The sequence below is a fragment of the Triticum urartu genome, chromosome 7A, assembly GCF_056163025.1.
Source record: "Triticum urartu cultivar PI428250 chromosome 7A, HENAU_Tu73, whole genome shotgun sequence".
Classification (NCBI taxonomy): domain Eukaryota; kingdom Viridiplantae; phylum Streptophyta; class Magnoliopsida; order Poales; family Poaceae; genus Triticum; species Triticum urartu.
In genome coordinates, this window is record NC_141879.1 from 423,077,075 (window position 1) to 423,149,163 (window position 72,089).

Sequence of the window (72,089 nt, forward strand, 5' to 3'; positions counted from 1 at the left end):
TCAGCCTCCTTCTCTTCTCGGCGGACGGATCCTGCTAGCTCTTTGACCAGCAGTGTAGCGACCATACCTCAAACGGTCCAATCTCTGTGCTCCGATGTCATCCCTGGATCAGTAATGCTGACACCACATAGTACTTGAAGGATTTATAACAGAGTAGCCATCACACACTTATTACATTGAGTGTCTCAAAAGAGAACTTATTACAATAAATATGGCATAAGGCCATCTAATAACGATAACAACGGAAGGCTTGGAAGATAAGTGAGTCCATCAACTCCAACGGCATCACTGAGTATGGAACCACGACCTAAAAGCACCTTACTCGTCGTCTAAAAAGTCTGCAACATGAACGTTGCAGCCCGAAACGGGTCAGCACATGGAATATGCTGGCAATGTAACACATAGAGAGCAATGAAAGAATAAGGCTATACTACATGCATATTTGGCTGGTGGAAAGCTCTATGGTTACAGTTTTGCGTAAAGCCAATTTTTCCTACTTCAAAGGAATAAATTTTATTTAACTATCATGGTGGTGGTTAAACATTGAGAGTGTAGACACCCTCTCAATCCCAATTAAACATCATCATTAAAAACCCAACAAATTAATTAGAGTAACATGATGAGATTCACATGATAATCCAAGTACTAGATACTCAAGATGTCCATAACCGGGGACACAGCTCACCATGATTAGTTTATACACTCTGCAGTGGTTTGCGCACTTTTCCCCACAAGACTCGATCTCCTCCATTGTATTTCTCACACTGCATGATGTTTGAGAAATGGATGACCGAGACATAGTCTTTCAGAAGCGCTAGCACCTTACGATCGGGTAGACCGTTACACCTACTTTCCCCTACATCTGCTAGTCTACCACTGTAAGAGTTCACACGACTTGATCAACTATGCTAGAGCCCATAGTAGCTTGTGGCTGCACACGGAAGTTTCTAGTATGAATAATCTCATGATCCCCTTTGAGCCTGGGTGGCGGTCCAAAAGAAAAACAGGCAATCGCTGGAATACCCAGGTGCCTCAATCCACCCAGATGTGTGTTTAAGTTGCCACCTTAGATAAACCATTAATTTAACAATCTCACATCTGTCATGGATACACTCACCCAATCCACGTCTACTAGCATAGCATGGCAATATAAGCAAACGTAGAAGTAACTCTCAAGGGTTTGATAATAACACAGGTAATAGGTACTACCTCATCTACTTCCCAAAACCCACAATTTAATTAGATCCTAATCATGCAATGTGTGAGGATTGATCTAATGCAATAAAACTGGGTAGTAGGAGGTATGATCAAAGTGTTACTTGCCTTGCTGATGATCCACAAAACCTAGCGATTCGAAGTAGCAAGCGGCGCACTTCGGGTACTCTATTGCAAACAAACAAGCATACAATAAGTACTCAAGTAATGCACAGGTAAAACTCAAATAATAGATCTAACCAGAAAGTTCAACTTAAGAACTCCGGTTGGCAAAAAGAACCAAATCGAACGAAGCAACGAAAGACAAACGGCAAAAGAAACAAGCTTCATTTACTATTCTGGATCTAGGTCAAATTTTATAGAGGCAAAAACTTGTTTAAGTTGGTCAAACGGAAAGAGGGTTTCGAGACGAAACTCCAAGCGCTTGAATTGCCTGATTCCGATAAACGAGCGAAAAGTTATACTAAAACGAAAATCGGATCAGAAATCGCGATCAGAAAAATCACGGAATAATAATCCGAGAAAAAGAAAAACGACGAACAGATTAATGAACGAATGTTCGTTATCTGGATCTAAACGATGAACGCGTTCGTTAAAACGAATGAGCGAGTGAACGCTCGCTAATTAACTAAACTGAAAAAACCGATCTATCTAAAAAACAGATCTTAAAAAAAACAACGAAATGGCGGCGGCGGCGGGATCGACCTTGTCGGCGGCGGCAGGCGGCGGTGCGGCGGCAGGGCTCAGGCGCGGCTTAGGGTTAGGGCGGCGGCGGCTTGGGCTGATTCCGGCCCCAGGGCGCGCTATATAAAGCCCCCCCCCCCCAAGGAGTCCGGGCCAAACACAGCCCGTAGTCGGTTCGCTCTTTTTTTCTAAATTATTATGCGCAGAAAAACAAATGAACAGACTCCAAAAATCCCGAAATAAATTTTCCCCGACTTTTAAAATCAAGCCGCATAGGATAAACATTTATTTGGGGCCTAAATGCAATTTTTGAAAAATGCGCATTTTTCCAAAATTCAAATAAAATAGCAAATAAAACCAAAATAAAATCTTATTTGATTTTATTATTAAATCCTCAATATTTCTTTATTTTGGGAAAGTCATTTTATTCCCTCTCTCATATTTTTGTGATAGAAATAATTGGAGATAAAATAAATAAAATCAAATGATCCTATTTTCAAAATTAGAGAAAACTCAAATATGAAAATAACGAAATCCCCAACTCTCTCCGAGGGTCCTTGAGTTGCGTAGAATTTCTAGGATCAACCAAAATGCAATAAAATATGATATGCAATTATGATCTAATGTATAACATTCCAAATTGAAAATTTGGGATGTTACAAGCAGTGAGGGGAGAGAGACAGAGGCCAATGAAGTCTTGTTTAGATCTGGAGAGGGTGAGAGAGTGTGAAGAGAGCAACTACAAGGATGAGGCTCCAACGTGTATATATATAGTGGAGAGAGAGTGTGAAGAGAGCAAACCCTAGAAAACAAGCGCCGAGGCTGCAGCGTATATAGATGGAGTGGTTTTCTTTTTCTCTCCATAAAAATCGTTTTAAATTGTGCATCAAACATAACTCTTTGTTTAACATAGTGAAGAAAAATACTACGGGCAATGCTAATACGTGAAGAAACTTTAACGCTCGATGGAGTGAACTCGCAATTAACGCTGCACGCCTCCCGGTCGCGCTTACTAACATTCACGTGTGGTACATGACCCTCCGAAGTGAACAACAACTGAACCACACACGGTCAAAACATCGGAAAGGTGGGCTGCACCATCCTCCAATTTTAAATATTTTGGGCACTTGTATTCGGCCTAAGTCACTGTGCCACCATATGTACTATGGGTTACAGCAGGTGCTAAGAAACTAGGCCGTATTGAGAGTAATTCCCATGGCGTTTATTTGTAGGGTCACTTGCAAATTGTGAAACTCTATTCTCCCCTTATTCAGTGGATGAGGCAAATTTTTTGCCTCCACTTCAGAAAAATAAATGAGAAATTCAATTTTAATTATTTAGTTTGTACACTTTGCTCTCTTCCAATAATTTTGGACACTTGTATTCGACCTAAGTCAGTGTGCCACTGTATCTCGTTGTGACGCCCTCGATTCAATCGTACACTAATCATACACGCAAATGTGTACGATTAAGATCAAGGACTCGCGGGAAGATATCACAACACAACTCTAGACACAAATTAAAATAATGCAAGCTTTATATTACAAGCCAAGGGTGAGGGAGTCCTGGATTAGGGGGTCTCCGGACAGCCGGATTATATCCTTTGGCCGGACTGTTGGACTATGAAGATACAAGATTAAAGACTTCGTCTCATGTCCGGATGGGACTCTACTTGGCGTGGAAGGCAAGCTAGGCAATACGGATATGTGTATCTCCTTCTTTGTAACCGACCTTGTGTAACCCTAGGCCTCTCCGGTGTCTATATAAACCGGAGGGTTTTAGTCCATAGCACAACAGACAATCATACCATAGGCTAGCTTCTAGGGTTTAGCCTCTCCGATCTCGTGGTAGATCTACTCTTGTATTACCCATATCATCAATATTAATCAAGCAAGACGTAGGGTTTACCTCCATCAAGAGGGCCCGAACCTGGGTAAAACATTGTGTCCCCTGCCTCCTGTTACCATCCGCCTTAGACGCACAGTTCGGGACCCCCTACCCGAGATCCGCCGGTTTTGACACCGACATTGGTGCTTTCATTGAGAGTTCCTCTGTGTCATTCGCCGTTAGGCTTGATGGCTCCTACTATCATCGATGGCATTGCAGTCCAGGGTGAGACTTTTCTCCCCGGACAGATCTTCGTTTTCGGCGGCTTTGCACTGCGGGCAAACTCGCTTGGCCATCTAGAGCAGATTGAAAGTTACGCCCCTGGCCACCAGGTCAGGTTTGGAAGCTTAAACTACACGACCGATATCCGTGGAGACTTGATCTTCGACGGATTCGAGCCTCTGCCTTATGCGTCACGCAGTCACGATGCGTACGATTTAGCTCTACCATCGGATAGTGTTCAAGAGATCGCACAAGCAGCCGCTCCGACCCTCAATTCGGAGCCAGGTGCGCCTTCCGCGGATGGGTGGATGGACCCCGCCACGGAGGCCTTACCCTCAGTGGCGATCCAGCCAAACATCGACCTTACCTTGCACGAGAGTCGTGCTGTTAAACTGCCGGATCCTTCTCCGGCCACGGACTCCGAACCGCCTGCGCCAGTTCCTGTCCAATCCGATTTGGCGCCGATCATGGAGTTTACCTCCGCGGATATTTTTCAGCACTCACCCTTTGGCGACATACTAAACTCATTAAGGTCTCTCTCCTTGTCAAGAGGATCCTGGCCGAACTATGTCCGGCAGGCTGGGATGCGGACGACGAAGAAATTCGAGGCCCACCCACCACCCACTTAGTAGCCATTGTCGATGACTTAACCGACATGCTGGACTTCGACTCTGAAGACATCGACGGTATGGACGACGATGCGGGAGGCGAAGAGGAACCACCGCCCACAGGGCACTGGACAGCCACCTCATCATACGATATATACATGGTGGATACACCCAAAGAAGGCAATGGCGACGAGATAGCGGAGGATGACCCCTCCAAGAAGCAACCCAAGTGCCGACGTCGGCGGCGCCGCTCTAAGTCCCGCCAAAGCAAAAGTGGTGATACCGACACAGGAGATAATAATACTCCGGATAGTGCCGAAGACAATAACAATCCCCTCCAGCAAGATTTAGAGCAGGAGGATGGAGGAGCCAGCCCTCCTGAGAGAGCAGAAGATGGAGAAGAGGAGGATGATAATTACATGCCCCCCTCCGAAGACAAGGCAAGCCTCGGCGACAACGAATTCGCTGTGCCAGAGGATCCCCTCGAACAAGAGCGCTTCAAACGCCGGCTTATAGCCACGGCAAATAGCCTTAAGAAAAAACAGCAGCTTCATGCTGATCAGGATCTGCTAGCTGACAGATGGACTGAAGTCCTCGCGGCCGAGGAATATAAACTCGAGCGCCCCTCCAAGAGTTACCCAAAGTGCAGGTTGCTATCCCGACTGGAGGAAGAAGCGTATGATACGGCTGATCGGCCACCTCGTGGCCGCGATAGAGAGGCATTCCAGCCAAAAACTCAGCCTCCACCCCGACGCCATTCAAATAAAAGGCATGGGGAGATACGCCGGACCCGCGAGACATATTGGAGGACAAAGCAAAGCATGCAAGATCGATCTACGGATCATGAGGGCGCGCCACTCTGCGAGACGACAAACGTCACACCGGATACAATAAAATAAAATCCGCCGGGCCGAACACAGCGGACAAGACCTATTCGAGTTGTGTCATGATATAGCCCAATATAGAGGCGCCGCACACTCCTTATGCTTCATAGATGAAGTAATGGATCATAAAATCCCAGAAGGTTTCAAACCTGTAAATATTGAATCATACGATGGCACAACAAATCCCGCAGTATGGATCGAGGATTTCCTCCTCCACATCCACATGGCTCGCGGTGATGACTTACACGCCATCAAATACCTCCCACTAAAGCTCAAGGGACTAGCTCGACATTGGCTTAACAGCTTGCCAGCCGAGTCCATTAGCTGTTGGGAAGATCTGGAAGCCGCATTCCTCGACAACTTTCAGGGCACTTATGTGCGGCCACCAGATGCAGATGACTTGAGCCACATAATTCAGTAGCCAGAAGAATCGGCCAGGCAATTATGGACTCGGTTCCTAACAAAGAAAAATCAAATTGTCGACTGTACGGATGCAGAGGCCCTAGCGGCTTTCAAACACAACATCCGCGACGAATGGCTAGCCCGGCACCTTGGTCAGGAAAAGCCGAAATCTATGGCAGCCCTTACGACACTCATGACCCGCTTTTGTGCGGGAGAAGACACCTGGCTGGCTCGCAGTAATAACATATCAAAGAACCATGGTACTTCGGATACCAAGGACGGCAATAGCAGGTCACATTGCAACAAACATAAGCGCCGCATTAACAACGATAATACCGAGGATACGACAGTCAATGCCGGATTCAAAGGCTCTAAACCCGGTCAGCGGAAAAATGCATTCAAACAAAGTACGCCGGGTCCGTCCAGCTTGGACCATATACTCGATCGCTCGTGTCAAATACACGGCACCCCAGAAAAGCCAGCCAATCACACCAACAGGGATTGTTGGTTGTTCAAGCAGGCCGGCAAGTTAATTGCCGAAAACAAGGACAAGGGGACACATAGCGATGATGAGGAGGAGCCCCGGCAGCCACACACCGGAGGACAGAAGAGGTTTCCCCCACAAGTGCGGACGGTGAACATGATATACGCAACCCACATCCCCAAGAGGGAGCGGAAGCATGCGCTCAGGGACGTATATGCGTTGGAGCCAGTCGCCCCAAAGTTCAACCCATGGTCCTCCTATCCGATCACTTTCGATCGCAGGGACCATCCCACTAGTATCCATCATGGAGGATTCGCCGCACTGGTTCTGGACCCAATCATTGACGGATTTCACCTCACTCGAGTCCTTATGGATGGCGGCAGCAGCCTGAACCTGCTTTATCAGGACACAGTGCACAAAATGGGTATAGACCCCTCAAGGATCAAACCCACACAAACGAACTTTAAGGGCGTCATTCCAGGCGTAGAGGGCCATTGCACAGGCTCAATTACACTGGAAGTGGTCTTCGGATCCCCGGATAACTTCCGAAGCGAAGAGTTAATTTTCGATATAGTCCCGTTCCGCAGTGGTTATCATGCACTGCTCGGGCGAACCGCATTTGCGAGATTTAATGCGGTACCGCATTATGCATACCTCAAGCTCAAGATGCCAGGACCTCGCGGGGTTATTACAGTCAATGGAAACACAGAGCGCTCTCTCCGAATAGAGGAGCACACTGCGGCCCTCGCAGCAGAAACGCAAAACAGCCTCTCAAGGCAATCTACCAGTTCGGTGTTTCAAGGCCCGGACACCTTCAAGCGCGCTTGGAGCAATCGGCAAATAGATCGCCTGGCGCGATCTGAGCTTGTGTAGCAATGCGGCCCCCACCCCAGTCCCAGCCAAACGGCGAAGCTCGTGCCATGCGTACATAATTACGCATTAAAAATACCATGGGCATAGGTGGGGAGGGGGGCACACCGCGGCACGCCCCAAGACGCGGCTTAAACCACACTAGGGGCTTCCGGTTTGGTTATTTTTCTCTTTTTCAGGACCTTAATCTCTGGAAACCCTGTCCGGCAGCACTGTTGCCGAACACACGATGTATCAACCAAGGAGGCAGATAGCTACGTCACACCACGGAATTCCCAGGTGGATTACAATAACGAGCGAAATATTTGATTTAATACTATTCCTCAGCTTGCCCTTGGAAGGGACATAGTCCCACTCTTTGCTTATCACACTATCTGTATCATTCTGCTTTAACGCACCTTTTTGCATAAACAATGCATAACATCACGACTATTATTGCATTCTTGTTATATATATATATATATGTTCATTAACGACGCCTTGCAACCGTACACTTTGGTACGGCCAATACACCGGGGGCTTACGTACCCTACAATATGGTGTGAAAAGTCCGAACACTTTCACAAGTGCGGCACCCCGAACTTATAGCATTATATGCATCAGCTCCGAATCATGTCTTTGGTCAAATGTTGGGTTTGCCCGGCTCCTATGTTTTGGTACCTTATGTTCCGCTCTATCGGCTAAGGTAGCGCTAGGAGAACTACTGCGATTGTGCCCCGGTTCAGCCGGGCTTAGCACCTCAGTAGAGAAAGCTAAAACTGACTGTCATGATAAGGCGAGAGACTGGTCGCTGTTCGGTGAGGTTTTCGAGTCCCTAAAGACTTATGCCGCTTAGGGCGAGGGGCCGGCCCTGTCTGGCTTAAAGGCGTATATCGTGCCCCGAATTCGGCCTTCCGAATACCAGGGGCTTTGCCGAAATTTAAAATTATAGAATTCTATGGATAAGTGAGAGTGATAAAGCATTATTAGTCTGGTTGACTTGTTCGTTGTGCTGAGCACCTCCCTCGAAGGACCCAAATATGGGAACAAGAGTGCTCAGGTTTATCCTGAACACCCCAGCACTCGTGGCATGGGGGCAGAAGCTGAGGACTAGCCATCTCTCAGATTGGATAAATGGCCAAACAGAAGGTAATATTTTAAATTCACACAAGCGTTGCATAGCGCATATGAAACAAGTTTTCATCATATAGGATCACACGAGAAAGTTTACTCAAATATTACATCCTTGGAACATTCGTCCGCTACAAGATGGGCACCCTTCAGGACACCCTCATAATAAATTTCGGGGGTGCGATGCTCTTTGCCCTGCGGCGGCCCTTCCTTGATCAGCTTCACGGTGTCTAGCTTGGTTCATTGCACCTTCACATGGGCGAAAGCCCGGCGTGCACCATCGATGCAGACGGACCGCTTGACGACCTCTAGCCGTGGGCAGGCATCCACAAGCCGCCTCACCAGGCCGAAGTAGCTGTTCAGAAGGACGTCGCCATGCCACAGCCGGACTATAAGGCCCTTCATGGCCTGTTCGGCCGCCTTGTGCAGCTCGACCAGCTGCTTTAGCTCGTAGCTCAGAGGCATCGGGTGTTCGGTCCCAGTATACTGAGACCAGAACAACTTCTCCGTTGAGCTTCCCTCCTCGGCCTGGTAAAAATGTGCGGCATCCGACACGCTGCGAGGCAAATCTGCGAATGCTCCTGGAGAGCTCCGAATTCGGGTAAGTAATCGGTAATTTACTTTCACATGCTTGCTTTGCATATAGAATGCCTTACCCGCCGCTATTTTCTTCATCGCGCCAATCTCCTGGAGGGCCTTTTGGGCCTCGGCCTTGACACTCTTTGCGCTCTCGAGGGCCGCAGCAAGCTCCGACTCTCGCGTCTTCGAGTCAAGCTCCAACGCCTCGTGCTTCGTCATGAGAGCCTGAAGCTCTTGCTGCACCTCGCCCACCCGAGCCTCTTGTTTTTCCCGCTCGGTGCGCTCCTTGGCCGCTTTCTCTTCGGCCTTGGTTAGCGCTTGCTTCAGGGTCGCCACCTCGGTCGTGGCCCCTGGCAGATATACGATGATCCTGTCATTTTGCAATCGCGTCTTTTTTTATATATACATATCTATAGACAGGGTATTACTTACCCTTGTTCTCCTCGAGCTGCCTCTTGGCAAGGCCGAGCTCTTTGTTGGACCTCTCGAGGTCCTGCTTCAGTACGGCAACCTCCACAGTCAGTGCGGCGGACGCCAGCAGCGAGGCCTGCATACGCATATTGACATACTTATATTAGACTCCCGCGATATTATTTGATCCTCTGTTCGGCTTTTCTTTGTGAACACCGAACAAAGCATCAGGGGCTACTGTCTATGCGGTAATATTTTTCCTATATTTTAAAACACTTACCTCAAAGCCTGTTAGAAGGCTGGCACAGGTTTCAGTCAATCCGCTCTTGGCGGACTGAACCTTCTCGACCACCGCACTCATAATAGTACGGTGCTCCTCGTTGATGGAAGCGCTGCGAAGCACTTCCAGCAGATTGTCTGGCGCTTCTGGATGGACAGAGGTCACCGGCACAGGCGTCTTGCACCTCTTGGAAGGAGGCCGCCTGCCCGAGCCTGGAACCACTGGTGGTTCCGGCGCGGTGTTCGACTGAGGGCCGAACTCGGAGCTCTCAGGGGCCTTGTCCCCTCGGCTCCCGGAATCCGGGAGGCCGCCTTGAGGCGCCTCCGGGACTGTCTCCCCTCGACCCAGTGCCTCATGAGACAACACCTCGGCATTGTCTGCAGGATGAGGGGAGGTGGCGGTTGGGACTGGATCGCTATCCATGTCTGACAAGCCCAGGGAGCCATCCGATGATACATCGATACTGGCTCGTGGCGGCCTGCATAATCATGTTCGGTGTTAGGGAAAGCAGTGCGACAAAGGAATGCTACGAGTTACTCTGGTATCCGAATACTTACGATCTCCCTAGGGGCTTGGCCTTGGGCAACCACTCGTCTTCGTCTTCATCGGCGGCGGTGGAGCTGTCCGGAAGGAGAGTCCTTCCCTTCTTGGACCCTTCGCCCCCCCAGTTGGGACAGCCTTCCTTTTCTTGTCTCCCCCGCCTAGAGGGGGGCATCTTCTTCTTCCTCCTCGTCTTCGGGGGAGGAGTTTGCCGCAGAGTTATCGGACGATGAGTCCGATAACACCTGGCGCCGGGAACTCTTTCAGGTTCCCTTGGCCTTCTTGGTCTTCTCCGGCACCTTGTAAGGAGCCGGAGTCAGCATCTCCGTTAGGAGAGCGCCCGAAGTGTCTTCGGGCAAAGGGGCCGGACAGTTAATCTGCCCGACGTCTCCACCCAGTCCTGTCAAAGGCATGGATATTAGACCCCGCACATGATTAAGCTAGGGGAAATAAATGTCCTACGGGACGTATTGAACTAACCGAACGCGCTAGGCGCTTTGCGCTTAGTCCACGGTCCTCGGCGAGAGAAGGAGGGACCTCGGCGCCCTTGAACAACACCTTCTAGATGTCCTTGTGCGTCGTATCAAAGAGCTCGCTCAGAGTCTTGTGCCGGGCTGGGTCGAACTCCCACAAGTTAAAATCCCGTTGTTGACACGGGAGGATCCAGCGGATGAGCATAACCTGGACTATGTTGACAAGCTTGAGCTTCTTGCTTGCCATACTTCGGATATATTTCTGGAGTCCATCCAGCTCCACCAATGAACCCCACGACAAGCCCTTCTCTTTACAGGAAGTGAGCCGTGTAGGGAATCCGGATTGAAACTCAGGGGCTGCCGCCCATTTGGCGTTGCGCGGCTCGGTGATGTAAAACCACGCCGATTGCCATCCCTTTATTGTCTCCACGAAGGAGCCTTCAAGCCATATAACGTTGGGCATCTTGCCCACCATGGCTCCACCGCATTCCTCTTGTTGGCCTCGTACCACCTTTGGCTTGATATTGAAGGTCTTTAACCACAGGCCGAAGTGGGTCCGGGTGCGGAGGAAAGCCTCACACATGATGATGAACGCCGATATGTTGAGGACAAAGTTCAGGGCCAGATCATGAAAGTCCAGACCGTAGTAGAACATGAGACCACAGATGAATGGATGGAGGGGAAACCCCAGTCCGTGGAGGAAGTGGTGGAGGAAAACTAGCCTCTCGTGAGGTTCCGGGGTAGGGATGATCTGCCCCGCAGCGGGCAGCCGATGCGCAATATTCACGGCTAAGTATCCGGCTCCGCGCAGCTTCTTGATGTCTCCCTCCATGATGGAGGAGACCATCCACCTGCCTCCCGCTCCGGACATGGTTGGAGAAGGTTGAGGTGGGAAGTGCGGACTTGGGCGCTAGAGCTCGAGTGTGCGAAAATGGATGAGCAAAGGAGGAAGAAGGCGTGGATGAAAAGGTAAATCCTTATCCCTTTATATGGGCGGACGAAGCTAAGCGTCCCCACTAGCCTGGTAAAACTCGCTTATCCCCCAAGCGTCGTAATCGATGGCACGGTTGGGTTACCCATGCCCGTATTGATGAGAATCCCATGATAGGGGGACACGATCTCTGCTTTGACAAGACGTGTCAAAAAACTGCCTCGCGTTATGTGCGGGGCTAGTTAAAGGAAACATTTTGAATAATCACCAGGCCATGGCATAATGTCGTGTTGCCAAAACAAGTCAGCAAATTAGATTTGTGAAAATATTATTCTCTCTACGGTGGTATGTGGAACTTATTTTGCAGGGTCGGACACTATCCTTGTGTTCAAATTCTTCTGTGATGTATTCGGAGAAGGAACCCGCCTTGCAATGCCGAAGACAATACTGCGCACCGAACTCATCATCATTGAAGCCTGGTTCAGGGGCTACTGAGGGAGTCCTGGATTAGGGGGTCTCCGGACAGCCGGATTATATCCTTTGGCCGGACTGTTGGACTATGAAGATACAAGATTAAAGACTTCATCTCATATCCGGATGGGACTCTACTTGGCGTGGAAGGCAAGCTAGGCAATACAGATATGTATATCTCATCCTTTGTAACCGACCTTGTGTAACCCTAGCCCTCTCCGGTGTCTATATAAACCGAAGGGTTTTAGTCTGTAGCACAACGGACAATCATGCCATAGGCTAGCTTCTAGGGTTTAGCATTTCCGATCTTGTGGTAGATCTACTCTTGTACTACCCATATCATCAATATTAATCAAGAAGGACGTAGGGTTTTACCTCCATCAAGAGGGCCCGAACCTGGGTAAAACATTGTGTCCCCTGCCTCCTGTTACCATCCACCTTAGATGCACAGTTCGGGACCCCCTACCCAAGATCCGCCGGTTTTGACACCGATAAGGGGCCTCGAGGGCTCGAATACATAAGCTCGAATACACAAGAGTCAGCGGAAGCAACAATATTTGAGTAGAGACATAAGTTAAACAAGTTTGCCTTAAGAAGGCTAGCACAAAAGCAACAATGATCGAAAAGGCCAGGCCTCCTGCTTGGGCGCCTCCTAACTACTTACATCAGATCTAACTAAGTATGCATCTGTATCAAACGAATGGGTTGTATCTGTGGGCTAAACTGCAGAATGCCAGAAGAGAAAGGGGAAAGCCTAGCCTATCGAAGACTAGCATCTTCAAGCAGCTCCAAGCATCTTGCAGCATCAGAAGAGATAAGAGTAGCATAAAGTAAAGTAGTAGAGTTATCAACCTCGACCAGAGATCCTTTCTCGACTCCCTGCGAGAAAGCAATCCCAGAGCCATACTATCCATAAAGTCAAAGGACCAGGCTAGGAATGACTTGAAGGATTATTAAACTCGTAAGCAACAAAAATTACTTAGATTTATTGAATCGGAGTGCAGAATCGATTCACTTATCGGTGTTCCCGTCTGACTAATAACTCAGAACCCGGGGGAAAACTGCAAATGGTGAAAAGGAATACAAGATGAAGAATCATAGGAAGCAACACGGTTCTTTAATATTCTCGAGATACCGGAGGGTAATACTCAAACGAAGATCAAAATTAGGGGGTGCGGAGATGTATTGATCTGTAGAAGACAAGTGTTTTAACTTGTCTGAGAAATGGAATCAAGGAGAAAATATGGCCGGAACTACGATTGCAAAGAATCAATTCACAGATACCGGATGATATTATATCAAGGAAGTTATTATTACAAGAAGCTTACATGATAGGATCTACATCGTGTCGGGCATGAACAAAAATTTCAAGGTCGACTCCCACTTCTTCAATGCATAACCTCTCATTTACTTCTCGCTTTTGACGAAGTTTTAGTGTAGAAATTTTTATCTGATGTAACACAGTAGAGTATGACCCATAGAAATTTCTGGGTACACAAATTAGGTAAAGCGCTACTTCAACCCGTCTGGGCATCTTAGGAACATTTACAAAAACTTTAGAGGCAATTAACTCAAGCTCGGAAGCAGAGCATGATAGGCAATAAGCAGAGGATACAATTTACCGAAGGTAATATGTATCAGGGAAATAGAGCACGAGATTTTGAATATGAAGGACATTACCGGATAATAATCCAACAATGGATTCAGCGGTCCTCGATGGATCTGATGTGAGTATCAGTACTCAATCAGAAGAAGAAAGAATGCAGAGGTATCGGATTATAGAAAACATCTAAATTATTCAATGCTTAGCTAACAAGGAATTATGATTTCCAATCGGGGGATCAGAAGCAGATGCTCTGATCGAGAATGGATAAGTTGAGTAGGCTTAGGGGTACAATCAATGGCAATTTGATTGGTCAAGATCCAACTCATGTTCAAAATGACATCTGAGCCGGAAAGATCATTTGAAAGAATCAACTGATGATTGCGCGCATTCGCTCACATGTTGAATGAATAGGAACAAAATTACGGTGTAAAAGGATACTAATGAAAATTGCTAGACATATGGGAAGCATCCATAATGCAAGCAGACAAGTATTTGCAGAGCAGTAGTTTGAAGAGGATTCTCGGAAGATCGAATAGTATTTGAGAGAATCTTATGTAGCATACGAACAACAGGGGATGAACGGATACGCGATAAGTGCGAGGAATTATCCGTAGGGGTATTCTCGAGGCAACAGAGAGTATTTCAGGGTATCTTACATTAACAAGAGCAACAGGGAATGATTGTCTGAATGGCAAGTGTATGTAGTTATCCATAAGGATATATCGGTGGTAGGGAGTTGCAAAAGCGACGTTCACAAAGTCTCAAGAGAATATCAAAGAGTATCTTCGGAATCTTCTGGTGAAGCAGGCCATCAACTGGAATGAAGGGGCTCTTCGGGGAAATGTATTTACGAGAACCTAGAGTTAGAGTTAGCAAAACCATTTAACCCGAATAGAAGAGAGATCAGAATCCTAGAGTATAGACGAGGAGTAAAAGATCCTAATACCACCCAATGGCGATGTGGGCCCATGGGCCGCACAGCCATGTTAGTAAAACAGTTTTCATCTACTAGACTCGACTTCGGCCAAGGAGTGTGGAAGGGGATTCCTACAGGAAGTCGGCTGTGATACCAACTTGTGACGCCCTCGATTCAATCGTACACTAATCATACATGCAAATGTGTACGATTAAGATCAAGGACTCACGGGAAGATATCACAACACAACTCTAGACACAAATTAAAATAATACAAGCTTTATATTACAAGCCAGGGGCCTCGAGGGCTCGAATACATAAGCTCGAATACACAAGAGTCAGCGGAAGCAACAATATCTAAGTACAAACATAAGTTAAACAAGTCTGCCTTAAGAAGGCTAGCACAAAAGCAACAATGATCGAAAAGGCCAGGCCTCCTGCCTGGGAGCCTCCTAACTACTCCAGGTCGTCAGTGACCGTCATGTTGTAGTAGGCACCCTCGGGTAGTGGTAATCATCAGTGGTGTCGTCTGGCTCCTAGGATCCGTCATCTGGTCACAACAATCGGGTATGGGGGAAAAGAGTTAGCAAAGCAACCGTGAGTACTCATCCAAAGTACTCTCAAGACTTACATCAGATCTAACTAAGTATGCATCTGTATCAAACGAATGGGTTGTATCTATGGGCTAAACTGCAGAATGCCAGAAGAGAAAGGGGAAAGCCTAGCCTATCAAAGTCTAGCATCTTCAAGCAGCTCCAAGTATCTTGCAGCATCAGAAGAGATAAGAGTAGCATAAAGTAAAGTAGTAGAGTTATCAACCTCGGCCAGAGATCCTTTCTCGACTCCCTGCGAGAAAGCAATCCCAGAGCCATACTATTCATCTCTCATTCACAATCCATTTCTCATCACAAGTATCCAGTTCTAGTTGTATCGACCGGGATACAACTCCAAGTGTCCGTTACCGTAGGATAGGCTATCGATAGATGTTTTCGTCCCTGCAGGGGTGCACCAACTTACCCACCACACTCGATTAACTCTGGCCGGACACACTTTCCTGGGTCATGCCCGGCCTCGGCCAAACAATACGCTGCAACCCGACCTAGGCTTAATAGAGAGGTCAGCACGTCGGACTAATCCTATGCCCCCAGGGGTCTTAGGCCATCGCCCCGGGAACTCCTGCACGTTGCGTGGGCGGCCGGTGAGCAGACCTAGCTACCTCCTTAAAAAGGCAGGAGCTTACCAGTCCAACCCGGCGCGCGTCGCTCAGTCGCTAACGTCCAATAAGCTTCGGCTGATGTATACGACGCAGAACGCCCGTACAATGCCCACGTGATGGTTAGTTCTATTAGGCCAGAGGCCCCTCAAATCAAATATCCAAACCGTTAGTGCGTTGGCAGTATGGTCACGAGCAGAGACTCACGAAAGATGTGACCCCGTCGCCCCGTCTCGTGTACTTGCGGCAAGGGCGAAGAATGCCCGGCCACGCCTTGTAAGTATCTCGCTGGCACCTTCCAGGTCAACCCGACTCCAGATAACTCGCTATTAAGCTCGCGCGGGTACCCCTCAGTGCCGATCCATCTTTAGTAACATGGTTCAGTGTAAAGTCATAGTAACCATAGTAACTGTGTGTCTAACACCAAGGGGAAAACCTGACGAATAACCCCCGGTGAATTCCACTCGATGTAATCATCAAGGTGAACGTAAGAGGATCCACCCTCGAGGTTCATGCTTGAGGGGTTGCATGACATAGCTGTATCGGAAGTGGTTAAGGAGGAAATCACCCTTGATGACCACGACCGGATAGCTACACTACAGAGATCTCATCAGGAGTGATGTATGAGGTTCCACCCTCAGCACTCGATGGTAACTCTATAGTGTCGAGCAACAAAAAGGGGAAAAGTGATGTGCGGTGCCGGGGCCTGGTCTTCGATCATGTTGATCGAGTCATCGAACATAAAGCGGGGCAACTGGGTCAAGGTGGGGCTCACTGATGGATCACTAACCAACCTATACTAAGCAGTTTAGGATAAGCAGGTAGGTAACATTAAGAAGGTAACAAAAACAGGCTACGCATCAGAGTAGGATCATACAGAAAGCAGTAGCAGTTCTAATGCAAGCATGAGAAGGAAAGAAACGGGCGATATCGGAATGCTCAAGGGGGGTTTGCTTGCCTAGAAGCTCTGCTAAAAAGGAAGAAGTGTCATCGACGTAGTCGATCACAGGGGCATCAACATCGGTCTCGAGGTCTACCGGAGAGAAGAGGTGGAAGAAACAGTAAATATAAAGCAAACAGATGCAACACTAAGCATGTCATGACGATAAGCATAACTAGGGTCGACCTAATGTAGTACTACATGTTGCAGACGGAGGGGAGAAACATCGAAGGACAAATTCCCGACGTTAGGTGGATTCCGAACAGAGGAAAATAGGGGGAAAGTTTCATTCCCAGCTTACTAGGGGCATGTGACAGATGAACTAACCGCGTATTCGGATTCGTTGGATTTTTTAAGCAACTTTCATGTAGAAAACATTTTCATCCGAGTTACTGATTATTTTCTACGATTTTTCAAAGTTTTAAACAATATTCTAAAATCATTATTAATTCGAAATTAAACAACTAAAAGCTATGTGCACCCACAAGTGTACACAAAGGCGTACCTGTGGCAGACATGTGGCTCCAGGGGGTCCCAGTTGACCAGTCAATGTTTGACTGGTCAATAGGGTGTGGGGCCCCTTGTCATACACTGTTTTCCTATCTACAAAATTAACCTAGTTTAATTAGCAGACTTAATTAATCTTAATTAGCATTTTAAACCAGATTAATTAATTTAAATAATTAATTATATTGGTTAATTTTTTATAAATCCACTTTTTTAACACCTAGTTTGTTTTAAAAGAAAAGGGGCTGTGGGGCCCCGCTGGCAGTGGCCCATCTGGCCACTGGAGCGGGTTAGCGGGCATCGGGTGTTGGGGCGCAGGGGTGGGCGCCCGTCGAACGGGGCACGACGAGGCCGTGGCCGGCGATGGCTACCGGGGCGCGGTGGGGCGCCGGCCAGGGGAAGCGGGGCCGCGGCAAGTAGCAAGGGGGCGACGCGGGAAGGAGCTGCGGGCTCGGCTACGAGCGGCGCCGAGGCACACGACGAGCGAGGCATGGTGGCGACGGCAGTTAGCGGGGTAGCCGACGTTTAGCGGAGCAGCGCAGGCAAGAAGCAGCAGCAGGGTGGCAAGCAGCAGCAGAAGGCCACAGCGGGTGGGCGACACGGCGGGGTTGCGGTGACTGCGGCCACGAGGAAAGGCAGGGGCCGGTGTGTGCGGGCGTGGTGACGCGCGTGTGGCGGGTCGGCGAGCGCCGCACGGGGCGATGTTGGAGCAGTTGCAGCAAGCAGTAGCGCAGCGCAGCAGCACCAGTAGCAGGTGAGCAGTAGCAGAGCAGGGACGCGGCTAGCGCGACGGGGGCGACGACAAGCTCGCATGGGAACGTAACTACCGGACGTGGGGAAACGAAGGACAGTGGTGGACGGCCTCACCCTTCGTTGCAGAGACGAGGGCGGCGAGGCGCGAAGGAGTCTGGTGGGGAGGAGACGGGGACGACGCAGCGACGACGGGGATGAACGCGACGGCGATGACGCAGCTTCAGGCGACCACGGGGCGGCGCTTGGTGCGGTGGCACCGGCGTCGGCGTAGTAGACGGCAGAGAAGCACGCGGACTCGACGAATGGGCACGATGGTTGCCGGTCATCGTGGTGGAGATAGTGGCGGCGGCGACGGCGTTCGTTGATGGCGGATCTGGGCAGGGAGGTGGAGCAGGAGGGAGAGGAGGGTGGAGTGGGGGGATGGGATCGAGGGGTCGGGGCGTGGCGCCCTTATCCCCTCCCGGCGTCGGCACCGGCAAGGTGGTCCAGGGCGACCCACCCCTGTAGCGACCGAGACAGAGGAACAGGGAGGGAGGGGGAGCGACCGCGAGGGCAAGGTGGGCCGGCTGGTTCGGTCTCTTAGGCTAGGCCAAGTGGGAGTCAGGGGGTTTCCTTTTCTCTCTCCCCCCTTTTCTTTTCCTTTTATTTTTTTAAATAATCAAAGATGGGTAAGAAATATCAGGCATGCTATTTATTTAGGAAAAATTTGAGAAGTGCCCCTTTTATTCCCTGGTGATCTTAGACAATGCCACAAATAATTTGGAGACCCGAAGAATTCATTTGGTATTTTTCATAAATGGGATAGCATTTTAAAATGCTGAATTGGTGCTGTTATAATTGCTAATGCCCATCTTTGCACAAAAGTGATGTTGTGTTCCTTAACAAATAATTGTTATGGAATTTTTGACAAATGATGAATATTTTGCCAGCAACTTTTGATCAACTTCAAACTTCACTAGAATTTGAATTGACTGGAATTTCAAATGGGATATTGAACAAAGGTGATTAAGCACTGTCTTGAAAAATGATTAGATTAATCACAGAGGGTTACTGAAGCATGACACTAGGGATGTTACACTCGTACTACTCCCTCCGTCTAGGTGTAAGTCACGTTAGAAGGTGCATCGAGACCAAGGTGCAAGCAGATTGGAGGAGAAGGAAAAACTTGACCGGTCCTTCCTCCAATCAAAGTCTTAATTTCTGTCTCTAAACGCAAAAATTAATCACAAAAATTAAGAGATGTCATTTTAGCTACCATGTAGGGCCACGTATTAACTCGCATGCAAGCCGACTTTGATTTCTTGACTGATCAACGCGTAGTTGCGCTCCATGCATTAGGTTTTCGGGGGAGATAACATGGTAGAGTAAGTAACAACGCTCGCTAGCAACGTGGCTAGGAGGGGATTGAGATGCGAAGTTAATGGACGACGCCTAAACATTTTGGGAATATCTGATTTTCGTAAGATGACTTAACACCTAGACGGAGGGAGTACTACTCCTCAGTCCAGGTTTGATGGAATATTCGTCACCTCTTCTCTTCTTGTACGTACTCCATTTATCTCACTTCTTGTGGCTTCCCACTCGCACGATATTCCTATTCTATGAACTTGTGTGTGTGTGCGTGTGTGTGTGTGTTAGAGAGAGCGACACATCGACCTACTCCTACAGAGAGATGGCGTGTAGTGTACGATTTAGCCGCGGGAGTCGATGCATCCTCTCGTTTCCGGGCGACCGGTCGGGATAGCTGCCACGCCCGCCCCTGACCAGCATGGCCAACCCAAAGCCCCTCCATCACCCCGCGTGCTTCTCGCCCGAAACGGTTAGCGCCGCTCCAAAGAATCGGAGCCGCATTCATGCCCGGGCAGAGCAGACGCGATCTCTCGCTGGCGCCTACGTTGAAGGGAGTAGCGGATTCAAGAGTGATGGTTGCTTCGTCCATCCAACTTACTGTTGGGTCTATGTGATTTGACGGCTCATTGATCATTATTACTGAGGTGGTACGACTACTGGATGTCCCACGCTTCGGCAAAAGGAGGTACTAGATTACAATTTTCTCCATTCTTATAGAGGACGAGTGCTAAAGCAGTGCAAACACGCAAGCTCAGCGATTACATGGCCCACCTCACACTATCACCATATTTTCTGGACACCGTGCGACACCTAACTCTTTACATAGTAGTATAGTACATACTGTAATTTCTCAGCGAGATAAATTTGTACAAGGCTATGAAGCTCTGTTTCATGTATCTTGTGTCCAATGTTGCCCCGTTGCAACATTTCATTAAATACAAAGGAGACTAACATGCATGCTATTGCATCTCACTGATTGACAGATCATAGCCAATATGTACTCCCTCTGTTCCAAAATAAGTGTCTCAACTTTATGCAGACTTTAGTACAAAGTTGTACTACTACTAAGGTTGACACTTATTTTGGAACAGAGACAAGTAAAGAAAGAAACGATCCATGCAGTCCCTAGCCCTTGAACCCTAAACCCTAACCATGCTTTAATTTGCTGGTGACATTGAACCTTCCGAAGAAATGAAGTTTGCAACCCATTGATAATCATATCATTTTGTGCAGTTTCACTAAAATCGAGATGAGCATCCTTGTGGCAAAGAAATTCAAGAAGCGTGATTAGAACAAGATTACTGCGACTAGTTGATGAGACATAAACTCATCACAAATACAGTATAAGCCAGTAGAGGCACGTGCAGGGCAAAGATGTAGAGAAATACCCACATGGAGCGATGTGGGTAGCTGGGGCAGTGGTCCAAGCCAGCCGTAAAGGAAGTTGTACCTGAGGGATGTCGGGACGTAGCTAAACCTAGAGGAGGGAGGTGGGAGGCGGCAACTTCCCACGGCACGGCAGTGAGCAATGGAGGAAGGCAACCACACCAGCTTTGTGAGAGAGAACGGCGGGGACCCCTGATCATGATGTGCCGACAGTGCGTTTTCGCCGTCGGCGACGACAACCGCATCTACACAAGGCATCCACCCCTTCCCCCGGCGGACGTGATCCACCCGGATGTTAGAGATGTGGCCACACTCATTTTGTGCGAGAGAGTGTGAAGAGAGCAACCCCAGCAAGCAACCGTGTAGGCTCCTCCTGGTTATGTATATAGTGGAGAGGTTTCTTTTTCTCTCTATATGAACCTATTTATATTGCATATGTGCCACTGAAGAAAAAAATATATATTTATAAATGATGCGGCACCGTTCATGCGTGGTTCCCGACCCTCCATTATTTATAAGTGAGTAACTACTACTAGACGCGTCAAATTATCATGTGGGCTGGATCCTCGTACATAAATGAGCTCCACCTCGTCACGTGTATGGTTGGGGAAGATGCAGAAGACGCAAAGAGTGCACGTGCGTGGGTGCGTGCACCTCTTCTCTTCGATCATGGTTATTAAAAGTATAGGCCACTACTCTACCACACAATTATTATATGGGCAAAGAGTATAGACAGTAATAATGACTAATAAGCCATCAAATCACGAGGCCTACCTTTTCTATGTTTGACCGAGGAAGCAACCATCATTTCACTCCTTGTTGAATATCCATCCGCTGCTACCTCCGCAAATAAATAAAAATCCGCTTCTACCTCCGCGGCATGGTTAATAATACGACCATGTAAATCTTGACATAGAAATATCATTCACTGATACAATAGGGCTGGCTCTAAGGCTGGGGATTTTTTACTTTGTCTCTTTCTCTTTTTGTCCCATTTACTCATTTTACATAGGAGCATGCGTAGAGGATGGATATTCCTTTCGATGGGACTTCTTCATGGAGTTTAAGACTAAGCAGCTCCGAATTATGCCCACTGCCCACCACTATGAATCGTGCCATCTATGATAGTACTCCCATAGCAACAATGAGGTCCACTAGGTCTAGCACATCATGTAAGAAGATACTTTCACGCAAAACATACATCTTGTTGCCTTCTTCCTCATATAGTACATACCACTGGTACGTGATACTAGTACTACTACTCGTTCTCCTATAAACCTTGCGCTTGGCATCTAAAAAAATATTAACCTTGCGCTTGGCTCTTCGCCTCTTCGTGAAGTCGAGCAATAATGGTACTACAGTATATCGTTCTGGCTATCTGAGACCGAATGAATTGTTGGACGTCCACCACGTGGGCGAGGGTCGAGGGTCGAGGGAGAGTCCATACTAGTACGTCTGTTTCATTATGGACTACATATGAAGTAAAATGAGTGAATCTACACTCTAAAATACGTCTATATACATCAGTATTTGGAGTATGTACTAGTAGATCATATTGAAAATATACAAAAAGACATATATTTCAAACAATATGATAATCTCTCTAACCAAGATAGGGACGAGGAGTAACGGAGGGAGTAGTAAAATTTTCTCCTCGTCTTGCGAGCCACCGCGCGCGTGGGCGAGGGAGCAGGCGTAGGTGTAGTAAGCAAGCTTCTCCTCATCCTGCGACTCTACGAGCCACCGCGCCCGTGGGCGGGGAGACGGCGTACTAAGAAAGCTTCTCCTTGTTCTCTGAGTTGATGGGACACATCGAAAGTAATACATACAGAGCATCTCCAGTGTATAGAGCGTTGCCTCTAAGGTAGGGCCCACATGGTTTGCCTCTTTTTTTAACATAATGCATCAAGTCACAATTTGTTTGTTCACCCATGGTACACGATCCTCCATCAAGTGGACAACCAGTACACGTGTCAAATTACCACGTGGGCTGCCTTTTCGTACAGAAATGAGCTCCACCGTGTACGCGCGCAAGTGTGGTTGGGAAAGAGACGGGAGTACATGCGCCCTGCGTGCATCTCTTCTCTTAGCGCACGTCCCCCACCTACGTGGGTGTGTGTGAGAGAGATACAAACCTAGAGAGATGGTGTGTGTGTCCGTGAGTGGTTTTTGTTGGGGGGGTTGTGATTTCGTGAATGTATTTGTGGGAATATGTGTCGATGATATCTCAAACAAAATTTTGACACATGTAATGTGTGTGAAATAGAGTACTATCTATATCATATATGGAGGGGGCGATCCACGAGAAGAGAGGGAGGGGTCATAGATATCGATAGAGTTGAAGAGAGGATCAAGTGGGTGGGTGCGAGATTGATGAAGAGAGCCATCGAAATTGTGTGTGTGCAAGTCAAAGATATAGGGCAACTGACCTACCGGAACGTCGGAGGGCACATGGCAAGTTTGTGTGTGGCAGGGAGACATGACTAGAGCGCTCGATGTATCGGTGTGTGTGGGGGGGGGGAGGGGGAGGCAGAGACCGAAGTAGAGAGGTAGATCGGCTCATATATGTGTTGAGAAGGAGAGACCCAACTATGACTTGAGGGAGATCGGTCAACATCCATACATAAATGAAGTACCAGAAATATGTTGGGACAGAGAGAGAGAGAGAGAGGTAGAGTGCTGAATGGGTGATGGAGTTGCTTCTCAAAGATGGTGGGAGAGGCCTACTAGACAAATTGAGGGTAGAACTGCAATATTATCAATAAGAGTGGGGATGTGTTTCTGTGTGTGTGTGCATGGTAAATGGGTAGGGAGGCATGCATGGATGATGAAGGGGGACCATGTGTTTGGTAAGCGTACCTAACTATATTGGTAGATCAATTGTTGTGTGTCGGAGGAAGGGACAGACATAACTAATGAGGTAGATCGATCGACGCGTGGGGAAAACGAGTTATAACGACCTAGCTAGCTATATGTATAGCGGGAGATCGGTAAGTGTACATCCATTTGTTAGAGGCAAATAAGGCCTAGCGAGACGGGTAGACAGAGAGAATGCAGCTAGGAGGTAGTGCGAGAGGCCTACTAGCTAGATAGGGGAGGAGTGTGTGATTGTGAGATTGATGAAAAGAGGGGCGAGAGTTTACATGTGTGTGGGACAGTATGAGAGACACGAGGTATGGACACAGAAAGGAGGAGATGGAAGGTGAGTGTGTATGTTGTCGGCAGACATCGCTGGAGAGGTTTATCGATAGGTCTGTGTCGGAAAGGAGTTGTGGAGACCGTGGGAAAACGACCTAAAGAAAAAAAAATGAATGTGCGCGATGGATAGAATGCTGAGGGAGGGGGAGGGTGACGGTGTCCTGGACTAGGGGGTACTCACCATGTCGTTTCCCGACCAGCTGGATTGGGCCGAGGTCCCTCATGGTGCTTCACTTATGGACCACTTCGCGCAGCCCATGCCACATACAAGGAGGATTCCACACGACTTGGCGCCCAAGACATGGACTCTTCTAAACCCTAGGCCTCCGGTGTGTTATATAAACCGATGCCAGGCTAGTCAATAGATAATCTAATATTCATTAGAACAATCTCGTGGTAGATACATGTACTCTATACTACCATCATATGAATACAATCAAAAGCAGGACGTAGGATATTATCTCTTCGAGAGAGTCCGAATCTAGGTATTATCTCTCTAAGACGCCTAGCTTAGGACCCCTACTATGAGATACGCCGGATTTAACACCGACATTGATGCTTTTATTGAGAGCCTGCTGGGCGATCATCCCGAATTGATGGGATGATCAGGTGATATTTTTTAGTTAGATCTGTTTCACGTAAATCATGTTTCTTCGCAAATCATTGTTGCCGCATCGTGCTACTTTGTTTGCAGACGGATAAGAAAATTCCAGCAACTGTGGCTATGTGTGTCGCCTGGTCGTATGTCGGATCCAATGTCTACCATGGACTGGCAACAGACACAACTTGAAGTACGTGTTGCACGCGTTGTGGAAGATCCTGGCCGACTATGTGCCAGCCGACGGGTTCCCGATCAGGCGCATCTGCACACAGCAAACTAGATTCGCTGGAAGGAAAAATATGCAATTCGGCCGGCCGCGTTGTAGCCGAGGACAATGCCGAGCTAGCTTAATTGACAGGAAGCGGCATACATGGGCTGAATTCCGATCCCTAGTAACGCACAGGGAGTCCCGATCCTTTCCTCTTTTCTTTATTATATTCAATTAAGGCAGTCTATGCTTCCCTCGTATGTCTTACATGCACTTCCCATGTGCTAAAGCTTATACTAGTACTATTACTAGTTCGGCCTACCTCTAGGTAGTAGAAGCAAATCTACGAACTTCCGCAGTGTTTTTCCTTAGATTACTACAACAATTGCTGAACAAACAAACAACCCATGTGCTATTAATCCTAGTAATTTCTGCTAGCATGAATTTAATCTTTTCAACGGAATTATCACTCAGGTTATTGCTATCCTCCGTGGACACAGGTCTATCAAATGGTGGCCGCGTTAACGACGGCCACGTGATGGTTCGGTCAGTTTCCGTCCGTAGTTCGGCGAACGCCATGTCTGGAACTCGGACCGCCCTGAGAACTCAGGCTTTCTCACGCCTCCACCGCATCATGCCGACACCCTGCATCGACATTGACTTCAGCGCCAGGCCACATCTCCTTAAACAAATTATTTTGCATAAATTAATTACACGAGAATTGTTTTTTAATATATCTCGAGGTAGATATTGGTGGCCCACGCAAGTCATGTGAGGTGTTGTCCTTTCAGTTTAATCTATTTTGCATGGGCCAATTCCTTTATGTTTGTCTTCTCTATTGTCCCGTGATATTTTTTCGCAGACCAATTTAAGTCTTGCCGAAGAACATAATTCAAGGACATTTTTTAATGGTGTTCGGAGCTGAGGGCGCTCCGTCTGTAGCGGCCGTCAGGTTTTTAGATCAGGGCGCATGCATACTCCTGGCCACTGCCCCCATACAACATCCGCCATGTGGAAGCCGATTAGGGCCCTTGTTCCTAGGCCAATCTGCTACTGCCTCGCCAGAAGTGTTGCGGTTGTGGACGGCATAGTAGCAGGTCCAAATCACGGCCACGAGCGACCATGCAAAGAGGAGGACCCACAAAACACATCCCGTTTATAAGGCGTACACGTACCCCTAGTTTATAGTAGTACCAATTCGCAAGCGTGGTTTAAAAGGATGATTAAAGAAAACGGAAGTGTTGTTCTGTCCATGTTAAACATCCAGGTGATATTTTCCTAGTACTGATGTTGTACGTACTATTTTTTTTGGAATTTGTTACTTTGGCCATCCATCTTCTTTTTTTCCATAGATCGTCAATATGGCGCCACTAACGCCCAACGCCAATATCATCTACCCGTGGCTAAGAGTTTCGTGGTCAACCGGGCCACGACATCATCAGCTTGATGCCGATACCCCGTAGTTGATGCCTCGCATCGACATCTCCGCTCTGCCACGACCTCGATGCTCAGGCCATATTTCGCTAAGTATACACCTCCCTGAATTAATTAAGTAGAGAAGGTATATTATTATTATCATTACTTGTTATTACTTTTGTCTGGCACTATTTTATGTGCACAGGTGAACCAACTTCGGCTGGTCTGCATCGCCATCTCGGCGAACTGACGTCGGCGTCCCTCCAACAGGCTATATTTCTTAAATTATTTATTTTGCATAGATAAATTATACAAAGGATTTTTTATTTTCCATCTTGCACTGCTTTGTGTATGCAGGAAAGTTAACTATGGTCATGCTATGCTTCCACCTCGGCAAGCCAACGCCGTCATCCCAATTGGCGTATATCGGCTCACGTGATCATCTTGCTGGTCAAATTGCCATACCGACATGTGCGGTTGCCTCAGGGACTTTGGCATCGCCGAGAGAGTTCTACCTCATCGGGTCTTCGGCGCTTAGGCCAAATCCCTTTAAATTATTTACTTCACTTATGTCAATTAAGTAGAAGATTTTTTTCTTGGCATGCACTATTTTATGTATGCAGGTCATCAACGGCTGCGTCACGCGGTCACCTCGGCGTGCCAACGTCATCGTCCCGCCTTCGTCGACCAAGTTGTATTGTCACCCTGCCGACCTACTTTCCCTCCTCGGTTGCACCAGGGGCTTCACGGCTCCATAGCGACCGTGTTGTGTCGCCACTTCAGAGTGCCGAGCTCTTTGTTCGGCCACCTTAGGGCCGGCTTGGGGGCTGGAACCTCGACCGACCGCAAGCTCGGCCCGCGTCATCAACGCCGAGCACATGCAAGACATACATCAAGTGTTCTCAAATCCTTAAAGACTCAATCCGATAAGATAACTTCAAAGGGAAAACTCAATTCATCACAAGAGAGTAGAGGGGGAGAAACATCATAAGATCCAAATATAATAGCAAAGCTCGCGATACATCAAGATCATGCCGACTCAAGAACACAAGAGAGAGAGATACAGATCAAACACATAGCTACTAGTACATACCCTCAGCCCCGAGGGAGGACTACTCCCTCCTTGTCATGGAGAGCACCAGGATGATGAAGATGGCCACTTGAGAGGGATTCCCCCCTCCGGCAGGGTGCCGGAACGGGTCTAGATTGGTTTTCGGTGGCTACGGAGGCTTCTGGCGGCGGAACTCCTGATCTAGGTTTCTTTCTGGAAGTTTTGGGTTATATAAGAGGTGTTGGATTCAGGAACAAGGCAGGAGGGTCTCCGGGCTGTCCACGAGGCAGGGGGGCGCGCCCAGGGGGGTGGGCACACCCCCCACCCTTGTGGGCAGCCCAAGACTCGTCTGGCCCAATTATTTTACTTCCTGGCCTTCTTCTGTTCCAAAAAGAAGTTCCGTGAAGTTTTAGGTCAATTGGACTCCGTTTGGTTTTCCTTTTCTGCGATACTCAAAAACAATGAAAAAACTGAAACTGGCACTGGGCTCTAGGTTAATAAGTTAGTCCCGAAATTCATATAAAATAGCATATAAATGCATATAAAACATCCAAGGTTGATAATATAATAGCATGGAACAATAAAAAATTATAGATACGTTGGAGACGTATCTCCCACAAGACCCCTGGCAAGACCCTTGCCGGGGACGACCAAGATGCCGTAGCAAGACCCTTGCTGGGGCCCCGGCAAGGCTCTTGCTGAAAACATCCGCGGGGCCGAAGCCAGGCCCACGTCTGCCAAGACTCCACCGCCGTTCCCATGCAGCTGCCAGCCCACCAGCTAGGCAGGCGCCTGCGTGGCGACGTGCGACATCTAGGCCGACTCGACAAGCACCTGTGTGGTGGCATGCAGATCTTCGTGAAGATTCAGCCACCGCACCAACTCAGTAGCCAGCCAACGTGGCGCTACACGCCTCGTCAGTTCGGACGCGCGTCAAAGCCAGTCGAGGTTGCGACAGCTGGGACGAGCTTGCTTGCCATCCCCAATAAAGCAAGAAGGGCACGTCGGTAGCGCATTAAATGCGTTTGTCCTACGGTGCCAGGAGATAGACTTGATTACTATATACCTTTCCACCTCCTTTGTGCCACTGTGGCAGCCCCTTTTGACTATAAAAGGAGGCCCGAGCTGTACTGGAGAGGGATTCAGACTTTTTGGACGATGCACGCATCGTAGCTAGTTCAAGAACTCAAGAACACTCAAATATACACCAAAGCAGGACGAGGGTATTACGCATCCTCACGGCCCGAACCTGGGTAAACGATCCTCATGCTGGCCTCTAGACCCGCTCTATGCACAACCTCGCGCCCGCCAACCGTAGCAAAAAGGGACCCCAGTGATCCCATAAGTGTTGTTTTCCCCGACACTCTTGATGATTTAAAGGGCATTAGTCCCACTCTATGTCAGCATAGAATTAATATGGAACCTGATGCGAAACCTTTTGTTGCTCACCAACGTCGGTTAAATCCAAAGATGAAAGAAGTGGTTAGAACGGAAATATTAAAACTTCTGGAAGTAGGTATAATCTATCCCATAGCTGATAGTAGATGGGTAAGCCATGTTCATTGTGTTCCTAATAAAGGAGGTATTACTGTTGTTCCTAATGATAAGAATGAACTTATTCCACAAATAATTGTTATAGGCTATAGAATGGTAATAGATTTTAGAAAATTAAATAAAGCAACTAGAAAAGATCATTAGCCTTTTCCTTTTATTGATCAAATGCTTGAAAGATTATCTAAGCACACACACTTTTGCTTCCTTGATGGATATTCTAGCTTTTCACAAATACCTGTTTCTCAACTTGATTAAGAAAAGACCACTTTTACTCGTCCCTTTGGAACCTATGCTTATAGACGTATGCCTTTTGGTTTATGTAATGCACCTGCTACCTTTCAAAGATGTATGACTGCTATATTCTCTGACTTTTTTTTAAAAGATTGTTGAGGTTTTCATGGATGAATTTTCTGTTATGGGAAGTCTTTTGATGATTTTTTAGGAAACCTTGATCGATTTTTGCAGAGATGTGAACAAACAAATATTGTCTTGAATTGGGAGAAGTGCCACTTTATGGTTAATGAAGGCATTGTCTTGGGTCATAAAATTGCAGAAAGAGGTATTGAAGTGGATCAAGCTAGGGTTGATGCAATTGAGAAAATACCATGTCCTAAAGATATGAAAGGTATTTGTAGTTTCTTAGGTCATGCTTGTTTCTATAGGAGATTTATCAAAGACTTTTCAGAAATTTCTAGGCCTGTTACTAGTCTCTTGCAAAAGGATATTCCTTTTGTTTTCGATGATGATTGTTTAGAAGACTTTGAAACACTTACGAAATCTTTAATTCCGCACCTATTGTTCAACCACCTGATTGGAACTTGCCTTTAGAAATGATGTGTGATGCTAGTGACTATGCTATTGGTGCTGTTCTAGCACAATGAGTTGATAAGAAACTTAATGTTATTCATTATGCTAGTAAAACTCTAGACAGTGCTCAAAGAATTTATGCTACTACTGAAAAAGAATTTTTAGTTGTTGTGTTTGCTTATGATAAATTTAGACCTTATATTGTTGATTCCAAAGTAACTATTCACACAGACCATGCTGCTATTAAATATCTTATGGAAAATAAAGATGCTAAACCTAGACTCATTCGATGGGTTCTCTTGCTACAAGAATTTGATTTACATATCATCGATAGAAAAGGAGCTAGGAATCCAGTAGCTGATAATTTATCTAGGCTTGAAAATATGCTTGATGACCCACTACCTATTGATGATAGTTTTCCTGATGAGCATTTCCTTGGTATGCTGATTATGCTAACTACATTGTTGCTAAATATTTACCACCTAGCTTTACATAGCAACAAAAGAAAAAAAGTCTTCTATGATTTAAGAGATTACTTTTGGGATGACCCACACCTTTATAAAGAAGGAGTAGATGGTATTATTAGACGTTGTGTACCTAAGCATGAATAGGGACAAATCCTACGGAAATGTCACTCCGAGGCTTATTAAGGGCATCATGCTGGAGATAGAACTACTCACAAGGTATTGCAATATGGATTTTATTGGACTACTCTCTTCAAGGATGCCCGTAAGTTTCTCTTATCTTGTGATGAATGTCAAAGCATAGGCGAGCGATGGCTCCGCTCCGCGCTCCCTAGCTCTCCCTACCCACCCAGCCTCCAGCCCACCGCCGGTGACCCCCCGCCGGCTGCCCTCCCACCCCTCCCCCTCCCCTTGCCCCTCCCCCTGCCATGGCGGACTCCGGTGCTGACCCTTTCGATCGCCGCGCGACCCTCTCCGGCGAGCGCGTGTCCTCTGGTGACCATTGGCTCAGCTTGGAGAGCGAGTCCACGGTGCGCTCGTACAACGACGTCGCCTGCACTCCGCCTCCCCGACCCCGCAGAGGCAGGCTCCTCTGCCCACCCATGGCTCCTCGGCGGCGCGCCCCAGGCTGCCGGCCAGAAACCGCCTTGGCCCCCGCTCGGAGGTACACCGTGTCTCTGGCGGAGACGTGGTGGACGAGGACGGATACCAGCTCCCTCCGCGTCGGAACCTCCGCCGTCGCCCGCGACAGGCGGCCACCCCCAGCCCTCCGGCGCCCTGCCGCCGGAGCCCCTCGCCCGAGGAGGTCGCCGGGCTCTGCTTCCGTTGCCTGGACCACCGCCACTGGGTGCGTGACTGCACCAACGACATCCGGTGCCGCACATGCCTGCAGTCTGGGCACGACTCCCGCTCCTGCGACCCAAGCTGCCAGGATGTGGCGCCGCATCGTCAACAGCACGGCAACCCAGCCGCCCCGGCACGCGTGCAGCCGTCATCCGTGCTCATCCCTCTGCCGCCCCCCGCAACACCTGCCACGGTGACACCTACAGTCAACGCGCACCCACGAGAGCCTGTGTGGATCATCATGGCACACACCGTCGAGATGGAGGACGAGGAGACGGTTCTATCGTGCGCGATGGTCGCGTCCATCACCGAAAACCGACTCTCCGTCTCTGCCGACGAGGTTGCTGCGCTGCTCTGGGATTCATTCGACCTCGTCGACGGTGACTTCACCATCCACCGCCACCACCCGGAGGACTTTCTGATCCTGTTCAGCTCGCTGGCCATCAAGGAGCGGCTCGTCGGCGACCACTTCATCCACTCGCCACACTTCTCCCTTTCGATGCGGCCTTGGTGTAATCTCGCGCACGCCGGCTGTAGTGAGTTTGAATTTCACGTCGAACTCGAGCTGCGCGGTGTGCCCGCTCAAGCATGGCACCTGTCCACCACCGAGCACATCCTCAGCCAAAGCTGCTGGATCAAACGCCTCCACCCCCAGACCCGTTCCCGCATCGACCTTGCCACCTTCCGGCTATTTGGGCGCACGCACGACCCTAACAAGATCCATCGCGCTGCCATACTTGAGGTGGTCGAGCAGGTGCCGGCGGCCTTGGACTCCGATGCGCCCACCATCAGGATCCTGACCTACCCCATCTCCATCGCACTCGCCCGCTCCGTCATGATCAGACCATCGACGACTACAAGGCCCTCAGGCGCAGGGCCAGACCACAAGCACGACGCCAGCGGGAACTGCGACCCCGCTCCCGACCGTGGCCCGGGTCGCGCGTGCCGCCGCAGATGCAAGCGCAGACGCACGGATGCGCCCGCCCCCGGCCGGGCCGACGGCATGGCCATGGACGACCTGGGTTGGCGTGTCGCTAGGCAGGCAAGGTCAGATGGCCTATCCTCATCGTCGACGTGGCCTAGCGGCGCCGGCTCTGGCGCGGCGCCGCCCGCGAACCCGCTGCGTACGAGCATGATGCCCTGGCCTAGACAACGAGGGGGCCACCGCCCGCATCACCATGCCAAAAGAGGAAAAGGCAGAGGAAAGCAAAAGGAGCAGACATCAGAGGGCCTGTCTGGCCGCACTGACGTGGTCGCCGCAGATGCCCGGCTGTGCCCGGTAGGGCCGCGTGTCGACCCGCAACCGACCACGTGTTCAAATATGGAGGCTGGCAACAATCCCAATGATGATCCTGTGGGGCAAAGCCCGCCCCCCCTGACGCACCAGCTTGTCGGGATCTGGCCCCTGGCAGTTGCGCGCCTGTCGCCTCGCAGGAGGGATCTGCAGCGCCAGAGACCTGGTCGGGACAAAGTGGAGATACCGCCCCACCCGAGCTAGAGGTGGGGCTGGATTCCGCTGACCAGTCTGCTGCTACCAACCCCACACATGCTGCCTCGGGCGGGGAAACACCCTCCCTCGGCGCCAACCCTCCCACCCATGCTGATGGGCCGTCTCCCCGCAGTCCAGCAGGCCCGATGGCGATTCTGTAGCGGCCCACGCCTACACCTCCCCCATGGATGCCCTCCAAAGACCAGCTATCCCCAAACGCTGGGGCCACAACAAACCAAGGCCCAAGTGGCCACATGCCGAGCCGCTTCACATCGCCTCCAATTATGCTGCGGCGACCCTGAGGCTGCACCACGCCACAGCCCTGGACCCTTGGAGAGTTCCTGGCCACCGCCACGAAACACTTCAACGCCGCCCTGCCGGCCCCGAGAAAGAAGCCACGCCGACCCCTCAACTTCGCCCCTTGCCGTGGACGATCTGCAGCTACGACCTGCCAACCGAGCGCCCCTCCCACGGCGGAGCGGCGCGCCCATGTGCAAATCCTGCGCACCCTTGGGATCATAGGGATCAATCAGAAGATCACTGCCGCTGAGATGAAAGCCTACGACGGCATGTTCGCGGCACCGCTACCCCATTGCCACACTGGTTGACCGCGAGATCCTAGTCTGCATGGCATCGGCTGCGACCGACGGCGTCGACATTGCATGTGAAGGCTAGTCTAGTATATGCGCGTCTACCCATCTATCCCGTTTCCATGGATCGCGGCCTTAAGATCGCTATCTGGAATGTGCGCGGCATGAACGCGCGGGCTCGACGACACGCTATCCGGTCGCTGCTGGACACCACCGGGGCCTCCATTGTATGCATTCAAGAAACGAAAATGGAGTTGATCTACTCGGCTATTATCCTGGATGCGCTTGGTTCCGAGTTCGATGACTACACGTACCTCCCAGCCGATGGCACGCGGGGCGGCATCTTGCTGGCGTGGAAGAGCAGGGCCGTGACCATCACGGACCCAATGTTCACCACCAATGCGATCACCGCTAAGGTGACCACGGTCACAGGCACACCTTGGTGGCTAACGGTGGTATACGGACCCCGGGAAGATGCCGACAAGACCGCCTTCCTGCAGGAGCTTCGCGAGATCCGAGCCGCGTGCCCTGAACCATGGATGGTTTGTGGCGACTTCAATCTCATGCTCCGCGATGACGACAAAAGCACGAGCAACATCAACTGGCGTATGATGGGCAAATTTCGCCGTCTCACAAATGACCTCGCGCTCAAAGAGATCTACCTCAACGGGCGGCGCTATACATGGTCCAACGAGCAATCACCACCAACTCTTGTGCAGCTCGACCGTGTGCTTTGCACCGCTGATTGGGAGGACGCGCATAGCGGATGCCACCTCTAATGCCTCGCGGTTGTGCTATCGGACCACGCCCCGTTGCTGCTGGTGCTCACCCACGCCTACCTTGCACAAACGGTTTCACTTTTAGGAGTACTGGCTCTGCTTGGACGGATTCCATGATGTGGTGACCACAGCCTGGGGCTCTACACACCACGTCGATCCCTTCCACCGGCTCATGCTACGGCTCCAAGCGACGGCGGCGCGCCTTACCAGCTAGAGCTCCAGGTCCACGGGCAATATCAAGGAGAAACTTGCAATCTCACGGGTACTCATCTCGCGTTTCGACCACGCCCAAGAATCACGCAACCTCTCGCCACCGGAGGCTTGGCTCCGTAAGCAGCTCAAGATATCCTATCTTGGGCTCGCTTCCATGGAGCACACTGTTGGGTAACGTAGTAATTTCAAAAAATTTCCTACGCACACGCAAGATCATGGTGATGCATAGCAAAGAGGGGAGAGTGTGATCTACGTACCTTGTAGATCGACAACGGAAGCGTTTGGTTGATGTAGTCCTACGTCTTCACGGCCCGACCGATCAAGCACCGAAACTACGGCACCTCCGAGTTCTAGCACACGTTCAGCTCGATGACGATCCTCGGACTCCGATCCAGCAAAGTGTCGGGGTAGAGTTCCGTTAGCACGACGGCGTGGTGACGATCTTGATGCACTACCGTCGCAGGGCTTCGCCTAAGCACCGCTACAATATTGTCGAGGACTATGGTGGCAGGGGGCGCCGCACACGGCTAAGAATAAGATCACGTGGATCAACTTGTGTTTCTCTGGGGTGCCCCTGCCTCCGTATATAAAGGTTCAAGGGGGGGAGGCCGGCCGGCCATCATAGGGCGCGCCAGGAGGAGTCCTACTCCCTCCGGGAGTAGGACTTCTCCCCCAATCCTAGTTGGAATAGGATTCGCGAGGTGGGAAAAGAGAGAGAGAGAAGGAAGGGGGCACCGGCCCCCTCTCTCCTTGTCCTATTCGGACTAGGGGGGAGGGGCGCGCGGCCCAGCACTGGCTGCCTCTCCTCTTCTTCCACTAAGGCCCATTAAGGCCCATATAGCTCCCGGGGGGTTCCGGTAACCTCCCGGTACTCCGATAAAATCCTGATTTCACCCGGAACACTTCCGATATCCAAACATAGGCTTCCAATATATCAATCTTTATGTCTCGACCATTTCGAGACTACTCGTCATGTCCGTGATCACATCCGGGACTCCGAACAACCTTCGGTACATTAAAATGCATAAACTCATAATATAACTGTCATCGTAACCTTAAGCGTGCGGGCCCTACGGGTTCGAGAACAATGTAGACATGACCGAGACACGTCTCCGGTCAATAACCAATAGCGGAACCTGGATGCTCATATTGGCTCCTACATATTCTACGAAGATCTTTATCGGTCAGACCGCATAACAACATACGTTGTTCCCTTTGTCATCGGTATGTTACTTGCCCGAGATTCGATCGTCGGTATTCCAATACCTAGTTCAATCTCGTTACCGGCAAGTCTCTTTACTCGTTCTGTAATACATCATCCCGCAACTAACTCATTAGTTGCAATGCTTGCAAGGCTTAAGTGATGTGCATTACCGAGAGGGCCCAGAGATACCTCCCTGACAATCGGAGTGACAAATCCTAATCTCGAAATACGTCAACCCAACATGTACCTTTGGAGACACTTGTAGAGGTTCTTTATAATCACCCAGTTACGTTGTGACGTTTGGTAGCACACAAAGTGTTCCTCTGGTAAACGGGAGTTGCATAATCTCATAGTCATAGGAACATGTATAAGTCATGAAGAAAGCAATAGCAACATACTAAACGATCGGGTGCTAAGCTAATGGAATGGGTCGTGTCAATTAGATCATTCACTTAATGATGTGATCCCGTTAATCAAATAACAACTCCTTGTTCATGGTTAGGAAACATAACCATCTTTGATCAACGAGCTAGTCAAGTAGAGGCATACTAGTGACACTTTGTTTGTCTATGTATTCACACATGTATTATGTTTCCGGTTAATACAATTCTAGCATGAATAATAAACATTTACCATGATATTAAGGAAATAAATAATAACTTTATTATTGCCTCTAGGGCATATTTCCTTCAGTCTCCCACTTGCACTAGAGTCAATAATCTAGATTACACAGTAATGATTCTAACACCCATGGAGCCTTGGTGCTGATCATGTTTTGCTCGTGGAAGAGGCTTAATCAACGGGTCTACAACATTCAGATCCGTATGTATCTTGCAAATCTCTATATCTCCCACCTGGACAAGATCCCGAATGGAATTGAAGCGTCTCTTGATGTGCTTGGTTCTCTTGTGAAATCTGGATTCCTTTGCCAAGGCAATTGCACCAGTATTGTCACAAAAGATTTTCATTGGACCCGATGCACTAGGTATGACACCTAGATTGGATATGAACTCCTTCATCCAGACTCCTTCATTTGCTGCTTCCGAAGCAGCTATGTATTCTGCTTCACACGTAGATCCCGCCATGACGCTTTGTTTAGAACTGCACCAACTGACAGCTCCACCGTTTAATGTAAACACGTATCCGGTTTGCGATTTAGAATCGTCCGGATGAGTGTCAAAGCTTGCATCAACGTAACCGTTTACGATGAGCTCTTTGTCACCTCCATATACGAGAAACATATCCTTAGTCCTTTTCAGGTATTTCAGGATGTTCTTGACCGCTGTCCAGTGATCCACTCCTGGATTACTTTGGTACATCCCTGCTAAACTTGTGGCAAGGCACACATCAGGTCTGGTACACAGCATTGCATACATGATAGAGCCTATGGCTGAAGCATAGGGAACATCTTTCATTTTCTCTCTATCTTCTGCAGTGGTCGGGGATTGAGTCTTACTCAACTTCACACCTTGTAACACAGGCAAGAACCCTTTCTTTGCTTGATCCATCTTGAACTTCTTCAAAACTTTGTCAAGGTATGTGCTTTGTGAAAGTCCAATTAAGCGTCTTGATCTATCTCTATAGATCTTAATGCCTAATATGTAAGCAGCTTCACCGAGGTCTTTCATTGAAAAACTCTTATTCAAGTATCCCTTTATGCTATCCATAAATTCTATATCATTTCCAATTAGTAATATGTCATCTACATATAATATCAGAAATGCTATAGAGCTCCCACTCACTTTCTTGTAAATACAGGCTTCTCCAAAAGTCTGTATAAAACCAAATGCTTTGATCACACTATCAAAGCGTTTATTCCAACTCCGAGAGGCTTGCACCAGTCCATAAATGGATCGCTGGATCTTGCACACTTTGTTAGCTCCCTTTGGATCGACAAAACCTTCTGGTTGCATCATATACAACTCTTCTTCCAGAAATCCATTCAGGAATGCAGTTTTGACATCCATCTGCCAAATTTCATAATCATAAAATGCGGCAATTGCTAACATGATTCGGACAGACTTAAGCATCGCTACGGGTGAGAAGGTCTCATCGTAGTCAATACCTTGAACTTGCCGAAAACCTTTTTCGACAAGTCGAGCTTTGTAGACAGTAATATTACCGTCAGCGTCAGTCTTCTTCTTGAAGATCCATTTATTCTCAATCGCTTGCCGATCATCGGGCAAGTCAACCAAAGTCCATACTTTGTTCTCATACATGGATCCCATCTCAGATTTCATGGCTTCAAGCCATTTTGCGGAATCTGGGCTCACCATCGCTTCTTCATAGTTCGTAGGTTCATCATTATCAGGTTGAAGCTTTTTCACATAAGCATCGCAGCCCCAAACTTTCAGAAACGACAACTTTGGTTTCTTGCCAAACCACAGTTCATAAGGCGTCATCTCAACGGATTTTGATGGTGCCCTATTTAACGTGAATGCGGCCGTCTCTAGAGCGTATCCCCAAAACGATAGCGGTAAATCAGTAAGAGACATCATAGATCGCACCATATCTAGTAAAGTACGATTACGATGTTCGGACACACCATTACGCTGTGGTGTTCCGGGTGGCGTGAGTTGCGAAACTATTCCGCATTGTTTCAAATGTACACCAAACTCGTAACTCAAATATTCTCCTCCACGATCAGATCGTAGAAATTTTATTTTCTTGTTACGATGATTTTCAACTTCACTCTGAAATTCTTTGAACTTTTCAAATGTTTCAGACTTATGTTTCATTAAGTAGATATACCCATATCTGCTTAAGTCATCTGTGAAGGTGAGAAAATAATGATATCCGCCATGAGCCTCAATATTCATCGGGCCACATACATCTGTATGTATGATTTCCAACAAATCTGTTGCTCTCTCCATAGTACCGGAGAACGGTGTTTTAGTCATCTTGCCCATGAGGCACGGTTCGCAAGTACCAAGTGATTCATAATCAAGTGGCCTTGCTTAGTACGACAACCACCCGAGAGCACGCCCTGGACCTGTCTCAGCTCATTGAGCCGACTGACCTTGCGGACCTCGACGCGCCATTCAGCGCAGAGGAGATCTGGGAGGCTGTCAAACGTCTCCCCGCCCGCAAGGCGCCGGGCCCCGACGGGTTTAAAGCAGAATTCCTACGTGCATGCTAGACCATCATCGGGCAGGATTTCCTCGACGTGTTCCAGCAACTATATGACCTGCAAGGAAGGGGGGTTCTACAAGCTCAACCAGGCATTGCTGACGCTGCTTCCCAAGAACACCGACTCTCATGGGCTACGCGACTACCAGCCGATCTGCCTGATACACCTCGTGGCCAAAATCTTTGCCAAGGTGCTCTCAATCCGCCTCGGGGCCAAACTGGACCACTTGGCTAGCAGCAACCAAAATGCTTTCATTTCAGGAAGGAGCCTGCACGACAACTACGTCCTTGTCAAGCAATCACTCAAGCTGCTGCACCAACTGGGATCCCCGAGAGTCATGCTCAAGCTCAACCTCACGCGCGCCTTCGACTCCCTATCATGGCCTTTCCTCTTTGAGGTGCTGCGCCAGTATGGATTCGGGAACAGATTCTTGGAGTGGACGGCCATCCTCTTGTCCTCTGCTAGCAAGCGCATTCTCCTGAACGGCGAGCCCGGCCCCCCCATATGGCACCGACAAGGGCTCCGCCAGGGCAACTCCATGTCCCCGCAGCTTTTCGTACTCACCATCGACACCCTAGGACGGCTCCTACGAGGCGCACATAGCCTAGGCATCCTGTAGCCTCTACACCCACGCCGTCCCATCCCGGTGATCTCCCTCTATGCCGACGATGTCATGGTCTTCTGCCACGCCATGGCGGAGGACACCACTGCAATCAAGGAAATCCTCGCCTTGTTCGACAGGGCTTCCGGCCTGAAGGTGAACTTCACCAAAAGCTCCGCCACCATCCTACACGGCGAGCAAGCGGCCACGGAGACGATCGCGCACCTCGGTTGCCTGGTGGCGAACCTCCCGATCACCTACCTCGGCATACCCATGTCCACACGCCGCCCATCTGCCGCCCAGCTGCAGCCCATGGTGGATGCGGTCGGCGCGCGCCTGCCGACATGGAAGGCCTGGCTAATTACTAAAACCGGGTGGCTCGCGCTGGTCAAGTCGGTCTTGTGTGCCATCCCTGTGCACCAACTGCTCGCATTCACGCCCCCCCCCCCAAATCCTCAAGCAGATCGAGAAGATCCAGCGCGGCTTCCTCTGGGCTAGACGTGCCTCTACCAATGGCGGACACTGCTATGTGAACTGGAGCAGAGTGTGCCGCCCCATCGAGTTCGGGGGCCTTGGCGTGCGAGACCTCGAGCGTGCCGGCCTCGCCCTGAGACTACCCTGGCTATGGTTCTCCAGAATGGACCCGAGCGAGCATGGCAAGGGCTCGACCTCCAATTTTCGCCCATGGAATGAGCCCTGTTCTGGGCTTCCACGTTCACGATCCTCGGGAATGGGCTGTCCGCCCTGCTCTGGGAGGACCAGTGGATCGGCGGCCAATCCATGCGCGAGCTCATGCCTAATCTCTACGGTTGCATACCCAAGCGACGACGGACAACGAGAACTGTGGCGATGGGCTCAATGGCAACTCCTGGGCATGCGACATCCAAGGAAACCTCGGTCTCCATGAGATTGGTCAGTATCTGCAGCTCTGGCAGATCATGCAGCGCACCGAGCTTTCCACCGCACCGGATAAGTTGATCTGGCATTGGACAACGAGCGGCAACTACTCTGCGTAGTCCTGTTACACTGCGACCTTCCATGGAGCAACAGCCTGCAACTCATGGAAGCTGATCTAGAAATGTTGGGCGCTGCCGCGTGTCAAGTTCTTCCACTGGTTGGCCAACCAAGACCGATGCTGGACGGCTGAGAGGCTGGCTCGCCATGGCCTCCAGCATCACCCCCACTGCCTCCTATGTGACCAACAGCCGGAAACGGTGCGACACCTCCTGCTGGAATACCCCCTCGCCCGTCAGGCATTGCACGAGACCCTGGCCTGGCTATGCATCCTGGCCCCGATCCCCTCACAGGAGCCATCGCTTACGGACTGGTGGAGACAAGCCAATGAAGACACGCCGCCGACCCTGCGCAAGGCCCTGAAATCTATTGCATTGCTCGTGCCATGGATGGTCTAGAAGCACCGAAACAGCTGCGTCTTTGACAATGCGATGCCTTCCCTCAACACACTCCTGGATAGCATTAAGGACGAGGCCCGCTCATGGGCTGCAGCTGGGGCACCTGGCCTCCGACTTGTGCTGCCCCAAACCTGGGGTGTGCACTAATTAACCGGCTGTAACCCGCACATCCTCGGATGATTGTAACTGAATCTCTCCTTTTCAATGAAAATAAACACAAAGCTTTTGCATTTTCTCGAAAAAAATGTCAAAGCATAGGTAATACCGGTAAGCATCAAGAAATGCCTATGAATTATTCACTTGCTGTTGAACCATTTGATGTTTGGGGATTTGATTACATGGGACCTTTTCCTTCCTCTAATGGGTATACTCATATTTTGGTTGTTGTTGATTATGTTACTAAATGGGTAGAAGCTATTCCAATTAGTAGTGTTGATCACAACACCTCTATTAAAAATGCTTAAGGAAGTTATTTTCCCAAGGTTTGGAGTCCCTAGATATTTAATGACTGATGGCGGTTCACACTTTATTCATGATGCTTTCCGTAAAATGCTTGCTAAGTATGATGTTAATCATAGAATTGCATCTCCATATCATCCATAGGTATGTCTCCTTATAAAATGGTTTATGGAAAAGCATGCCATTTGCCTCTTGAATTAGAAGATAATGCATTTTGGGAAATCAAAGAACTCAATTATGACTTCAATTTGCTGGTGAAAAGAGGTTATTTGATATTAGCTCTCTAGATGAATGGAGAACCCAAGCTTATGAAAATGCAAAATTATTTAAAGAAAAAGTAAAAAGATGGCATGACAAAAGGATCCAAAAGCGTGATTTAAAGTCGTAGAATATGTTCTTTTGTACAACTCTCATTTCAGATTCTTTGCAGGAAAACTCCTCTCAAAATGGGAAGGCCCATATGTCATCGAGGAGGTTTATCAGTCAGGAGCCATCAAAATAAATAATTCTGAAGGTACTAACCCGAAGGTTGTCAATGGGCGAGGAATCATTATATCTCAGGTATGCCTATTAATGTTGAAAGTAATATTATCGAAACTTTGACACTGGAAGAACACATAAAGGAGTCCTTCCGGAACACCCCAAAATCGTGAAAATAAGGAGGTACGTGATACGGTAAGTAAACAGACTCCGAAAAATCCGAAAAATATTTTTTGATCAGTTTTGGAATATCTAAGAATTTTTGGAATAAAGAAACTCCCAGGAAGCGTCCCCTGGTGGGCACAAGACAGCAGGGCGCACCAGGCCTGGCGCGCCCATGTGGGTTGTGCCCACCTGGGACACCATCCGTACTCCATTTTTACCATGTACTTGTCCTCCAAGATAAAAAATCAATATATAGTTCCCGAACCTGTTGATCACCGTATCACGGAGAAATCCTCTGTTCTCTTTTTCCTTGTTGTTTTCTGTAAGATCCCATCTACCATAGCCTCTTCAAGCTCCTCCAAGGACAAGTTCGTCAAGAACGTCATCAAGCCATAACCGCGGGAAGTGGTGCAACACCCTCATGTCATCCATATGCTTGAGGGGGTGCTTCACCTCCGCGATGTGCCATGTCCCAAGGGGATGGGAACCATGGAGGATAGGCTTGAAGCTGTGGAGCAAGACGTCTTCCGGTGCACGGGGATGGTGGAGCTTGGGCTCAATACGAATCACCTCATGATCATGGACCTTTCCCGTGATCTTAAGGTGGATGGCAAGCCCATGAAGGACGGCATCTACACCCTCAACGAGCAAATCAACTTTATCCAAAGCCAGATATGTGATCTTCAAAACCAAGTCTTTGAATATGAGGCGAGGTTTAAAGGTATGAGTTTGGCTGCTAGCTGCAGGACTCGTGAGACTCACTCCTCCTCTTATGATGGTGGACCATTGCCATGGAAATCCGAGGACAAGATCTCTTCTTCATCACCAACATCACCTTCTTCACCACCAAAAGAGAACTGAGTATCGGGTATGGGCACTCCCCTTGGCTTCCGCCAAGCTTGGGGGAGGTGCCCCGGTATTGTATCACCCCACTATGTTTTTTGCTTTTACTTATTTTAGTTTGATCCTTTTGCTTTAGATGAATAAAAGTTTAGCTTGATCCTTTCTTCTTTGTGAGTTTGCTTAGTGATCTATCCTTGTAATCGTGTGCAAGTTCTATAATAAAGTTTAGGACGAGTTTTTGCTTTCTTTACTTTCATGTTGCAAATAAAAGAAAATAAATAAGAAATGAAACAAATAAAAGAAAGGAATTAAATAAAGAAAATATTATATACTAATCCTATGGTAGGTGATGGCACCACATAATGAAAAGTATAAGTAGAAAATTTTATTAGAGATTGACAAACATAGCATTAGTCAATTGTAACATCCCAAATTTTCAATTTGGAATGTTATACACTAGATCATCATTGCATATCATATTTATTGCATTTTGGTTGATCATAGAAATTTCACGCAACTCAAGGACCCTCGGAGAGAGTTGGGGATTTCGTTATTTTCATATTTGAGTTGTCTCAAATTTTGAAAATAGGATCGTTTGATTTTATTTATTTTATGTTCAGTTATTTCTATTACAAAAATATGAGAGAGGGAATAAAATGACTTTCCAAAAATAAAGAAATATTGAGGATTTAATAAAAAAATCAAATAAGATTTTATTTGGTTTTATTTGCTTTTTTTTTAATTTAGGGAAAATGCGTGTTTTTCAAAATTGCATTTAGGCCCCAAATAAATGTTCATCCTGTGCGGCTTGATTCTAGAAGCCGGGGAAAATTTATTTCGGGATTTTTGGAGTTCGTTTAGTATTTCTTTTGTTTTTTTTCGAGCGTAATTATTTTAAAAAAAAGTCTGAACCGACCTTGGGCCGTAACCGGCCAGGACTCCTCCTGGCTGGGCCTCTTATGAGCGCCCCGAGGCCCCCGGCCAAGCCCAGCCGCACCCCCGCCCAAAAACCCTAACCCTAGCCGGCCGCCGCCGCCGTGGCTGCCCGCGCCCGCCCCGCCGCCGCCCGCCCGCCCCGCCGCCGCCCCGCCGCCGCCGCCGGAGCGCCGTCGTCGCCGGACCACCGCCGCCGTTCGCCGTAGGTAGTTTTTTTTCGCCTCCTATTTTTCTCGAAAAACCATTCGGTTTTCCGACGGTTTTGTTCGTTTTTTTAGTTCCGGTTTTTTTAAATAGATCGGTTTTTCCGGTTTATTTAATTAGCGAGCGTTCGTCCGTTCGTTTGTTTTAAGGAACGTTCGTGAAAGTGCATTATATCGACTAGAGGGGGGGTAAATAGGCGATTTTTATGAAAGTCTTCAACACGTGGAAGTTATGAAGACAAACAGTAGAGATATGCCTATTACTATGCAGCGGAAGTTAGACTACACTAGGCAAGCCATGGTCAAGTATCAACAGAGTGAAAGCACAGTGACAAATAGCTGTAGTGTAATTAGGATCAGGTAGGAAGATACTATGAAGCCAAACAGATCATACACTCATGTTGTGAAGATAAAAGATAGAACAGACACGCAATGACTTCACAATGAGTGATCAGTAAGTAAAAGGAAGTGAAGATGAAACCAGTGACTCGTTGAAGACAATGGTGTGTTGGACCAGTTCCAGTTGCTGTGACAACTGTACGTCTGGTTGGAGCGGCTAGGTATTTAAACCTTAGGACACACAGTCCCGGACACCCAGTCCTGAACACGCAGCTCAGGACACCAAGTCCTCACCGTATTCTCCTTGAGCTAAGGTCACATAGTCCTCGCCCAATCACTCTGGTAAGTCTTCAAGGTAGACTCCCAAACCTTCACAGACTTCATTCACTGGCAATCCACAATGTCTCTTGGATGCTCTGAACGCGACGCCTAACCGTCTGGGGATGCACAGTCCTCAAGTGTAATAAGTCTTCAGATCACACAGACAACAAGACTTAAGTGATGCCCAATGTTCTCTGGCTCTGGGTGGTTAGGGCTTTATCCTCGCAAGGAATTCTCTCTCTCAAAGGCTTCGAGGTGGGTTGCTCTCAAACGACAAAAGCCGTGCACTGAAATCTGAGCAGCCAACCGTTTATGGTTGAAGGGGGTGGGCTATTTATAGCCACTTGGCAACCCGACCTGATTTGTCCGAAATGACCCTGGGTCACTAAGGAACTGACACGTGTCTCAACGGACAGATTTCAAACTCTCATGGCAACTTTACTTGGGCTACAAGCAAAGCTGACTTGTCCGGCTCTGGACAAGATTCGCTCTCATTGTCTTCACTCGAAGACATAGGTTTTTGGTTTAGGCATCACTTCAGTCATTCTGACTGGTTCTCCTGGACCCTACTTAACAGTACGGTGGTTCCTATGACTCAACACAAAAGAAAAAGAGCTACAAAAGATCTAAGTCTTCGTGCTCCATAGGCTTCATATCGTGTCTTCTCTTGTCATAGTCTTCAAAGTGAATATCCTCATATACCACCTTTGACTTCAATGTCTTCATACATTTTTAGGGGTCATCTCTGGTAGTAAAACCGAATCAATGAGGGACTTCTACCTGTGTTATCCTGCAATTCTCACAAACACATTAGTCCCTCAACTAGGTTTGGCGTCAGTACTCCAAAACCAACTAGGGGTGGCACTAGATGCACTTACAATCTCCCCCTTTTTGGTGATTGATGACAAACTAGTTGAAGTTTTCAACGGGGAATATAGTCTGTGAAATTGTAAAGGATAAGGAATTGTCTTCATAAGTTGCAAGGGCTCCCCCTGAAGATGTACATATAAGTTAATTTGCTTTTGGAATGCAAATGCACATGGCAGGTTGTACTTGTGGAGACCCACTTCAGCTTATGATGACAATCCACTATGCATGTGAAAGTATATGAAGATAATGACATGCATAATGGAAAATGGACGTTTGCAGAATGAGATAAGTGCGGAATTTATCGTCGCACATGCGGAATTTATCTTCGCAAAACAGGGTGGCAAACAAGTAGCAGACGACCATCTGGTTTAAGTGTTACAACTCATAAGAACCAAATGTAGCAAAAAAATGAGAGTTGTAAGCACGAAGCAAAATATAAGGCACCCGCCCATATGAACCCGCTTGAAGACTATCAATCTCATATGCTTCTCCCCCTTTTGTCAGTGATGACCAAAAAGGTTTGAAGACATAGAGCCTCTACTCATTCCCGTGAGGAGTAGATGAAGTAGCAGGGTTGTTGGCGTTGTTTGGCGGTGCAGAAGAGCTTGGAGGTGCTGAAGCAGGTGGCGGTGAGGTAGCATCGTCTTCTTCATCAATGATTCTGGCAGTGACTGTGGCAGCAGAGGAAGAAAACTCAGAGTCTTAAAGAGATGGAGTCCCCAGTAGCACAGCTCTTCGAGGAGGTGTGGAGTCAAACTTGAATCTCTCAGTGAAGCCATCCTCTTGAAGATCAGCTTCAGAAAGCATCATCGTTAGCCCTTTCCATGTGCGGCGACAGGTTTCATGGCCAACGAAAGCGTTCTTGGTGGCAAGATTTCGGATGCGATTTACATCCACCAAGAGGCTTTTCATCTGTCTCTTCAACCAGTCATGATGCCTATCCTGCTTTTGATGAAGGGCCACAAGAAGCTCTCGGTCATTGAGAACACGAGTGCGCTTCTTGGGTCTTGAAGCAGTTGCACTGTCAGTGGCTTCAGTTGAAGCAGGGTGTGGTCCACGTGTAGTGCCAGCCAAAGGATACACCCTGGAGATGGCTTCAACACCTTCAATGTTTTGAGTGAAGCTCTGGTGTTCTGCATTCTGAAGACTCAAAGGTTGCTTGGCAGGCTCAGGATATATAGCTTCAGCAGAGGTATCCACATATGGCAAGAAGATCCGATGGTTGCGGGCTGAGGGCTGATATGAGATCGCAGAGTGAAGCTTGATCAGTCTCATTACCCAAGGAGCATAGAACTTCAAACCAAGTAAATCTGAGCCTGATGCAGCAAGTTGGCGTATGAAGAAGTCCTGTGCGTTGAAGCATTTTCCATGAAGGATACAAAATATCAGAGTCTTCATTGCACCCTCGATCTTGGCATTTGGAGAGTGCCCTTTGATAGGCCAGAGAGTCCGCCGGATAATGTAATAGATGGTTCTAGGCAGGTACTCAAAGTCTTCAACAAAGAACTCCGTTGGATAAGGAGCATGGTGGGGCAATGGCTTCATCATGGAGAGCATCTGACTCATATTCGGTTCAGGCCTCTGGAATATGCTCTCAAGTGCTTCAGTGTGTAGTGGACAGCCTTCCTCGAAGAATTCGCCAGGAGTGGGCAGGCTGGTGATCTCAATGATATCAAATGCATTGGCTTCGTGATGGACATTGCCGGTCATCCACTCCAGGGCCCAAGTCTTCGGATCTCTGTTGTATCCTTTGATGTGGAGGGTGGCATAGAATTGCAGCAGAAGCTCTTCATTCCAGTGCTCTTCATCAGTTACAAACTGCAGTAGACCCACTTTATTGAAGCAATCCAACGCTTCCTCTAAATAGGGCAGACCAGCAATGGCTTCAACATCAAGGCGCTTGTGCGGGAAGATGCGACCTTGGTTGTATAGGATGCATGAATAGTAGCTGCGCTGAGGATAGCTCCAGAACCTATCTGATGAAATCCTTTCCCTTGAATAGGGGTTCTTGGAGCTGTTGAAGAACGTATTATCTGCCTTGAAGCTATTGATGTTAAAGGAGCCAGGTGCTGATGCAGGACCTGGGAACCTCGGCAGCCTTGGGACTGGCTTCTGGACATGAGGCCTGTGCTCAACATGGTAATCAAATTGAGGACCTGTAACAGACTCAGGAACAGAAGTGTCTGGATCAGTAGCTTCCCTGTCTTCTGAAGCTTTTGGTGGGGAGGGCTCCACATTGGCTTAAGTGTTGGTTGTGGCAGCCTCACTATTTTCAGCCTCCGCTTGACTAGCTGGAGGGTCGTCACAAGCACGTTCTCCTGGAGAACTGCTTCTTGGTGGAGCATAGGAGTGGGCTCTTGTGGTGCTTCTTCTGCGGCTGATGCAGCCGGAATGTCTTCAGCATAGACTTGAGGCCTTGGACCTTTGCGAAGCCTGCGGAATGCAGACGACGCCTGTGGGGTTGGAGCAGGCTGGGTCTCATTGTCTTCTTCCTCTTGAGGGCGATCCGCCCATGAAGCATCCTGTGCAATTAGCGTCAGTGGACGACCAATGCTGATGAGTTCGCCGTGTTCTAATTGAGGAAGGGCTGCATCATCTTCTACATTGTCACGATGACCAATGTCTTCAGCAGCGATGGGATCAGCTGCTGGAATGCCTTCAGGAACAGGAGCCTCTGTGGAAGCAGGCTCATGCACCGTCAGTTGACGTTCTGCGTCAGGGTGAACCATAGAAATAGGTTCAACTATCAAGGGCTCTGTGGGAGCAGCCCGAGATTTCTTGGTCTTTCTCTTTTTCTTGCTGGGGGCAGTAGGAGAGGCTTCAGAGCTTTTCCTCTTCCTGGCTTCAGCCTCAGCAGTTCTTGTCTTCTTGAGCTCTGAAGCTGTTGACCGGCTTTTTGGCTTCGAGCCAGTCGTTGCAGTTGGGAAGACAAGCGGAACTACTTCCTGCCTTGGTGCCTCTTGTTTAGCTGGAACAGTCTTCTTCTTTTTCTTTGCGGCCATCTTGGGGTCGATGCCAGGACGCCCAAGTGCCTTGCGCTTCTCAGCCTCATTGTAGGCCTGCACACATCTGTCTACCAGAGTCTTCATTCGCTCCCGCGAACCTTGAGCTTCTGCACGCTTCTTCAGAAAGTTTTCCTTTAGTTCGTGCAACATGATCTTGAAGCTCTTCACTTCTTGCACGCTGAGCTTGGCCATATGCTTCTTGAACTGAGCCTTTTCATGATCAATTTTCTGCTTCAGTTCAACAATGCGCTGGGCAATTGCAAGTTCTGAAGCAATAGCGCCTTGGAAGGCGACGCTGAGGCCAACGGGCAGCTGCAGATCTTCGAAGCTGATGTTTGGTGTGGCAAACCATTCGTCGATGAAGTTGTGGATGATGGCGACATCAAAGAGAGGCAAATTGTTGAAGATTTCAGCTTCTTCTTTGCTCTTGATGAGCTGCTCGAGAGCGTCATCTCCAAGATCTTCATCACTTGACAGATCAATGGCTTCGCTGCGCAGAATGGCAGCAGCTGTGAGCTCTTTGCCGGTGTGTGGCTGAGGCATCTTGGCCTTCTGGGGCTTGGAGACGCGGGATACGTCTTCAGACTACACACTGTCTTCAGGAGGTGCAGTTGCCAATGGCTTCGCCCTTGAGATTTTTGGTGAAGGGGCCGACTTTGAAGCTTTTGGCTTCTTCGACTGCTTTGGCTTCGGTACAGCAGGAGCTTCATCAGACTCAGAGTCAGCTGGAGGGTCATTCACGGCAGTCCCTTGGACTAAGATGCGGGTGATGAGGCCCTCAAGGTTGGCATACGGACCGATGATATTGGGTTCTGCTTCTCGTGTGCCATCTGCCCTTGGTGCTGAGGGACCAGGGTTGAAGTCTAACCCAAATTTCTTCTTGTTCTGCTTCGCTGATTGTTGGGCAAACTGGAAGTTGCGCTTGAACAGATTGTCGTCACGACACCAGAGTAGTGACGACGGATGTGCATCATCAGGCTGTGGCCCACGAACCATGCATGGATAGAAGCTTTGGGCAATAGCTTCATCTCTGGACCTGGGTACAAGGTTCTTTTATAAGATGTCTCCCCACGGTATTTTGATGGCACTTTTCTCAGCATACTCTTGGGTTGTGAAGCGGTATTTGAACCATTGTTCTGCCCAATAGCATCGAATCCATTGGATTCGGGCCTTGCGCTTCCCATAATTCTCTCCAGGATCTGTTTTATACATTTCTGCCAGGTCATCAGGCAGATCTTTGGATGTTCCTCAACGTCGCTGTCTGCCCCCCTTCCTTGCTGCTGTTTCTGAAGCCATAAACTTTAACTTGGAAGGCTTCAAGACGTTCAAAGGCTTCAAAGGCTTTCTTTTGCTGGACCAACAGGAACTGGCTTCAGGAGAATTTATGTGATGCTGTAGGAATTCTGCAAATGAATGCAGACTATGAGAACCAAAGGATTCTCCCACGGACATGTACCTGTGACAGCATTAAGGTGCGAGGGAAGGGGAAGAGGTCATATGCATTCTCAGAAGATTTTGAAGATAAATCAGTTTAGAAGACATTGACCTCATCGTGCGAAGACATTCAGTCATAGATAAGAAGTTGGTTCCAGATTTGTACGAATCCACAGATCAGTACAAGTGAGTAATCTAACTACTTTTTGAAGCACAAGTGAATATTCTAGGCATGTTATGAGATGCAGTTTGAGAGAGATCTAGTTTGTGTGAGCAGAAACTGCTTGTGGTAGAAAGTGACAGATCAATAGGATCAATGGTGCTGTAAAAAGGCAGTTTTATTTACCACACTAAGAACTGCTAGATGGAGCGAGAGATGAGGCCGAGCAGTTCACTCGTCCGTGCCCTAACTTGGCGACGGAGGAGACCTACGGCGACGTGAAGACGGCGTCGAAGAGGTTGCGGCAGCGAAGCGCTTTGTCGCCGGCGTCGTCGAGAGCTAGCGGTGGCGCTAGGGTTCGTGCGAGGGTGGAAGAAGAGATAGTTACCGCTGTGAGTGTGTATTTATAGGCACAGGGGCGGCACTGTGCTGTTACACAGGTGCCCCTGGCGATTCGCATCTGAGGAACGCGTGGACAGTTTGCGGAAGTTTGGGGTTTGTTCCACGTCCCACGCACGCCTGGATTGTCAGTTGGTCGTTCCTGCTTCTCCGGATTTTATGTGGAGGAATGAGCATTGAAAACGGACTTTATGGTTGTCTCTATATCTTCTGCTGACAAGGACGCAGTGAAGACATTCGACAGTTTCAATAGAATGCATATGACTTGGAGAGATAGAGTTTGAGATAGAAAGCATAGAGAAGTTGGGGTTCGATCACATTCACTTAGTTCAAAAGATTCAACATGAAGATATAGCTATAAGTGAATGCTGTAGAGGACAAAACACTAGCATATATATATATATATATATATATATATATATATAATCAACATAGTGAAGATAATCATGAAAATATGTTGAGTTCGAAGCCAAACCAAATGTGAAGACATTGCAAGGTAACGCCATGAGTGAAACACTTCAAAATAGAACGTTTGGTGGTGGCGTTACCCACTGTATAGGAAGTATTAGACCCAGACACGGCGCACAATTATCGTGGCGCTCCGAAGTCAAACTCCACATTAATGTATTCACATTTAGAATGTATGTCTTCATTGATTGAAGATATACTTTACTTTGTGTGTTGCACATCTAAGTCATCATATGCATAAGTGTTAGGATGTGTGCCTGATCACAGGACATTTGAGGATTCCAGGATATTTAGCTCACACCGTAACTTGCAAAACCTCTTCTCATCCAAGGGCTTGGTGAAGATATCTGCCAATTGCTCTTTAGTGTTGACGTGTATGATATCAATGTCTTCCTTCACAACATGATCTCTGAGAAAGTGATGACGAATTTCAATGTGCTTTGTCTTCGAGTGCTGAACTGGGTTGTTGGCAATCTTGATGGCGCTTTCATTGTCGCAGTAAAGTGGCACTTGCTTCAGATGAATGCCATAGTCCTTGAGTGTTTGCTTCATCCACAGAAGCTGAGCGCAGCAAGATCCAGCAGCAATGTATTCAGATTCAGCAGTGGAGAGAGATACACAGTTCTGCTTCTTTGAAGACCAACATACAAGTGATCGTCCCAGAAAGTGACATGTGCCTGATGTAGACTTGCGATCAACTTTGTCACCAGCATAATCAGCATCCGAAAATCCAACCAAATCAAACTCTGAGCCCTTTGGATACCATAATCCTAGAGTTGGGGTGTGAGCCAAATATCGAAGAATTCGCTTCATAGCTAAGTGATGCGACTCCTTTGGTGCCGCTTGAAATCGAGCACACATGCAAACACTAAGCATAATATCTGGCCTAGATGCACATAAATAAAGTAAAGAACCAATCATGGAGCGGTATACCTTTTGATCGAACTCTTTACCATTGTCGTCAGGACCCAGATGATGTTTGGCTGGCATTGGTGTTGTGAAGCCTTTGCAGTCTTGCATACCAAACATCTTCAGGCAATCTTTGAGATACTTCTCTTGAGATATGAAGATGCCATTGCGTTGTTGTCGTATTTGAAGACCAAGGAAGAACTTCAGCTCCCCCATCATGGACATCTGATATTGCTCTTGCATCATATATCCAAACTCTTCACTGTACTTATGATTTGTGCAGCCGAAGATAATGTCAACCACATATATTTGGCACACAAACAGTTCACCATCATATGTCTTCGTGAAAAGAGTGGGATCTAGGGAACCGGGTATGAAGCCTTTGCTCTTCAGGAAGTATTTGAGTGTGTCATACCAGGCCCTAGGGGCTTGTTTGAGGCCATACAGCGCCTTGTTGAGCTTGTATACCATGTCAGGATGTTTTGGATTTTCAAAGCCAGGCGGTTGTGCAACATACACTTCTTCTTCAATCTTGCCATTGAGAAAGGCACTCTTCACATCCATTTGATATAGAAGAATGTTATGATGATTTGCATAGGCCAGCAGTATGTGTATGGCTTCAAGCCTAGCCACAGGAGCAAATGTTTCATCGAAGTCAATGCCTTCCACTTGAGTATATCCTTGAGCAACGAGACGAGCTTTGTTTCTGACAACTTGACCATGCTCATCTTGCTTGTTGCGGTATATCCATTTGGTGCCTATTATGTTGTGCTTCCGTGGATCAGGACGCTTAACCAGTTCCCATACATTATTCAGCTCAAACTGTTGAAGCTCTTCTTGCATAGCTTGAATCCGTTCAGGTTCCATGAAGGCTTCTTCAACTTTCTTGGGTTCTGATATTGAGACGAATGCGAAGTGCCCACAGAAATTTGCTAGCTGAGTTGCCCTTGAACGAGTGAGTGGACCAGGTGCATTGATGCTGTCAATTATTCAGTCAATCTGCACTTCATTGGCAACACGAGGATGTACAGGGCGAAGACTTTGCTCTTGCTGATCTGTGTTGTTGTTGGGAGGAATGTCTTCAGGCTGAGCATTGTCTTCATGTTGATCAGGTGCTGAGATGATAAGTTCTTCTTCAGGATGAGCTTCAGAAGGTATAATCTCTCCAGTTCCCATTAGCTTGATTATTCACTAGCTGGAATTTCATCTAGCACATTTGGCAGTTGCTCTCTTTGTGAACCATTTGTCTCATCGAACCGCACATCCACTGTTTCAACCACTTTGTAATGAAAGAGATTGAAGACTCTGTAGGAGTGCGAATCCTTTCCATATCCAAGCATAAAACCCTCATGTGCTTTTGGTGCAAACTTTGAGGTGTGGTGTGGGTCCTTGATCCAGCACCTTGCGCCAAATACTCTGAAATAACTGACATTGGGCTTCTTGCCAGTTAGGAATTCATAAGATGTCTTGTTCAGAAGCTTGTGAAGATAAACACGATTGATTGTATGGCATGCAGTGTCAATGGCTTCAGTCCAGAATTTTCTTGGAGTCTTGTATTCATCTAGCATCGTTCTGGCCATCTCAATGAGTGTTCTGTTCTTGCGTTCGACGACGCCATTCTGCTGTGGCGTGTACGGAGGTGAGAATTCATGTGTGATGCCCAAGGTATCAAGATATGTATCAAGGCCAGTGTTCTTGAATTCAGTGCCATTTTCACTTCTGATGTGCTTTATCTTGGCGCCGAAATTGTTCATAGCATGATTGGCGAAGCGTCTGAAGACATCCTGCACTTCAGTCTTGTAAAGAATTATGTGCACCCAAGTATATCTAGAATAATCATCAACAATAACGAAGCCATAGAGGCAAGCAGTAGTAGTAAAAGTTGAGTAGTGAGTGGGACCAAAAAGATCCATGTGAAGCAGTTCGAAGGGTCGAGTAGTGGTCATGATTGTCTTCGAGGGATGTTTTGCCCTCGTCATCTTCCCTGCTTCACAGGCACCGCATAAGTGATCTTTCTTGAACTTGACGCCCTCGATGCCTATGACATGTTTCTTCTTTGCAAGGGTGTGGAGGTTCCTCATGCCAGCATGCCCAAGCCTCCGATGCCAAAGCCAGCATTCTGAAGCTTTTGTAAGAAGACATACTGCAAGTTGTGGCCCTGCTGAGAAATCTACCACATACAAATCATCTTTCCGATACCCTTCAAACACTAGAGACTTGTCAGATTCCATTAGTACCAGGCAACGGTATTTTCCAAATATTACGACCATGTTCAAATCGCAAAGCATTGAGACAGACATTAAGTTGAAACCAAGGGATTCAACAAGCATGACTTTATCCATGTGTTGATCCTTTGAGATTGCAACTCTACCTAGACCCAATACCTTACTTTTACCAGTGTCAGCAAATGTGATGTGGCTCTTGTTGGATGGACGTAAGGTTGAGTCCATAAGAAGGCTTCTTTTGCCAGTCATGTGATTTGTACACCCACTGTCAATAATCCATCCTGAAGACTTTGAAGACGCTGGTGTCGTACCCTACAGTGCAGTTAGGGGGATAGGCTTCACGAAGAGAATTGTGAAGCAAAAACATTTGACGAACCAGTGGGTTATGAAAACTTAGATCCAGATTAGGACTAATAGGGAGAGTAGCATGCGATTCAGGAACGAAGTACATAATGATGCCATTCGGGCATTTTATCTTGCGCCCTACAAGATTTTTAAGGTCCCTAGCAATAGCGTCAGAAGATTTTGGTTTTCTGCTGGAGACCTTTCCCTGCAAAAGAGAGTTAAGCCTTCTTAACCACCCACATCTTCCAGGGTGGCTTAGAAGCAATAAGTCTAAGTGCAGCATCTGAGAATTTTGGCTTTGAAGCCTTAGCAAACAGTCTTGCAGGTGGACAATAGTACTCATAAGAATAAGCAGAATAATTTTTGGTCATATGAACATGACGGTTTGATGAACCGCTCTCATATTCATATGCCTGAGTATGGTTTCCCTGCAAAACATTTGCATTAGTGTGACTCAGGTGAGTCCTCTGTTTGTATGAAGCCTTTGGACCGTATGAAGCCTTTGGTCTGAGGTTTGTCTTCTTCAAGTGAGGTGTCATGAAGACATTCACAGGAAGATTTTCCAGACACTTTTTCGGAACCCAGATCTTCTTCATAGGCGGTCCATTCCTGCAGTTAGTACCAATGTACTTGGCAAACACTTCATCATTCTGATTCTTAAACAGTATATAGTTTGCATCAAAGGATTCATCAATGATAATGGGGTTAGCACAAGTGAAGCCAGATAAATTGGATGGATCTGCTGAAGGTTCCTTTGCAGCAACCCACTTGGTTTTGGGGTACTGCTCAGGTTTCCAGTAAGAGCCATCTGCATTTATTTTCCTTACGAACCCAACACCCTCTTTCCTAGGGTTTCGGTTCAGAATCTGCTTCTTGTGGACATCAAATAATGTCTAATGTCCTTTAAGACTTTTGTACATCCCTGTTTCAAGCAATGTCTTCAACCTAGCATTCTCATCAGCAATAGCAGTGGTATCCTCAGCAGAGGGGTTAGTTACCACATCAACAGTTGAAGATATTGCAACAGCAGTAGCAGTGGAACATTCAGCAACAGAAGTAGCATTATCACGCTCAATGCATTTAAGACATGGTGGTTCAAATCCTTCCTGAGCGGAACTGATCTGTTCGGCGCGAAGTGACTCGTTTTCCTTTTGAAGATCTTCATGAGCCGCTCTCAATTTCTCAAGTTCTTGCTTCCTTTGAAGATAATCATAGGAAAGCTTTTCATGAGTTGTTGAGAGAGTATCATGACGATCTTCAAGTTCCTGATACTTAACGTGAAGATTTTTTATGTCTTCAATTAAGGATTCAGATCGAGTCATTTCAGCACCCAACAGATCATCGCTTCTGTCTAACAGTTTTTGAATATGTTCCATGGCTTTCTGTTGTTCAGTTGCAATTTTAGCAAGTGTTTTGTAACTGGGTTTTAAATCACAATCAGAGTCATCGTCACTAGATGTTTGATAGTGAGTAGTGCGTTTGTTTACCTTGGCACCGCGTGCCATGAAGCAGTAGGTAGGAGTGGAGTAGTCCTTGTCATTTGCATCGGTGTCGGTGATGAAATCATTGTCTTCAGTGTTGAAGATGGACTTGGTGACGTATGCTGTAGCCAGACTTGCAATGCCAGAATCAGACTCCTCCTCAGACTCCACCTCTGCCTCCTCAGAAGCGGACTCCTCCTCTGAATCCATTTCCTTGCCAACAAACGCACGTGCCTTGCCAGATGAGCTCTTCTTGTGTGATGAAGACTTTGAGGAAGACTTGGAAGAAGACTTTGTGTATTTCTTCTTCTTCTTGTCGTCAGAGTCATATTCCTTGCTCTTCTTCTTCTTTCTGTTCTCATTGTCCCACTATGGACACTCAGAGATGAAGTGTCCAGTTTTCTTGCACTTGTGGCATGTTTTCTTCTTGTAGTCATGAGCAGAAGCTTCATCATTCCTTGAGCTTGATAGTGAAGACTTTCTGAAGCCTTTCTTCTTGGTGAATTTTTGGAACTTCTTCACTAGCATTGCAAGTTCCCTTCCAATGTCTTCAGGATCATCAGAACTGCTGTCAGATTCTTCTTCAGATGAGGAAACAGCTTTTGCCTTCAAGGCACGAGTTCGCCCATAGTTTGGACCATAGATATCTCTTTTCTCACAAAGCTAAAACTCATGTGTGTTGAGCCTCTCAAGTATGTCAGATGGATCGAGTGTCTTGAAATCAGGACCTTCTTGAATCATCAGGGCTAGGATGTCAAACGAACTATCAAGTGATCTCAGCAGCGTCTTGACGACTTCATGTTTGGTGATCTCAGTAGCGCCGAGGGCTTGAAGCTCATTTGTGATGTCAGTGAGTCTGTCAAATGTGTGCTGGACATTCTCATTGTCATTTCGCTTGAAGCGGTTGAAGAGATTGCGAAGGACACTGATTCTTTGATCTCTCTGGGTTGAGATGCCCTCATTGACCTTGGAGAGCCAGTCCCAGACCAGCTTGGATGTCTTCAAAGCACTCACACGGCCATACTGTCCTTTGGTCAGATGACCACAGATGATGTTCTTGGCAGTAGAGTCTAGTTGAACGAATTTCTTGACATCAGCAGCAGTGACACCTTCTCCAGCCTTGGGAACGCCGTTCTCGACGACATACCATAGGTCGACGTCAATGGCTTCAAGATGCATACGCATCTTATTCTTCCAGTAGGGATATTCAGTTCCATCAAAGACGGGGCACGCAGCGGAGACTTTAATTATCCATGCAGTCGACATAGCTAAAACTCCAGGTGGTTAAACCGAATCACACAGAACAAGGGAGCACCTTGCTCTGATACCAATTGAAAGTGCGTTATATCGACTAGAGGGGGGGTGAATAGGCGATTTTTATGAAAGTCTTCAACACGTGGAAGTTATGAAGACAAACAGTAGAGATATGCCTATTACTATGCAGCGGAGGTTAGACTACACTAGGCAACCCATGGTCAAGTATCAACAGAGTGAAAGCACAGTGACAAATAGTTGTAGTGTAATTAGGATCAGGTAGGAAGATACTATGAAGCCAAACAGATCATACACTCATGTTGTGAAGACAAAAGATAGAACAGACACGCAATGACTTCACAATGAGTGATCAGTAAGTAAAAGGAAGTGAAGATGAAACCAGTGACTCGTTGAAGACAATGATGTGTTGGACCAGTTCCAGTTGCTGTGACAACTGTACGTCCGGTTGGAGCGGCTAGGTATTTAAACCTTAGGACACACAGTCCCGGACACCCAGTCCTGAACACGCAGCTCAGGACACCAAGTCCTCACCGTATTCTCCTTGAGCTAAGGTCACATAGTCCTCGCCCAATCACTCTGGTAAGTCTTCAAGGTAGACTCCCAAACCTTCACAGACTTCGTTCACTGGCAATCCACAATGTCTCTTGGATGCTCTGAACGCGACGCCTAACCGTCTGGGGATGCACAGTCCTCAAGTGTAATAAGTCTTCAGATCACACAGACAAGAAGACTTAAGTGATGCCCAATGTTCTCTGGCTCTGGGTGGTTAGGGCTTTATCCTCGCAAGGAATTCTCTCTCTCAAAGGCTTCGAGGTGGGTTGCTCTCAAACGACAAAAGCCGTGCACTGCAATCTGAGCAGCCAACCGTTTATGGTTGAAGGGGGTGGGCTATTTATAGCCACTTGGCAACCCAACCTGATTTGTCCGAAATGACCCTGGGTCACTAAGGAACTGACACGTGTCTCAACGGTCAGATTTCAAACTCTCATGGCAACTTTACTTGGGCTACAAGCAAAGCTGACTTGTCCGGCTCTGGACAAGATTCGCTCTCATTGTCTTCACTCGAAGACATAGGTTTTTGGTTTAGGCATCACTTCAGTCATTCTGACTGGTTCTCCTGGACCCCACTTAACAGTACGGTGGTTCCTATGACTCAACACAAAAGAAAAAGAACTACGAAAGATCTAAGTCTTCAAGCTCCATAGGCTTCATACCGTGTCTTCTCTTGTCATAGTCTTCAAAGTGAATATCTTCATATACCACCTTTGATTTCAATGTCTTCATACATTTTTAGGGGTCATCTCTGGTAGTAAAACCAAATCAATGAGGGACTTCTACCTGTGTTATCCTGCAATTCTCACAAACACATTAGTCCCTCAACTAGGTTTGTCGTCAATACTCCAAAACCAACTAGGGGTGGCACTAGATGCACTTACAGTTCGTCGTTTTTCTTTTTCTCGGATTAAATCCGCGAGTTTTCTGATCGCGATTTCTAATCCGATTTTTGTTTTAGTCTAACTTTTCGCTCGTTTATCGGAATCAGGCGATTCAAGCGCCTGGAGTTTCATCTCAATGGCCTCTTTCCATTTAACCAACTCAAACAAGTTTTTGCCACTTTAAAAATTGCCCTAGATCTAGAATAGTAAACGAAGCCTTTTTCTTTTGTCGTTTGTCTTTCGTTGCTTCGTTCGTTTTGATTCCTTTTGCCAACCGGAGTTCTTAAGTTGAAATTTCTGGTTAGATCTCTTATTTGAGTTTTACCTGTGCATTAGTTGAGTACTTATTGTATGCTTGTTTGTTTGCAATAGAGTACCCGGAGTGCGCCGCTTGCTACTTCGAATCGCTAGGTTTCCCAGATCATCAGCAAGGCAAGTAACACTTTGATCATGTTTTTCCCTCTACCTAGTTTTATTGCATTAGATCAATCCTCACACATTGCATGATTAGGATCTAATTAAATTGTGGGTTTGGGAAGTAGTTGAGGTAGTACCTATTACCAGTTATTATCAAACCTTTGGGAGTTACTTCTACGTTTGCTTATTATGCCATGCTATGCTAGTAGACGTAGATTGGGTGAGTGTATCCATGACAGATGTGAGATGTTAATTAATGGTTTACTTAAGGTGGCAACTTAAATACACATCTGGGTGGATTGAGGCACCTGGGTATTCCAGCGATTGCCTGTTTTTCTTTATGGACCGCCACCCAGGCTCAAAGGGATCATGAGATTGTTCATGCTAGAAACTTCCGTGTGCAGCCACAAGCTACTATGGGCTCTAGCATAGTTGATTAAGTCGTGCGAACTCTTACAGTGGTAGACTAGCAGATGTAGGGGATGTAGGTTGGTACGGTCTACCCGTTTGTAAGGTGCTAGCGCTTCTGAAAGACTATGTCTCGGTCATCCGTTTCTCAAACACCATGTAGTGCGAGAATCACAACAGAGGAGATCGAGTCTTGTGGGGAAAAGTGCGCAAACCTCTGCAGAGTGTATAAACTAATCATGGTTAGCCGTGTCCCTGGTTATGGACATCTTGAGTATCTAGTACCTGGATTATCATGTGAAACTTAACATGTTACTCAAAAATTAATTTTGTTGGGCTTTGTTTAATGATGATGCTTAATTGGGATTGAGAATGCTGTCAACCATTCTCAATGTTTAACAACTACCATGATAGTTAACTAAAATTTATTCCTTTGCAGTAGGGAAAAATTGGCTTTACGCAAAACTGTAACCATAGAGCTTTCCACCAGCCAAATATGCATATAGAATAGCCTGTTTCATTCCATTACTCTCTATGTGTTACTTTGCCAGCATATTCCATGTGCTGACCCATTTCGGGCTGCAACGTTAATGTTGCAGACTTTTCAGACGACGATTAAGGAGTTTTAGGTCGTGGTTCTATACTCAGTGATGTCGTTGGAGTTGATGGACTCACTTATCTTCCAAGCCTTCCGCTGTTATCGTTATTAGATGGCCTTAAGCCATATTTATTGTAATAAGTTCTCTTTTGAGACTCTCGATGTAATAAGTGTGTGATTGCTACTCTGTTATAAATCCTTCAAGTACTGTGTGGTGTCAGCATTACTGATCCAGGGATGACACCTGAGCACAGAGATTGGACCGTTTGAGGTCTGGTCGCTACAAGATGGTATCAGAGCACACACTGACTGTAGGACACGACCACTAAGATAAAGACCTAGATCACTACTCACTCTCCTCTCTTTTCTGACTTCTCATCTTTTCTACTCTTTTAGGATGGCGGATGCAAGGAACACGTTCACTCAACTGGATGAAGATACACCCTTTGGACGTCACTTGAAGGAAGTCACTAGATACCTGAACATAGGAGTACCAAGATTCACCGGAACCTACAACGCCACTCTACCTGAAGAAGAGTGCTGGATGATTCAAGTTCAAGTTCCAGGAAGGACGTTCATGCCAGTCACTGAGCCCATAGAGTTTTCCTTTGATGCACCAACTTGGAGTCTAGGAAAGAGCATGGCAGCTCACATCACCATGGGACGCATTGGAGAACTCTACCGCAATGATCTCAAGGATACTATCTACCAGATTTGTGGGCGCCGAGATGAGCACTGGGAGATGATCAACACCAGAAAGGATAGATCAGTTGCATCTTTTATCCAGGAGTTAAACCAGCACATTCGACGTCAGGAGAACCAGATGTGCACCGACATGATAGATTTGAAGAAGGCAAGGACAAGAATCAAGGAACTGGAGGAAGAACTCAAGGCTACACGTGAAGATTATGAAGAGGAAATAGAAGTATTAGTGGAGAAGAATTACGATTTGATCAAGAAGATCAGAATATTTATGGGAGGCCCTACACCAGTGAAGAAGACGAAGAACCCAAGGAGATTCGCTCGGAAGACTACATCATCATCGACGACACCGACTCGGATCCAGATGATAGCGGTGATGACTATGTTGATGAAGCTGGAGCAGATATCATGGAGTCTGCAACCGAAGAATATTTCTAGGAGACCACCTCATCAGCAGTAGTAGTCCACCATGTAAATATAGTAGTCCAAGCACTTTTGCGATAGTTAGATCAATTGTATGCCCTTGTTTGATTGATTGAATGAAGTGAATTGTTTGCTTTTGCCTCATGTGCATATGGGTAGTGTTTTCTCTTTGGACCCCTCTCTATTCTTAAATCTCATCTTTTCTAAACCCTCAGATGCCTCCGAGACGTGACCCCGGATTTACTTTCCCACCGGAGCTCACCCAGTTGATCCAGCAGCAGAACACATTGATGCAGTTGCTAGTCCAGAATCAGAATCAGGGGAACAACAACAACAACCCACCACCACCACCACCACTTGTTGATCACTTAGCCCATTTTCTTAGGATGAATCCGCCGGTGTTTTCCAGTAGCACCGAGCCGATAGTGGCAGATGATTGGCTCCGCAAGACAGCTAGAGAGTTGACCACAGCAGGATGCACGGATGCGGAAAAGGTGAAGTTTGCCGCACATCAGCTTGAAGGACCCGCAACATCATGGTGGGAGAATTTCACAGCCACTTTTACTGTCGACACTGTCACGTGGGACCAGTTTCAACAGGCTTTTCGAACTGCCCATGTTTCAGCAGGAGCTATGGCCATGAAGAAGCGAGAGTTTCGCAACTTGCGCCAAGGAGGACGGACAGTTGGCCAGTATGTGGAGGACTTTAGTAAGCTAGCACGTTATGCCCCAGATGACGTTGCTACGAATGTAGCTAAGCAGGAGAAGTTTCTGGAAGGACTGAATGATGAGTGGAGCATGCAGTTGATGGTAGCAACCTTCAACAACTACCAGGAGTTGGTAGATCGTGCTCTTATGATTGAAGGGAAGCAGCAGCAGATTGAGAATCGCAAGAGGAAGTATGGACAAGGGAAGCACAATTTAGGAGCTCAGCAGAAGCCACGTTTTACCCCTAGACCGGGAGGACATTTTCAGCATACCCATGGAGGAGGTAGCTCGCACAATCACAATGGCACCAAGAATGGTAATGGGAATGGAGGAAGTAACAGCCAGAACCGTACCAACCCATCGACCCCAGCCAAGAGAGACCTGAGCCAAGCCACTTGTTTTAAGTGCCAGAAGACCGGACATTATGCCAATGAATGTCCTGAATCACAAGATGGAAATGGCAATGGAAGCTCTGGGAAGAAGCCGAACCCTTTCAATAGGGGACAGGTGAACCACGTTAACGTGGAGGATGTTGAAGAGCAGCCGGATGCAGTAATCGGTAAGTTTTTGGTTAAGTCATTTACTGCACTCATTCTTTTTGATACTGGTGCATCGCATTCATACATATCAAGGGGATTTGTGGATAAGTATAAACTGCCAACCCAAGCCCTTAGGTCACCCATGTTAGTAACCTCGCCTGGAGCAGAATATATGGCTAGCCTATGGTGTGATCGGTTGCCATTAAGGATTGGTAACTACGTATTTCCCTCAGACCTAATAGTGTTGGAATCTCAAGGATTGGATGTGATATTAGGCATGGATTGGTTGTCGATGTATGGAGGAAACATCGATTGCGCCAGTAAGTCGATCTTGCTTACCACCCCCGAAGGAAGAAGGATCAAGTATGTATCCCGACATGTGCCAAAGAGGACTCAAGTAAATTGTTTAACATGAGTTGTGCAGGAGGAAGTACCAGTGGTGAAGGATTTCTCGGATGTATTTCCAGAGGAATTGCCAGGCATGCCATCGGATAGAGATATTGAGTTTTTGATTGAGCTTTTGCCAGGCACAGGGCCAATATCAAAGAGACCATATAGGATGCCCGCAAAGGATTTGGTTGAGATTAAGAAGCAGATTAAGTAGTTACTAGATAAAGGATATATTCACCCAAGTTCTTCACCTTGGGGATCGCCAGTACTTCTAGTGGAAAAGAAGGATGGATCGTTAAGGATGGTTGTTGATTATCGAGGATTGAATGAAGTAACCATCAATAACAAGTACCCACTACCGATGATCAATGATCTGTTTGATCGATTGCAAGGAGCTAAGGTATTTTCCATGATCGATCTGCGATCAGGATACCACCAGTTGAAGATTCGAGAACAGGATATACCCAAGACAGCTTTTACCACCAGGTATGGGCTGTACGAGTATACTGATATGTCATTTGGTCTGACTAACGCACCTGCATATTTTATGAACATGATGAACAAAGTGTTTATGGAGTTTTTGGATAAGTTCGTCGTAGTGTTCATTGATGATATCCTGGTTTACTCGAAGAATGAAGAGGAGCATAAGGAGCATTTGTGTTTGGTGCTTGGTAAACTCAGAGAACATCAACTATATGCCAAGTTCAGCAAATGTGAGTTTTGGTTGAAGGAAGTTGGATTTCTCGGACACGTTATATCCGGGGAAGGTATAGCAGTAGATCCCACTAAAGTTGATACTGTGACCAAGTGGGAAGCCCCAACAATAGTTGGAGAGATCCGGAGTTTTCTTGGACTCGCAGGATACTACCGAAGGTTTATTGAGAATTTCTCAAAAATTGCGAAGCCTATGACGGAGTTGTTGAAGAAGGATACCAAGTTCATATGGACTGAGGAATGTGAGGCTAGTTTCCAGGAGTTGAAGAAACGTTTGGTTACATCACCAGTGTTGATTTTGCCAGACCAGACCAAGGATTATGAGGTGTATTGTGACGCTTCACGTCGAGTACTTGGAGCAGTGCTTATGTAGGAAGGAAGAGTTGTTTCATATGCCTCACGACAGCTTAATCCCCATGAGTTGAATTATGCTACGCATGATTTGGAGTTAGCAGCCGTAGTGCATGCATTGAAGACTTGGAGACATTTTCTGATTGGAAACCATTGCGAGGTGTACACGGATCACAAGAGTTTGAAGTATATTTTCACACAGAAGGAGTTGAACCTCAGACAAAGGAGATGGTTGGAGCTCATCAAGGATTATGATATGAAATTGCATTATCACCCCGGAAAGGCTAACGTAGTAGCTGACGCGTTAAGCCGTAAGAGCCATGTCAACACCCTAATGACGGGAGATTTACCAAGGGAGTTAGCCGAAAATCTTCGAGAGCTATGTTTGGAAATAGTCCCGAGAGGCTATGTAGCAACATTGGAGATTCAGTCTACTTTGATGGATAAGATCAGAGAAGCTCAAAGGACTGACCAGGAGATTGCTTCTATTAAGGAGAAAATGAGCAAAGGAAAAGCTGTGATTTCGTGAGGACGAGCATGATACCTTATGGTTTGAAGACCGTGTCTATGTACCAAATGGTTCGGAGATCAGGAAGTTAATCTTACAAGAGGCCCATGATTCACCATATTCGATTCACCCAGGAAATACCAAGATGTATTTGAATTTGAAGGATATATTCTGGTGGACCGGAATGAAGAAGGATATTGCGGAGTATGTAGGAGTTTGTGATGTATGTCAGAGAGTGAAGGCAGAGCATCAGAAGCCAACGGGATTGCTACAACCATTGCCGATACCCGAATGGAAGTGGGAGAAGCTAGGCTTGGATTTTATTACAGGATTGCCCAGAACACGTTCAGGCTATGACTCGATATGGGTTGTAGTCGATCGTTTGACAAAGGTAGCTCATTTCATTCCCGTGAAGACTACCCATACCAGTGCAAAGTTGGCAAAGATATATATGACCAGAATCGTTTGTCTGCATGGAGTTCCAAGGAGCATAGTGTTAGATAGAGGAACCCAATTTATCTCAAAGTGCTGGAATCAGTTGCATGAAACTTTGGGTACCAGACTAGAGTTTAGCATAGCTTTCCATCCGCAGACAGATGGACAGACCGAAAGAGTCAATCAGATTTTGGAGGATATGCTAAGAGCTTGTGTGCTAGATTACGGATCTAGCTGGGATGAGAATTTGCTGTAAGTAGAGTTCTCTTACAACAACAGCTATCAATCTAGTTTGAAGATGGCCCCTTTCGAAGCCTTGTACGGAAGGAGGTACAGGACCCCATTGTCTTGGGATGAAGTTGGAGACCGCCAGTTGTTTGGACCGGATCTGATAAAGGAGTCTGAACAGAAAGTGAAATTGATTTGCGATAGGCTCAAGGTAGCCCAGTCTATGCAGAAGAGTTATGCAGATTCTAAACGCAAGGAGACAGTTTACGAAGTCGGAGACCGAGTTTATCTTCGAGTATCACCACTTCGAGGAGTTAAGCGCTTTGGAGCTAAAGGAAAGTTAGCACCCCATTTTGTAGGCCCATACAAAGTTTTGGAGCGTATGGGAGAGGTAGCCTATAAGTTGGAATTGCCCGAAGGATTGTCGGGAGTTCACGACGTGTTCCACATTTCCCAGTTGAAGAAGTGCCATGCAGAGATGGCTGATATACCACTGAGATACGGTACCATTGGAAGCAATTTAGTTGGACAGTGATTTGACCTATGAGGAGAAACCAGTTAAGATTCTAGAGTATGCCAGTCGAGTCACCCGCAGTAAGGTTATCAAGTTTTGCAAGGTTCAGGGGAGCCACCACACGGAGGATGAAGCCACCTGGGAGCGAGAAGAAGATATGCTAAAGGACCACCCTCACCTATTTTCTAGCCAACCCGAATCTCGAGGGTGAGATTCATCTTAAGGGGGGTAGGTTTGTAACATCCCAAATTTTCAATTTGGAATGTTATACACTAGATCATCATTGCATATCATATTTATTGCATTTTGGTTGATCCTAGAAATTTCACGCAACTCAAGGACCCTCGGAGAGAGTTGGGGATTTCGTTATTTTCATATTTGAGTTGTCTCAAATTTTGAAAATAGGATTGTTTGATTTTATTTATTTTATCTTCAGTTATTTCTATTACAAAAATATGAGAGGGGGAATAAAATGACTTTCCCAAAATAAAGAAATATTGAGGATTTAATAAAAAAATCAAATAAGATTTTATTTGGTTTTATTTGCTATTTTTTTAATTTAGGAAAATGCGCGTTTTCCAAAATTGTATTTAGGCCCCAAATAAATGTTCATCCAGTGCGGCTTGATTTTAGAAGCCAGTGAATATTTATTTCGGGATTTTTGGAGTCCGTTTAGTATTTCTTTTGTTTTTTTCCGAGCGTAATTTTTTTTTTTAAAGTCCGAACCGACCTTGGGCCGTAACCGGCCAGGACTCCTCCTGGCCGGGCCTCTTATAAGCGCCCCGAGGCCCCCGGCCAAGCCCAGCCGCGCCCCCGCCCGAAAACCCTAACCCTAGCCGGCCGCCGCCGCCGCCACCGCTACTACGCGCACCCGCCCCGCCGCCACCGGAGCGCCGCCGTCGCCGGACCGCAGCCGCCGTTCACCGGAGTCGTCGGAGGTAGTTTTTTTTTTCGCCTCTGGTTTTTCTCGAAAAACCGTTCGGTTTTCCGACGGTTTTGTTTGTTTTTTTAGTTTCAGTTTTTTAAATAGATGGGTTTTTCCGGTTTATTTAATTAGCGAGCGTTTGTCCGTTCGTTCGTTTTAACGAACGTTCGTCATTTTTCTTTTTCTCGGATTAAATCCGCGATTTTTCTGATCGCGATTTCTGATCCGATTTTTGTTTAAGTCTAACTTTTCGCTCGTTTATCGGAATCAGGCGATTCAACCACCTGGAGTTTCGTCTCGAAACCCTCTTTCCGTTTAAGCAACTCAAACAAGTTTTTGCCACTATAAAAAATTAACCTAGATCCAGAATAGTAAACGAAGCCTTTTTCTTTTACCGTTTTTGTTTTGTTGCTTCGTTCATTTTGATTCTTTTTGCCAACCGGAGTTCTTAAGTTGAACTTTCTGGTTAGATCTCTTATTTGAGTTTTACCTGTGCATTAGTTGAGTACTTATTGTATGATTGTTAGTTTGCGATAGAGTACCCAGAGTGCGCCGCTTGCTACCTTGAATCGCTAGGTTTCCCGGATCATCAGCAAGGCAAGTAACACTTTGATCATGTTTTCCCCTCTACCCAGTTTTATTGCATTAGATCAATCCTCACACATTGCATGATTAGGATCTAATTAAATTGTGGGTTTGGGAAGTAGTTGAGGTAGTACCTATTACCAGTTATTATCAAACCTTTGGGAGTTACTTCTACATTTGCTTATTATGCCATGCCATGCTATGCTAGTAGACGTGGATTGGGTGAGTGTATCCATGATAGATGTGAGATGTTAATTAATGGTTGACTTAAGGTGGCAACTTAAATACACATCTGGGTGGATTGAGGTACCTGGGTATTCCAGCGATTGCCTGTTTTTCTTTATGGACCGCCACCCAGGCTCAAAGGGATCATGAGATTGTTCATGCTAGAAACTTCCGTGTGGAGCCACAAGCTACTATGGGCTCTAGCGTAGTTGATTAAGTCGTGCGAACTCTTACAGTGGTAGACTAGCAGATGTAGGGGATGTAGGTTGGTACGGTCTACCCGTTCGTAAGGTGCTAGCACTTCTGAAAGACTATGTCTCGGTCATCCGTTTCTCAAACACCATGTAGTGCGAGAATCCCAACGGAGGAGATCGAGTCTTGTGGGGAAAAGTGCGCAAACCTCTGCAGAGTGTATAAACTAATCATGGTTAGCCGTGTCCCCGGTTATGGACATCTTCAGTATCTAGTACCTGGATTATCATGTGAAACTCAACATGTTACTCAAAAATTAATTTTGTTGGGTTTTGTTTAATGATGATGCTTAATTGGGATTGAGAATGCTGTCAACCATTCTCAATGTTTAACAACTACCATGATAGTTAACTAAAATTTATTCCTTTGCAGTAGGGAAAAATTGGCTTTACGCAAAACTGTAACCATAGAGCTTTCCACCAGCCAAATATGCATATAGAATAGCCTGTTTCATTCCATTACTCTCTATGTGTTACTTTGCCAGCATATTCCATGTGCTGGCCCATTTCGGGCCGCAACGTTAATGTTGCAGACTTTTCAGACGACGATTAAGGAGTTTTAGGTCGTGGTTCCATACTCAGTGATGCCATTGGAGTTGATGGACTCACTTATCTTCCAAGCCTTCCGCTGTTATCATTATTAGATGGCCTTAAGCCATATTTATTGTAATAAGTTCTCTTTTGAGACTCTCGATGTAATAAGTGTGTGATTGCTACTCTGTTATAGATCCTTCAAGTACTGTGTGGTGTCAGCATTACTGATCCAGGGATGACACCTGAGCACAGAGATTGGACCGTTCGAGGTCTGGTCGCTACATCAACGATGCGACTCATGAAAGAATTAATAAGGGAAGAGAAGATTCACACATAAATATACTATCCAAGAAATCTTTTGTGATTGTGAGCCCTCATCAAAATATTATATGCCAAAATGGTTGACAATGGACAAGGAAGCTAGATATATGATCTTCATACTCACACAGAAGTCATATTGTCATAGATCCTTTAAATGTGGTGCCTGCCCCCTATCTTTGCTAGCCAAAAATTCTGCACTAAGTAGAGATACTACTTCTGCATCCAAAAACGCTTAAACCCAAATCTTATTTTCAAGTGCGACCATACATACCTAGGGATTGAGCAAGATCCCTTAAGTAATTTGTCATCGGTGCAAAAGGGCAATAAAAATTAGTTCTAAAAGTGTGAGATCATTTAGTGTAAGAGAAAATTGAGCGTTGCACGAACTTGTGATGGTGAAGAATAAAAGCGACAGACTGCATAATAAAGGTCGCTATCACAAGGGGCAATGTAATGTGACATTCTTTTGCACTAAGGGATTGATCATACGAACAAATAAGCGCATGGCAACCTCTGCTTCACTCTGCAAAGGGCCTATCTTTTACTTTTATGTATTTACTTTTATGCAAGAGTCAAAGTTTTTCTCTCTATTCCTTTTATTTTTATCTGTTGGCAAGCATCATGTGGTGAGGAAAGATCTAGGCACATATGTCTAGTTGAATATGGGTGGCATGAGTTATTATTGTTGACATCACCCTTGAGGTGAGTATGTTGGGAGGTGAAACCATAAGCCCCTATCTTTCTATGTGTCTGGTTGAAACGTTTTGCTCATGGGTACACGGTGAGTGTTAGAAATCATAGAAGACTATATGATGGTTGAGTATGTGGACTTGCCTAAAGGCTCCGACACGTGACCCTTCCTGAAAAGATGATGAATTGTAGTTGCAAAGTTAACTGAGAACATAGTTTGTTGGTTTCTAATAGAGTTTTTGCTTTATACTTCGATTGTGTGATGAACTATTACTTATTCATGAGAAGTATATGATAAAAGTTCCATGATAAAAGTACTATCTTTAATTTTGTTGTTGTTATAATAAAGAAAACGATGCTTCTATGTCCGTATTTTGTTTTTATCGACACCTCTCTCTCAAAGCATGTGGACATGTTTTTCGATTTCGGTTTTCGCTTGAGGACAAGAGCGGTCTAATCTTGGGGGAGTTGAAACGTCCATTTTTCATCATGTTTTCTTACTGATATTTACAATGTTTTTATCCATAATGATGCTTTTGGAGTAATTCTAATGCCTTTTCGCTCATAATATGCAAGGTACACACCAAGGGGGAGAATTCTGGCAGCTGGAGATCTGGACCTGGAGAAGCTACGTCAGGCCACCTATTCTGCACAACTCCAAACAAGCTGAAACTTCACGGAGATTTTTTATGGATTATTTGACGAATATTGGAGTAAATAACTACCAGAGGGGGCCCACCAGGTGGGAACAACCCACCTGGGCGCTCTAGGGAGCCCAGGCGCGCCCTAGTGGGTTGTGCCCTCCTTGTCCCACCTCGGGTGCCCATCTTTTGGTATATAAGTCATTTTGACCTAGAAAAATAAGGGGAGGACTTTCGGGATGAAGCGCCTCCACCTCGAGGCGGAACTTGGGCAGGAGCACTTCTGCCCTCCGGCAGAGCGATTCCGCTAGGGGATCTTCCCTCTCGGAGGGGGAAATCATCGTCATCATCATCACCAACAACTCTCCCATCTTGGGGAGGGCAATTTCCATCAACATCTTCAACAGCACCATCTCCTCTCAAACCCTAGTTCATATCTTGTGTTCAATCTTGTTACCAGAACTATAGATTGGTACTTGTGGGTGACTAGTAGTGTTGATTACATCTTCTAGTTGATTACTATATGGTTTATTTGGTGGAAGATTATATGTTCAGATCCAATATGCTATTTAATACCCCTCTGATCATGAGCATGTTTATTATTTGTGAGTAGTTACTTTTGTTCTTGAGGTCCCAGGAGAAATCATGTTGCAAGTAATCATGTGAATTTGATAAGTGTTCGATATTTTGGTAGTATGTATATTATGATTCCCTTAGTGGTGTCATGTGAATGTCGACTACATGAAACTTCACCAAATTTGGGCCTAAGGGAATGCATTGTAGAGTTTAGATGATGGGTTGCGAGAGTGACAGAAGCTTAAACCCCAGTTTATGCGCTATTCCGTAAGGGACCGATTGCATCCAAAAGTTTAATGCTATGGTTAGAATTTATTCTTAATACTTTTCTCGTAGTTGCGGCTTCTTACGGGAGGGTTAATCATAAGTAGGAGGTCTGTTCAAGTAGGAACAACACCTAAGGACCGGTCCACCCATATATTAAATTATCCAAGTAGCGAACACAAATTAAACCAACATGGTGAAAGTGACTAGATGAAATTCCCGTGTACCTTCAGGAATGCTTTGCTTATCATAAGAGAGCGTTTTGTCCTGTCCTTTGCCTCAAAAGGATTGGGCTACCTTGCTGCACTTTTTCTACTACTATCGTTACTTGCTCGTTCCAAACTATTTTGCTATCAAACTACTCTGCTACTTACAATTTCAGCACTTGCAGACATTACCTTACTAAAAACCACTTGTCAATTCCTTATGCTCCTCGTTGGGTTCAATACTCTTACTTATCAAAAAGAGTACAATTGACCCCCTATACTTGTGGGTCATCAACCAACATTATGGGTACCAAGGATATTGTTTCTTGAGCTCTTCTGAAGTGGTTTCAGTTCTGGACTTGTTTTCCTGCGACATTTATTTGCACTGGTCGCCAACTTTGACAACGAGTGTATATGATATGCTGCTTTGTTCCCTATATTTGCACTGGTGGCGAACTTTGATGCCCAGTGGATGTAATTAGTGTACTAGCAGTGATAGACTAGCGTAAGTTGCTTGCTTATTTATTTCCTTGTTGTCTTGTTTATTTCTTTGATTGTAGTCAGCGCAGTTCTTTTTCTGCGGTTTGCTAGTGGCCGCAATAACCTATTTTTAAAAAATAGGCCACAATAACCATGGGCTACATATTTAATGTAGTTACCATGGGCCTCCTACGGGCCGTAGAAACAATGGGCCTTCTATGGGTTGTAGAAACAATGGGCCTTCTATGGGCCGTAGAAACAATGGGCCTTTTACGGGCCGTAGCATTAATGGGCCTTCTACTAGTCGTATGATCGATTGGCCAAACATGGGACAATAACAAACCGCATTATGGGTCGTAAACAGGCTAGAGTTGGAATCGTCCGTTCATGAGCCGACCATAACGGGCCGTCGTTAATCGACCGTATTTGATGACGCTATGAAAATGGCCCAACGGATTTACGGGCTGCAAACGGGCTGACTGTAACCACGGGCTGAATTTGGCCCACAATAAGAAAAGGCAGTAACGGGCCGTAAGTAACCGAAAGCTGGAAATGAGCCCAAGAATAAATGGGCCCTGTGAAGGCCGAAAGATAACACGGGTTGGAGATGGCCCAATGGAATAATGGGCCGTTAATGGGTATAAAGTCGCACATTGTTCATTACGGGCCAGTTTCACCACAGGTCATTAATGTGGCCAAGAGTTACAAAGGGCCTCATATGGACCGAAAGACGTCATGGGCCATACATGGGCCGGAAGTTACAATAGGCTGGAATCATATTGGATGGCCCGGATGAAGCTACTGGGCTTAATTCTGATAGGCCGTAACGGGCCGTGAGTTAGCGAGCCATAAATGGGCTATATATGAACATGTCATTAACAGGCTTTCCGTGGTCGGCCCGCTACCTTTTGACCAAAGTCAAACGGGCCGGCCTTTTCACCGGAATGGGCCTATGTTGCGCCATGCCACGTGTCGACGTATCAGAGGCACTCCTGTCCAATGAGTGGATGACATCTGTCCCAACGGTGATCCAACACGTGTTTCCTCCAGCCAATGAGAATTTTACATGTGGAAAATCCCCATTGGTCCGGGCAGTTAACAGGTTACGGATCCAAAACCGGACCCGATAGCTTAACGGCGACCCGTTACGATGGATGCCACATGTCGGTTACCCTTGACAAAAGCACTTCCATGACGCGCCATTTATCTTCATGGAAGTGGACACTTCTGTGATGATAATTTTGGTAATGTCATGGAACACTTCTACGACAGCATAGGTATGACTATCTTGATTCTGTCATAAAATCGTCATGGATGTACATGCATGATAGAAAACGTGACCTACTGTGACAAACATGTATCATCACGGAAGTGTATTTTTTTGTAGTGACTCTTACTTATCGAAAGGACTACGATTGATCTC

The 72,089-nt window shown here is 46.9% G+C and overlaps 2 protein-coding genes across 2 annotated transcripts; both read left to right on the plus strand.

The window, feature by feature from the left end:
- The first annotated feature begins 33,064 nt into the window (after positions 1-33,064).
- Positions 33,065-33,721, plus strand: LOC147959817 (uncharacterized). Its single transcript, XM_087532932.1, has one exon. The coding sequence runs from the start codon at positions 33,065-33,067 to the stop codon at positions 33,719-33,721; it is 657 nt and encodes a 218-aa protein (XP_087389058.1).
- Positions 33,722-38,959: 5,238 nt separating this feature from the next.
- LOC147959818 (uncharacterized) lies at positions 38,960-39,367 on the plus strand. The gene has a single exon (XM_087532933.1). The coding sequence runs from the start codon at positions 38,960-38,962 to the stop codon at positions 39,365-39,367; it is 408 nt and encodes a 135-aa protein (XP_087389059.1).
- Positions 39,368-72,089: the final 32,722 nt, after the last annotated feature.

Excerpts from the sequence above, each read along its gene's own strand:
- LOC147959817 (XM_087532932.1), top strand. The coding sequence starts at position 33,065 with ATGGATCGCGGCCTTAAGATCGCTATCTGGAATGTGCGCGGCATGAAC.
- LOC147959818 (XM_087532933.1), top strand. The coding sequence starts at position 38,960 with ATGGCGGAGGACACCACTGCAATCAAGGAAATCCTCGCCTTGTTCGAC.